Consider the following 62161-nt stretch of genomic DNA (forward strand, 5'->3'; position numbering starts at 1 on the left):
CCGTCCTCCCAGGACAAGCTACGTGAACCAGGTTCCCCGCACCAGGATCTGCCTCTCGGGTTCCACAGCTCCCAGTGCCACTGCAGTGGGGACCATCACGTGTACAGAGCAGAAAAATCCAACCCAACCACAGCAATGACTGGAAAAAATAATAAAATAGGCAGACTTCTGGCAAAATATGAAGGGGAAAAAGGCACAGACGGAGGGACATTAAGAATGGGAATTCAGGGCTGGGTGGGGCTCAGGGTGAGCACCTGCTGGCCGGTGTGAGGCCCTGGATTCCATCCTCAGCACACATCCAAATACACAAAAGATCCATTTACAACTAAGAATATTTTTTAATGGAAATTTTAAGTACAGATATAATAAGGATTTTAAATAAGTAGAATCTAGCAGTGTGATGTTAATATACCCTAAATGAAATGGACAACTATAGGAGACAGTTCTCAACAATCTTTAAAATACTATTAAAGGGGTTGGGGCTAGGGCTCAGCGGTAGAGTGCATGCTCGCCTAGCATGTGTGAGGCCCTGGGTTTGAGCCTCAGCACCACATTAAAAAAAATAAAGCTATTGTATCCAACTAAAAATTAAGTATTAAAAAATACTATTAAAGGAATTGAATTGTTAGTAATCTCTATAGCATAATCCTCAAAAGGCACCAGGCAAAGGGAAAGTTTTACAAATGATTTTGTCCATTTAGAAAAAAAGATAATCCATTTAGAAACATGGAAAATAGCCAAGAGGATAGAAAAGAAAAAAGAAAAAAAAAAAAGCTTTTTCTCCCTTTCTTATGGTCCTGGGGACTAAACTCGGGTGCTCTACTCCTGAGCTTCATCCCCAGTCCCTTTCTATATTTTGAGACCGGGTTTCACTAAATTGCTGAGGCTGGCTTTGAGCTTGGGATGCATCACTTCCGCTCTGGGTAGCTGGGACTGTGGCATGAGCCACCACCCCACTTTCTTCCTTCTCGCCTTCACTTGTCCCTGTCAGTCACACAGGAGAGCATAGTGTGTCTGACATTATACACTGGTAGAGTGTGACTTCCCCTTGTAGTTTTGCATGACGTCCTCATCCATTCTTGAAAGACAACTGGCCACCACTATTCATCAAGACTGCTCTGCCCTCTTCCAGCACCTCAGTGGACACAGCTCTCCGGCCTCTCGGTCTGAGATGGGAAGCAGGCTCAGCTGACGAGGCTTCTCCTTCTCTGTGGCTTCCTGTGTGCCATCACTCGAGGGCTCGTCTGTCCTGGGAGGGGTCTGCGCAGCTCCTCGCACAAGCCTTTTCAGCTTTCTTCAGATTGTCCTGTCCCCGTCTGTCTGCTGGGACTGCCGTGACAGCACCTGGGCTCCGCTGACGTCCTCCTCCACCCCTTCTGCTTCCCCAACTGGTGGTCCATCACTGTTCTCAAGGTTGCTGGTCACTTCTGCTGCCTGCTCAGGCGCGGCAGACACCTCCAGCACGGCTGCAGCTGTGCTCGGGGATCTGGATGGCTCCTTTTGACACTCAGCCTCTTGGCAAAGGTTCCCTTTGGCTCAGGATTTGCCTGGTGTCTTGCCATTGGGCACGCATGGCTGTCATTTGCCCAGCCTTCCTCCTGGGTTTCAGAGCAGTCCCTGTGTTTCAGCGTCATCTTGGACTGTGATGGCCTCGCCTGTGTTTGAAGCAACACCTATCTTGCTTTTCTGCCCAACAGGTTCTGCGCTGGCTTCTTGTGTTAGGACAGATACAGTGATTTCCAAATAAGGCCCAGTCTGCCCCTCCAGAACCAGAGACCATGACCCACACTGAGAGTGGTCTTCAAGGGGCTGAGCTGGGGAGGGGGCAGGAAAGGGCAAATAAAGTGTCACAAAATGCTCCTTCCATTTTAAAATCTCCTTGTCCTTAGTTCAGCCGCTGTGTGCGCTGCCCACCTCTGCTTCCTGCGCTTCCAACAAACTGGACTCTGGTTTTTAACAGGTTTCTTGGAGGGGTAGGAGATCATGTTTTACCGTTATGCTGTCACTCTATAAATGTGTTTTTGAAACTATAATTTCATCAGAAGGCAACTTATTTTGAAAATTCTTTTTAGTGGTCAATGCACCTTTATTTATTTATATGTGGTGCTGAGAATTGAACCCAGTGCCTCGCACGTGCTCCAACACTGAGCCCCAGCCCAGCCTTAAAAAAAAAAAAAAAAGGAAAAAGAAACGGTTTCATCTCTGTTGCTCAGACCTGCATTGCTCAAGGGACTCAGCAACTGGGCTCATTAATTCCGATATTGCAAAAGAAAACCATCTCCCACAGGAGGCTGAGGCCGGAAGACCACAACTTCACAACTGGCCGTCCTTGTGAAACACTGTCCCCTGCCCCACGGAAACAGGGCTAGGGATGTAGCTCAGTGGCAGAGTCTCCTGGGTACAATCCCCAGCACTGAGAAAATTAAAAGCCAAAAACGGAAAAATTGAGAAGAAACTTGTTCATCTGAATCAGACATTTCCTAAGTTTTTCACTGTACGATGAACAGGCATTTGCAGAGTACCTGCCACTAAATTAAAATGAGAAAAATAGCTGCTGTTCTTCAGAACCTGGAAAACAGTGTGGCATCCTGACTGTTCCCATAACTGGCTGTGGGGTTGGTCAGGAGTGGGCACCCTCTTCTCCACAGCAGCTCACGGCAACCCCCTGGGAATGTGCAAGGTGCCCCAGTGGATGAGCTGCGGTCGGCAGCACCCAGGAGGGCCTCAGGCAGGAGAGAGGGGTCTATGGAACTGCCTACAGCAAACTGCTGGGCAACCACCATAAGCTGGAGATAGCTGTTCAGAAGTGATGGACGGGTTGGTGGCGTGGGATGAGTGAGGGCTGAGTGAGGGCCCAGTGAGGGTGGATGGGTCCGGTCCCAGAGCCTGCGGGTGGAAGAACATCTCACTACAAGTGGCACTGTCGGGACATGCCTTCCAGACCCAACCCCAGGGGCCAAGACAGTGCCCGGCCCTCTCCAGCAATGCCCCCCCAAGAAGCAGGAGGGGAGACACGCACACAATACATGGAGCAGGATGCACCCACTCTTGGGGAACAGAAAAAGACCCGTTTAAAAATTAACCCCAGCGGGTGTGGTGGTGCACACCTATGATCCCAGCAGTGGGTGGTGAAGGGGTCAGGGGAGGGGCGGAGGCAGGAAGAGCTCCAGTTCAAGGCCAGCATTAACAATTTAGTCCCCAAATGAGCCGGGGAAGCAGCTCAGTGGATGAGTGCCCTGGGTTCCATGCCTAGCACCAGGAATGTCTGCTGGGATGCTGCAAAACAGAAAATGCAGGAGAACCAACTGCCTCGCCTGAGGGGCTGGAGAGGCTGCCACCTGCCCAGCCGGTTAGTCAGATTATCTACAAGAACAAACAGGCCCCAGACCTAGGCTGCCCTGTGCTTCCAATAGCATGCTGCACCCTATGGTCATTTTCAGAATGTCGGCCCTGCCCAGCCGGACCAAAGACCCCAGCAGCATCAGTGAGAATCAGAGCCAGCTCCTTTGAGGATCTAGATGAGGTGCACAGCCGGCACAGTGACGGAGAGGACCAAGCCAGCAGATGGATACCTCTCAGCTCCAACAGTCACCATGAAGCTCCAACCATCGTGTGTCATAAGGGGAGGAGGCAGTGCACAGCCCAGAGACAGGCCCCAGCACGGCAGCTGATCTGGGCCAGGGCAATACAACAGAGAGCAATACAGCGGAGAGCAGCAGCCTCGACAGGCGGCACCTGACAGCCACGTGCACAAAGCAGTCCACAGGCCACCTCCAGTGCCCTAGTGCACGGAGACACGAAGTCGGCCTGGCGCGAGGCCCCCAGAGACACGCAGATCCTCAGGGGTGGTGGTGACTTTCAGATACAGCATACCTGAGGCATAATGCAGGCAAGAAGACCAGCTCTGAGCACACAGCCAGCGAGAAGGCACACAGACTGGGACATAGGACATCGCTGATAACTGCAGTGTCACCTAAATTCAAAAAGACGATAACCTAAAAACCAAACCACTTGCTTCAGCAGATGAACACAGACCTAGACAGCTGGCCAAGGCCACAGGCAGCTGCGAGCAGAGACGCACAGCATCCAGCGTCACGAGGACTCAGCAAATCAAAACAGTAAGGTGACGGCTCACTTCTGCACGGCAAGACCCAGGCCACTTAGAGCAACGAAGGCTGAGTCTGTGGAGGAGAGGCACTGTCGCTGTCCCGCTGGAGCCCAGCCGTGAGCTCTTGGGAAGGCCACCCGGCCAGCCCCTTCTATGTATGCAGGCCACCCGGGGACTTATGAAGACTCACGTCCCACAGGGGAGTATCTGGAGGATGCTAGAAAGCCACGAGCTGTCAAGCTGTGAGGACAGAGGGGATTTAAAGGCACGGCACTAAGTGAAAGAAGCCAGGGTGGAAAAGCTGGGAACAGAAGGACCCCGACCTTCGGGGAAGGACAGGACCAGAGCAGCGCTGGTGGGTGGGAGAGAAGGGCATGGACAGAGTACGGAACACGGATGGCTGGAGAGATGATCCCCTGATGAAATCATGATGGTGGGTCCCTGTGTCACACATCTGGGCAGACCCACAGGACACCCAACATCCCATGTACCGTCCACTACCTGGCAAGGGAGGCCGGGTCACCCACGACATGGCAGCTGTGCACGGAGAAAGGCAGGGATGTAGGAGGTGCTGCGCCTTCCCCTCAGTTCTGCTGTGAGCCTGGGATGCTCTGAAAATCATCATTAAAATAAACGTGATGATACTCTCAAGGTGAAGAGTGGCCGGAGGGTCCTGTGGGTCCCAGACTATTCTGTACGACAGTTTGGAAGTACCCACGGCAGCAACACCAGACAGCAGGATCTCTGTGCAGTCCACGACAGCCACCCTGCCACTGGTGGCCAGCCTTCCTCCTGCTGCCTGGCTGCCTCAGCAGGCCGCAGAGCCTCGGGGCTGGCTGGCCATCTGGACCCAGGTCAGCCACTTCCTGATGGTGTTCCACACCTGGGCTAGCAGCTGATTTCCTCAAGGAAACCTCACAGCAGGAAGCCTTGGGAGCAGTGCTGCAGGCTCACCTGAGACCCTCCCTGGGGCATGTCACAGGAGCGCTGGTGGGGTGGGACGCCGGCACACCTGGCCTCACTTGCCAGCTGCCAGCCTTGAGAAGGGGCTGCTGCTTCTGAGCCCCGTGGCGTCCCATGCACAGGACAACCAGCTCACAGTGGGCATGGCAGGGGAGGCGGGAGGCCCTTCCCACAGCAGCCAGTTCTGCAAGTGACTTGCAGAGGAGAAAAGGGGGGATGCAGAGGAGCAGCATGGCGCTCCAGCAGCCTCATGGTTAAATGCCAGCTGTAGAAGGGCATCTCCCACCCATGTCTGAAGGCTGGGCAGCAGCACCCACCAAGCAGAAGCCCTGTGCGCCTGCTGGGGCACCTGCTCTTCCCAGGCCCACACAGGCGACAGCCTGGAGCCTCACCCCGAGGGCTCATCCCCCGTGACAATCTACAGTGGGGCCAAGTGTTAAAGCAGAATTTATTAAAATCCATTTACACAGTGCTTCTCTCTCTTTCTCTCTTTCACACATACACACATACAACACACACACACACACACACTCTCTCTCTCTCTCTCTCTCTCACAATCACACAGAGTACAGAGCCCTCAACATCTGGGCAACCAACTCTGTTCTGAGACTTGCATCATGAGGAAGTGGACCTTGGCCCTCCCCCATAAGACACTTTGGCCCCTCCTTCTGAAGATGGGGTGTCCACTGCACCACCTTCAAGAGCCCAGAGCCTTCGTGGAGTGCAGGGATGCAAGCACAGAACCTTTTCCAAATGTAACGCTCACGACGGCTGGAGTGCAAGAGATGCAAGGACGGGGCTCTCTCAGCGCCCGTGGGACCACGGAGAGGCCAGGGCCAGGCAGAGGCCTAGCTGCGGAGGGTGGCCAGCCGGGACTGCATGGCCTCCAGAGCCTCTTCTTCCTCTTCGTCCTCCGAGGCCGCTGTGGCTCCCTCAAGCTCAGGCTCAGGCTCAGGCAGGGCATCCGTCACTTTACTGGGTGCTTTGCCCAGGGCCCCTGAAAAAGAAGAACATGAGCAGATGAGCACTCGGGCTCAAGTACTGACCCACTCCTGGACCCACCGGATGAGGACAGATGAGTGCAGGGAACAAGTGGCACAAGGCCACACAGAACTTCATCTTGACACCAGGAACAATTTTTTTTTTTTTTCCAGACAGTGACTTGCCAAGTTGGGAAGTGTGGCCGGGAACTCCTGGGCTCAAGAGATCCTCCTGCCTCAGCCTCCTAAGTGGGTGAGGTCACAGGCATGTGCCACCAGCCCAACCCAAAGTCATGATGACTAAATGGATTCTGATCTTGAGAACCTTAGTTCAGCCAGGCATGGTGGGCTGTGCCCATAGCTCCAGTTGCAGGAGGCAGAGCCACGGACAGGCCCCGGAGCCCCGAGACCCTAATACTACTGAGTCCTCAGACAGAACCACAGACAGGCCCTGGAACCCTAGACCCTAATAGTACTGAGTGCTCAGACAGAGACACAGACAGGCCCTGGAGCCCCGAGACCCTAATACTACTGAGTGCTCAGAAAGAACCACAGACAGACCTTGGAGCCCCTAGATCCTAATACTATTGAGTCCTCAGACAGAACCACAAACAGGCCCTGGAGCCCCGAGAACCTAATACTACTGATTCTTCAGACAGAACCACAGATAGGCCCTGAAGCTCCTAGATCCTAAAATTGTAGACTTCTGAAAAAAATTTCTAAATCATCACAGGTTGTGTGTGTGTGTGTGTGTGTGTGTATATATATATATATATATATATATATATTTGGAATAAGTATTCTTTGTATCCACACTTAAATGAAGACACAGAAGCTCCAGGCAGGCCCCATGTTCTACATCTATAATTCCATCAACTCAGGAGTCTGAGGCTGGAGGATCGCAAAGGTTAAAGGCAGCCTGACCAGCTTAGCGAAAGCCTGACTGAAAAAGAACCTGGAATGTAGCTCAATGGTAGCACACCCATTGGTGCAGTCCCTAGTACCTCCAAAGAAATAAACAATAACAGAAATAAACCCCACCAGTTTTAGTAACAGTAAAACCTAAAAACCCAAAATGCACAAGTCCATACAATATCCTTAAAAAAAAAAAATCTTACGAATAAACCTAACCAAGGAGGTGAAAGTCCTCTATAATAAAAACCATGAACACTAAGAAAGAAGGCAAAGAACTTGGAAGATACGAAGACCGCCCTGTTCAATGTCAGGCAGAACCAACACTGCCCAATGGCCACACTACCCAGAGCACCACACAGATCCGAGCAGTCCCTGCCCAAACCTCAATGATGTTCTTCTCAGAATAGAAAAACAGCCCTAAAATTCATTTGGAAAAATGGAAGACAAAGAAGTGCCAAAGCAATTCTCAACCACCACCCTGATGCTGGAGCCACCATACTTGACCTCATATCACACTCCAGAGCCACAGGAACAGGTGCTGCACGGTCCTGGCACAAAACAGCCGGCAGGACCAGGGGACAGAGCAGCAGACAGACACAGTCACCCATCCTTGACGAAGCAGCCAAAAGCATATACTGGAGCAGAGACAGCCTCCTGAACAGGGACAAGTGGTTACCCACGTGTCAGGATGAGACCAGACCCTATCTCCCAACACCAACTCCTGAGGGACCAGGCACCTCAGAATCAGACCAGGAAGCTAGCGATGCCTAGGAAAAGAACACAGATCAACACTCCAGCTCATCAGCACAGGCAACACGTTTCTCAATGAGACCCCTGAAGCTCCAGAAATAATGCCACCATATCTCCAGAGGTGCCAGTCCTGGGTATTTATCCTGAAGAACCGAGGTCACCACACTGCAGTGACACTGGCAGCCCATGTTTACAGCAGCACCTTTCATAACCAGCCTCCGCCGGCATCCATCAGCAGATGAGTGTACACAGTGGAGTTTTACTTAGTCGTAAAGAAAAATGGAATTGTGTCATTTGCAAGAAATGGATAGAATTTGAGAACATTACATTAAACAAAATAAGCCAAACTCAGAAGGTGGTCCAGGGTCATACATTCTCTCACCTGTGGAAGCTGGAGAGGAAAAAGGGAAAAGGGGAAGGGGTGTCTCATGAGAATGGAGTGAGATCAGTAGAGGAAAGGGACCAGGGCAGGAGGAGGTGAGGGACAGGGCAAGTGCTAGGAAATGACATTGGCCAGACTGTACTGTCGTACTGTGTGCATGTGACAACAAATCCCATCTTTATCTACAACTATACTGCATCAATACAAACATGGAAATAAAACCTCAGAAAATCTAGAAGTAGGGGCTGGGGCTGGGGCTCAATAAGAGAGTACCTGCCTAGCATGTGTGAGGCACTGGGTTCGATTCTCAGCATCAAATAGAAATGAATAAAGGTCCATCGACAACCAAAAAATATATTGAAGAAAAAAAAAATCTCCAAGTAAAAGTAAAGTTCAAAAACTCACTAACTGGGGCTGGCTGGGATGTGGCTCAGTGGTAGAGAGCACTCATGAGGCACTGGGTTCGATTCTCAGCACCACATAAAAATAAAAGTAAAGGTTATGGTGTCCACATACAACTAAAAACCAAATATTAAAAAAAAAACCTCATTAACCATCATCACTTAGCAAATAACTACAATTTGTAATCACCCCTCTTCCAGACCTTTCCTATGTGTGTGTTTTTACATTGACCCCCACATGGACTCAATGACACAAATCTAGCGAGTGTCCTGTTCTGCCCACTCTTAGATCCCTTTCTCCCAACCACCACGAGCAAATTCACCTTCAGGGCCATCCAGAGGACAGAGCCTCATGGCCTAGCTCAGTGGAAGTCACCTCAGTGCTCAGGGCTATGTCAGAGAGTCTCACTGCACGCTTGTCATCTGGTCTAAAGATCCTGACCACACCATGGAGGCCCAAGTGGTCATCCATGCCTCTCTCCAAGTTGCCCTAACCAACTTGGCAAGACCCTGCCTCTAAATAAAAACTAAAAGGGGCTGAGGATGTGGCTCAGTGGTTGAGTGCCCCTGGGTTCAATCCCTGGTACCATTAAAAAGGAAAAGGAAGTGGAAGTCTGCACCGACTTCCTTCCGAGCAAAGGTATACAAAAGGAACCTCTCCCTCTCACCATTATGCAAGTTTTACAAATTTAAAATATTCCTCATTTTAAAAATGTGATTATATCATGTTTATTTTTTCAAGAACTCACTCAGATATTCTAAAATAAAAAACATAAAAGTAGGGGAGTCACAGCTACAGAATGAAGCCATTTGCTAACTTAGTAACAGGGAGAAGGGCCATCTGAAGAGGGCAAGGAAGGAGAATCTCAAGGTCGTACCTGCTGTGATTTCAAAGAGAATCCTGTCAATTTCCATTTCGGCTTCTTCTTCCATTTCTTCTTGGTCATCCATGCTTTCAAAAGTGTCCTCCAGCATCTCTTCTATGATCCCAGCCTGAAGAAATGGAACACGTCACTCCCTGCACTGCCACATCAGCTTCCACCATTCCCCTGATGCCACCCAGACAAAACTCCTGTCTCCCCAAGCCCAGGTCACCCTCACCAGGGCTAACACCCTGATGGTGGCCAGGGGAAACACTGGACACAGAGCTCTTCAGAAAGGCCAAGGCCCAAGGGCATGGGCCTCCACCTCAGTGCCAAGGCGGGGACCCTCTTAGTGGCCCCCTCGGAGGCCCTCGCAGCTGTCCTCCTGTAGCTTGCCTTCAGTAATGGCACTTGGGGGCAACCTGCTGGGCAGGAGAGGCAAGAGGCGCCCAGTGGCTGTAGGGGGTGGGCAGAGAAGGGGCGATGGGAGGGCTTCTGAGGAGGAGAACCTGAGGGCCCTGCAGCCTCCAGAACAGAGCTCTGTGCTCCGGGCCTTGATGCTCTGGCCATGCACCATGCAGACAGTCATACAGGGCGGCCCTGGCTCCTGGGAGCATGACTCTTGCTGACTCTGCTGACGCGATCAGATTTAAAGCAGCCCCTCTACCCTGCCTGTCTGCTCCCTGACCCCCAGAGGGACTCAATGACACAAATCTAGCAAGTGTCCTGTTCTGCCCACTCTCAGATCCCTTTCTCCCAACCACCACAAGCAAATTCACCTTCAGGGCCACCCAGAGGACAGAGCCTCATGGCCTAGCTCAGTGGAAGTCACCTTGGTGCTCAGGGCTATGTCAAAGTGTCTCACTGCACGCCTGTCATCTGGTCCAAAGATCCTGTCAGGATCCTGACCACACCATGGAGGCCCAGGTGGTCATCCACACCTCTCTCCATTCCATCAGCAGACACCCCTCGAATGCTGCCCTACGCCACCAGGCCAGGGCTGGGGACACAGAATGCAATCACACCCACTGGCCCACGGAGGCTGGTGTGTCCCTGGGGATGCATCATCACATGTGCATTTTATGAACATTTATTATCCACCATACACAAGACTTCTCCCACACTCCTCAGTATCCAGAGACAATTGTGAAAAAGGTCTCCGATTCTAAGGAAGCGTTCCTTCAGATCTCGGGGCCACCAGAGTTGAGCCACACAGGCCTGAAGCTACTCCGAGAACCACCTGGCCCCCAGCTCTAAGTGGGTGATATTTGCTAACCCGGTGCATGCCAATTTAAAGCATGCGCCCTGCTGACCGAATCCCTTCCTACAGGCTCTGCCCAAGAACTCCTCGATGCAGATCACCCTCAGCATTTTCTGTGGCTTTTTCTTCCTATCAATTTTCTTTTCTGGCCCCTCTTGCCCAGACTCCACGCCCTATGTATCTCTCAAGGCCACAGAAGCCCCTGCGAGGGAGGAGGAGGACTTTCCTGCGTGAGAACCTGTGGTGAGCTCTCCTAGCTGTCAGGATACTGGTCTGAAGTGGGAACAAGGGACCCCAGGCCACCCCAGTGACAGGTCAGTGGCGAGGTCCAACGCAGGCCCCCAGCAGCTCAGAGATTCAGTTTCTTGCTGAGGGAACAGGGGTGGCTGGCAGTGCCTCCTCATCCTGGTCCTGTCTGAAGGCCATTAATGAAGGTCCCTGCCAGGTCCAGCTCCTGAGGTGGCAGGTGTGCCTGTGCTTTCTGTTTGGTCCCCTCTCCCCTCTGCTTGGCAAATAGCCATCCACCGGCCATCCCTGTAACTAAAGCTCTGCTGGAACAGCTGTTCCTGTTGGTCTAATGCTGTCCCCAGCTGCCCCCATACTGTAGGCAGGCACATGGACACCACCTCGTCACCCTGCACTTCTCAGGACAGGCTCGGCCATCCAGGCCCCAATGACCCTACAACAGCTCGACCAGCTTCTGGACGCTGCTCTGTGTCCTGCTAAAGTTGGAGCCTGCAAACCTTCTCCTTGAACCCCAGCAGCTGCTCCCGGGCCCCCAGCTCTGGGCATGCTTCTAAGGAGCACCTGGCAACCTGACTCAGCTGCAGCTCAGGTGGCTTCAGCAGTGCCTACAGCTCTCCTCTCAAAGCTACCTGGAGAGCAGCCGCAGTCTCTCTGCTCCCACCCGTCCACCCCAGGCCCTGCCACTTGCCGAAAGGAACTCTCAAGGGGACAGTAGGGTTCAATCACCTTCATCATCTCTTTGGACAGCTCCCTCATGGTCGCCTGGATTTCTGGGATCTTCACAAGACTCTGCATGGCCTTCATGACTTCTGTGCTCTTCTGCAGGGAACCAGCCACTCGCAGGACAGCTGAGAAGGAGACACTCGTCAGGAGGGGCAAAGCCCAGTCAGGATCCTTCAATAAAACCAATGGTGGCAACAGCAGGCTGCAGACTTGCCGCTGTGCCCACAGCAGGCGTTACTGAGATGGACCCCCTCCTGTGCTACTGGGCCAGGGCTGTGTGCATCACTGAGCACCAAGGCAGTGGGCCCTCCTGGGGAGTGAGCTTTAGGGAGAGAGCCCTACCAAACACGGGGACCGTCACCATGGGGGGAACTGCTCTAAGCTGTGTAGAGGCCACAGACTACAGGGCCTCAGGTGCCCAGGCAGAGTCCATGCACCAGCCCACACAGGCAACCTCTGCCGCTGGTCCCCAGGTGCGACAAGCAGGACGAGGCACAGCAAGGGTCAGTGTGGGACTATGTGGTCTCTGATCTGAGATCACACATGTGCCATGGCCCTCTTTAGGAGAAATGGTCATAGGGGGTGACCAGGACTCACTTGACGCTGCCCCTAGCACCTGCCTTCAGGGTCCAGCGCTGCACCATGCGTGGCTGCTAGCACCTGCAGCCAGACCCCAGGGAGTGTGCCCACCCCACAGGAGACAAGCAGACAGGGAGATACCTAGCTGGGGTGCCCAGCGCCCCTTGTTCTTGCCACACTGGAGTGGGGAAGAGTCTCTAAGGTCAGCGTATTGCAGAGGGAGCGACCAGTGGCTGAGGTAAGCAAGAAATGACACACGCCATGCGGTGACACCAAAAGCCAGACATACCAAAGTGCTAAAGTCACCACAGGGCAAGAGGGGCACAGAGCAAGCATGCCCACACAGCTCTGGGCTGCCTGCCCTTTCTGGAGGAGCAAGCACCCATAGAGACTTCGGCCAGCATGGCGCTGTGTCCCCAGAGGTCCTGATCTGGAAACTGGGACTGCAGGGGGGCAAGAGGTGGGGCCCTCCAAGAGCTGGCATCTAGACACTTGGGGTCACAGGCACCGCAGGTGCGTAGCTCACCAGGGGAGCTGGTTACAAAACTAGCCTGGCCCCGGCTCCAGCCTGCTGTCTCACCACGAGATCTCCCACACCTGCCCCTGCTCCTGCCATGCCGCCTCCAGGAGGCCCTCCCCAGAAGGCCCTCCCCAGAGCCCAGAAGATGATGCCACCCCATCCTGGGCTTCCAGCCACCAGGACATGGGCTCCTTTCTCCTCTGAGCCTTTGCCTCAGGGTCGACTCTCACAACAGCAAACAGATTGAGGGCCAGGGAGCCTGGGTTAGGAGGAGTGTGAAGCTCACCCAGAATGGTCACTTCAGAGTTCACTGTGCGGGTTTTGTATGGTACTGGGGACTGAACCCGGGGGTGCTCCACCACTGAGCTACGTTCTCAGCCCTTTTACCTTCTGAGTTGCCCAGACTGACCTCAAACCAACCTGTGATCCTCCTGCTCAGCCGCCCAAGCTAAAGGCACCACACTGCCTCCAGCTCAATCGGTTTTATATTGTGAACAGGTTACACACATTTCTAATTATAAGGAGGGACAAGAAAAGGAAACAGGCCAAACAGTGGGAAAAAATAAAAAATGAACTTAGGAATAAAACATTACAAACAAAAATATAAGAATAAAAAAACTTATTATAGTCATTTATCTTGATAATCAGTCAATGTTGATTGGAAAGCAAATTTTTAAGAGGCTGAACTAAATGTGTTTTGCACCTGAAATCCAAAAGAAAGGAACTATGGTGTGAATGTATGCTCCCCAAAATTAGGGGCTAGGGGTACAGGTCAGTTGGCAGAGTGCTTGCCTCGCACACACAAGACCCTGGGTTCCATCCCCAGCGCACGCATGCACACACGCGCACACACACACAAAAACCCACAAACAAAACAAAAAATTCATGTTGCCAGTGTGACAGGAGTTAAGAGATGTGGCCTTTCTGAGGATAAGAACCTCGGGCTCCTCCCTGGTGAGTATGAATAGGGGGCCCATCTTTCCTGTCTGGGCAGGCATGGCATTCTGGACCTCCATTCTGGACCACCGAGCTGCCCGGCCTCCATCCTGTAACCCTGGCCTACAGCCCGGGAGAAACGCCCTGTTCCCTGGTAATCACGGGGCATCTGTTACAGAAGCACAAATTAAACAAGTCGGAGGGGACTGGAGTACAACGTGTTTTCTGCAAGCAAAAAGGCCAAAAACACTCAAGTGTTTTTGGGGCTGGGTGTGGCTCAGCGGTACAGCACTGGCCTAGCACTCCTGAGGTGCTGGGTTTGACCCTCAGCACCACATAAAAGTAAATAAATAGAGGTCTTGTGTCCAACCAGAACTAACAAAAATAAAAAGAACAAAAAAGGGAAAGCGACGGCTTGGCAGAGAAAAACCACTTCAAAATCAAAAGTCACCACTCCAATGGAATGAGAGTCACAGGCCATGAGCTTCAAGAAAATACTTGCAAAAGACCTACACACAGGGACTCCTGAGACTCAGCACGAGCCACAGCCTGACTGAAAGGGGCCTGGAGGGGCTGGGTGGGCTCAGGGGTCAGCCAGGAGAGCCCGCCTAGCATGTGTGAGGTAGTGGGGTCCACCTCAGCACCACATGAAGAAATAAAGATACTGTGTCCCTCTACAGCTAAAAATAAAGGGGGGAGGCGAAGACCAGTGGACCACTTCAGTAAGAAGACACGCAGAGGGCAGTGAGTGCGTGAAAGCTGATCAGCACTGTGCTCTTAAGGGGCCACCAACTCAAACCAGGACTGCCGAGAGTGTGGGCAGGGTGAGCCACTCACTGGCTAGCTCTGGCTCTGAGGAAATGCTGATGGTGATGTCCCACAGCGTCCACACTTGGGACAGCCGGCTCAGTGCAGGCGCAGGCAGGGCAGGCAAGGAGCCCTCCACACAGTCCGCTGCAGAGCTTCATGGTTCCTGCTGCTTAACATACACCTAATGCAACAAAGAAAGCAAAGGTGCCACCCACCACATTTCATGGACTGTTAGAGTCTGTAAACAAGTCAGGATGGCGCCTGGTATTTTGCCAGGGGGAGTGGTTTGTGAGGTGGCGCCAGCGAGCTATTAAGTGTGGAGATTCCTTATTGGTTGACTGCTATATCTAGTTTATGTTAATTAAGATAAGCTGTGTGGAATGTATATATACCCCTCCTGTCCTACAATAAATGGCTCCCACTCCTGCTGTATCAATGTACACAAGTTCCTCGTCACCCCCCAGCTATTTTGCCCAGCCAGCCGGGCTGCGGCAATGGACTGCAGGTACCAGCGACTCCAGAGCCGACGCAAAGCCCTCCTCGCAGGCTGCTCTTTACAGGCTGGTATTTCACGTTGGTACGTGAAATACCAGCAACGTCCCGGATGGACCACCAAGCCCTTCATGCCACAGTGGACCCCAAGCCAACAAATACGGTGGACAGCCGCCAAAACCCTGCACCCAACACTCGAGTACATACATGTACACGCTGGGATGCACGTGCCACCAGCAGTGACTGTGTGCCATTATGTTAGCAATTTGCCGGGGACACAGAATGTAATTAGTAAGTACTTGCTAAGCGAACAAATCAATCATCACTTTACAAAAAAATAATGACAGAAAGCCCTAGAAAGCACCTGTTAGACTGAAACAAGTTTCTAAAATCTTCAGAAACCAAAGAACTCAAAGTATTGTCTTATATTTAATCCAAATAGCACCAAACTGTACACTGAAAAGTGGATAAAATAGTAAATTTTATGTTAAATGTCTTTTATTGTTGTGCTAGCTTTTCCTCACTGACAAAATACTGAGAATCAACCTCAGGAAGGTTTCACATAGTCACTGGTCCTGCAGCCTTGGGCCTGTGTAGCATGGTACACAGAGGTGGGATCGCTGGGTGGAGGGCGCTTGATTCCAGCCAGCTGTGCCCGGGAGCAACAGCAACCCCAGGAGGCTGCCCACCCTAACCCTCCACCACACATAATCTGGGAGTGTCGGTCCCGGAGGTGGAGCAGGTTAGAGGCGCCAGAGATGAAGGCCGAGTGGAGGGCAGGAAGTGGCAATGCCACATACGGGCAGCAGGAGGGGTGCTGGCACTGATGGACCTGCCCTGGACGGCCTCAAGGCCAGTGCCCTGGTTATGCCACAGTGCTCTGATGTGCCACTGAGGGAACAGAACACATGTACGCATCAGAATGTCCCTTACAACTGTAGGCACTTGAGTCTATGACTTTCTCTAATTAAAAACCTTAACTGTGAAAGATCCGGAGGAAAGAGCACAAAGAACCAAAGCACAGTCAGACCCCAAGCCTGCCAGAGAACCAGTGGGCAGGGAAGGAATTGTAGAAAATAAGAACGATTATTATACTTTGTTATAGTACCAATGACTACAGATGAGAAAATGAACTTTATGGTTTCATCATCAGTAGACAAACTAATAAAGATACTCTGAAAAGAATGTGGACACCAGCCTGAAAGCCATGAGGACAGACTGCTCTGGGCGGGGGCTCACAGAAAGCACGTGGGTAGCATGCACCAGGCCCTGGGTTCCACCCTCAGCACCACATAAAAATAATAAAAATAAAAGTATTGTGTCCATCTACAATTAAAAAATATTTTTAAAAAAGCTCCCTCCCTCCTCACCCACAAGGAGGTCCTAGCAGAGGAATCTGGGAAGGCTGCTGCCAACCCCCATCCCCACCCCATCCCTCAAGAGGAACCCTCCAAAAGGACACATCTGATCTAGGAATGCAGAACTAATTAGGAGCATTCAGGGTGGCCTGAATCCTTCACAGAGACTCTTTTTAAGGACTGGAACGCAGCCATGTGTAGTGGCACAAACCTGTAATCCCAGGGACTCGGAGGCTGAGGCAGGAGGATCACAAGTTCCAGGTCAGCCTCCCAATTCAAAGTGACTCTATCTCAAAATAAAAAACAAAAAAGGGCTGAGCATGGAGCTCAGAGAGACAGGACCCCTGAGTTCAATCCCCAGGATCCAAGAAACAAGGAAGACTGCCACACCCTGCTGTGCCCCAGGACTTGAGTGGCAGCCTGTTTCCCGAGGTCTGCCAGGTAAGGCCTTGTCACAGCACTTGGCCAGGCCTGAGAGGTCACATACAGGTTCTCAGCCACAAGCGGGACTCCTCCTTGAACAATCAGCCTCTAGATAATCAACACAAACAACCAAGTAAGTTACAATTCTAAGATCCATAACTTGGATGACTTGATCATTCCAACTGGTCAACAAGTTAACAAGTGCTCTCAAGCAAAATGTTATTTGTCTTCCATTTTCTAAAATCAAAAACGATGACATAAAAACCTGATAGACACATCTATAAAAAACTCTTCTGCCTCTTCTCTTCACATCACAATATGCTTTGTGTGGTGTGTGCGTATACTGATACACACATATGAGAATGTGCTGGGGGCAAAACATGGAAAGTGACCATCAACTGCTGCTGAGAAGTAAAAGTACAGTCTTGGTATTAATGTGGAATTCTGGCAGTCCTCTGAAAACTGTTAAGCCAGGCAAGGAGAAATTGGTAAAGTAAATTACACAACTTTCTGCTACTCAGAATACTAAAAGACACGTGCTCAACAGCGGCATTTAGCAGAATAACTTGTACTGCTTCACTGAGGTCCTTCAGCGCAGCCGACTCTTCCCTCAGAATTTGGCACGTGGCAGTGAAGAGCAGGGTGACTCCTGGGTGGCGTGGGTGCCACTACCTGGACTGGTGCACAGCAGTTTTCCCACCTTTGCTTTTACACGTCAGACGCCAATGTCAATGTGGTGACAAAGGCAAAAAGTATCTCAGTTCAATCCCATGGATGGCCCTGAAGGGTCTGGGGGCTCTCAGTTGCCCAAGGATCACATGCTAGAAATCACTTGCTCCAGGTAAAACACATGCCTAGTGAGGGTGACCGTAGAGGTGGGAGCCACGATCAAGAGGTTCAAGACGGCACTCCCCTGGCAAACGCAGGGACAAGGCACAGACAAGGCTCAGTGCTGCTGCGGAGCCTACAAGCCAGCAGCACGGCTCAAGGGGGAATAAGGAATGGCAGAATTCCTTCATTAAATGACTCTGCCCCAGTGTGCTAACATGGAGGGTGTTACCAGGAAAAAAGCACCTCAGCTGAATGCTGGCGCCAGCAGATGTATTTTCCCATAAACAGGACTGAGCCCAGCACTGCCTCTGCAGCTAGAGACATGTTCCTGGGCGAGACTGACAAGGTCACTTAAGAAGTTTGTAAGAGCTAGTGAGAGGGGACGGCTGTGGGAAGCCATTCTAACATGTGATTGGGTGACTCCCGTTAAGGGCCTGAGGCGCTTTGGCTGTGTCGAAGCTTTCCCGACCCTTTCCTGATGAGAGAGCCCATCCGTGTGGGGGTGTGCCTGACCACTGACCCCGGGGACCCAATCACTGACACTGACCTTGGAGTGCAGCCCCCCCTCAACCTTCATTGGATGGAATTCTCCCCTGAATCTCTTGTTCCCCAATAAAGGGCTACTCCCAGGCGTGTTCGCTCTCTCTCTCTCCTGCCAGCCCTGAGTAATCCTCGCTGCCCTGCTGGGCGGCTAGAGGTGGAAACTAGAGAGGTGAGCCGTCTCGGACCTAGCAATATAAATAAGGTAACTGGTCTGTGTGTTTTATTTCGATCTCTTCTAACTAACTTTATGCCTAGAACCTCATTAATGAAACCACTGCGCAGGCCGCGTGGTAGAATTGGCGCCCAACGTGGGGCATTCTAGATTAGTTAGATTGAGTGGGAGCGCGCGCTATAAAGATAAGGAAAAAAATAAAGATAAAGGAAGATAAGGAATAAAAATAAAGATAAAGGAAGATAAGGAATAAAAATAAAGATAAAGGAAGAGGTGACAATTGGGTCACAAAAGTACCTGGAGATATTGAAGGAAAGAGACGTTAAATTACTTAAAATGGGAAATTCAACTTCTACGGATAAGGAAATGTATCTGACTATTTTAGACAGTATAATTAATCAGAAAGGAAAACAGCTAAAGAAAACTCAGTTATTACAATTCTTAAAGATTGTAGGTGAATATTGTCCTTGGTTTTGTGATCAAGAGTCTCCAAATTTACTTACTTGGGAGAAATTAGGAAGGAAGTTACAGAGAGTCTGTCTTTCTAATGAACTACCTGGAGGCATAGAAAATATACAGAAAACTTGGACGGCCCTAGAAGTTTGTCTTTTTGAATATATGGGCCAGAGTTCGTGGCCTCCTTTTAAAAGGCATTCAAAGAGCTGTTAAGTCTATTCAAATGGAACATCAGCCTGAGGCTAAGTTAATTCCCTTTCCCTTAAGCCGTTTAAAAACAAAGACACTAGGGGCCAAGCCAAAGGTTAGAAATGTGAACTTAAACTCTCAGCCCCATGCGGAGGATTCAGATGGCGCGGATCAGCCCGCCTTCTCGCCGCCATCAACAATACAGGGAATTCCAAGAGAGGTCGCACAGTGTGACGTCACTGGCGCTGACCAGGACAGTCCACGATTTTTACCGGGACAGAGATCGCAGACAGTTTTCTTAAGACCTTCAAAGACAGTTGAATTAGATCCTGAAACGGGGCCGGAACAAATCCCTACTGGGATTTTCGGGCCGCTTCCTGATAATACTGTAGGTTTGATTTTGGGATGTAATGAATTAAAGGGAGCCATTGAGGTAATACCTGGTGTGATAGATTCAGGATTTAAAGGACAGTTATATGTTACTGTAAAATCCAATTATGCCCTAAGGCTCACCCCAAAGGATATTTTTGCTCAATTAATATTACTGCCTTGTGTCTCAGAAAGGCACCTGCCAGTAGATTCAGTTTCTAAACCGCCGGACAAAGTATACTGGTCACAGTTAGTACGGCAAGAACGCCCTTTATTAAAACTTAAAATTAATAATAAAAATTTCCTAGGAATAATAGACACAAGGGCTAATATCTCGGTATTGTCCAGTAGGTTTTGGCCTAGGAACTGGCCTTTGCATGTAGCACCAGCTAACCTAGAGGGAATAGGACAGGTTTCACAGCCTGCTCAAAGTGCCAACTATCTCCGTTGGGAAGATTCCGATGGGAACAGTGGAGTATTTAAGCCTTATGTATTAGAATCTTTACCAGCTAACCTATGGGGAAGAGATATTTTAACCAAAATGGGATTGTTATTAGTTACTCCAAATTCTATAAGGTCAGTTGAGGAACAACTTCAGGCTGGTCATATTGAACCAACGCTTAGTCCTTGGAACATACCTATTTTTGTTATTAAGAAAAAGTCAGGAAATTGGAGATTACTACAGGATTTAAGGGTGATAAATCATGCAATTCAGCCTATGGGATCATTACAGCCAGGACTTCCCTCCCCCACAGCCATTCCTTTAGATTATAGCTTGATGGTAATAGATTTAAAAGACTGTTTTTTCTCTATAAGGTTACATCCTGAAGATTGTGAAAGATTTGCTTTCACTATCCCAGCAATTAATTTTAAGGAACCTGTTAAAAGATATTGCTGGAAGGTACTTCCTCAGGGAATGCGTAATAGTCCTACACTGTGCCAAAAATATGTTGACCAGGTGATAAATCCCATAAGAAATAGCTTTCCTGATGCATATATTATTCATTTTATGGATGATATATTATTGGCTCATGCTAATCCAGAGGTACTTTCAGAAATTTTTACTCAGAGACTTCACTTACAGCAATGGGTTTATGTATAGCTCCTCAAAAAATTCAAAAGGTATCTCCTTTTCAATATCTAGGTCAGATAATTCAAGGACGTACAGTCCGTCCTCAAAATCTTCAGATAAGAGTTAAGGAGTTAGGTACCCTTAATGATTTTCAAAAACTATTAGGAGATATTAACTGGCTAAGACCATCCTTAAAACTAACTACTTCTGAGTTAAGTCCTTTATTTCAGATATTACAAGGAAATCCTTCTCCAACCTCTCCACGTCAACTAACCTTGGAGGCTAAGACAGCCTTAAGAAAAGTTGAAATTGCAATTAAAAATGCACAGCTTACTAGAATAGATCCTAAAGAAATAATGTATTTATTAATATTTCCAACTGAGCATACCCCAACAGGAGCCATATGGCAAAGATTAGGAGTTATTGAGTGGATTTATTTATCCCACTCCCCTCAAAAAACATTAATTCCTTTTCATGATTCTATAGCTCAATTAGTAATTAAAGGTAGAACTAGGATTTTACAATTAATTGGATCTGAGCCTGATATCATAATTATTCCATTTTCTGTTCAACAGACTAATTGGCTTTTTCAAACTTCTAGCTCATGGCAGATAGCTTTTGCAGATTTTCCTGGGCAGATAGATAGCCATTATCCTCGTGATAAGATTGTACAATTTGCATCATTAACGTCACTTATCTTTCCAAAGATTGTACGAGCTTATCCAATAGAGGAAGCTTTATCGGTGTTCACGGATGCTTCCAACTCCGGTAAGGCAGGTTTCTTCAGCCGTGTTCACACAGAGGTAATACAAACTTCTTATACTTCTGCCCAAAGAGCAGAGCTTCAAGCTCTGATTTGTGCCTTAGATTACTTTTCAAATGAGCCTATTAATATCTATTCTGACAGCTTATATGCAGTCGGAGTTACCAAAAATATTGAAACCTCAGTTATTGGGTTTACTTCATCACAGGAGTTATTTGAATTATTTCATAATTTACAAAAGACAGTACTAATGCGAAAGTACCCATGTTTCATAGGACACATATGTGCCCATACTAATCTTCCTGGACCTCTAGTTTCAGGTAATGACAAAATTGAAAAGTTAGTAGCTTTTGGTCAACAGATGTCTTCGTATGACTGTGCCCTAGCTTCCCATTCCTTACATCATCAAAATGCTTCTAGCTTACGTAAAAAATTTAATATTACCAGAGAACAAGCTCGTCAGATTGTAAGCCAATGCCCTAAGTGTGTTATTCACACTCCATCTCTGCCATCAGGGGTAAATCCCCGTGGATTAAAACCAAATCAAATATGGCAAATGGATGTAACTCATATTCCTCAATTTGGTAAGCAATGTTATGTGCATGTCATAGTGGACACTTATTCTAGATTTATTTTTGCCACAGCACGTACTAAGGAAAATACTCAACATGTAATTTCTCACTGCTTAGCAGCTTTTTCCGTTTTAGGGTGTCCTATGCAGATTAAAACAGATAATGCTCCAGCTTATGTAAGCTCTTCTTTTCAACAATTTTGCCAAGAGTTTAAAATTAATCAAAAAACAGGAATTCCTTATAACCCCAAAGGTCAAGCCATTGTGGAACGAGCTCATTTATCTATTAAGCTTCAATTACAAAAATTAAAAGGGGGGAATAGGATTGTGACTCCCCAAAGTAGCCTTAATCATGCCTTGTTTGTTTTAAATTTTTTAAACTGTGACACAGAAGGTCACACTGCTGCTGAGAGGCAAATGTCTCCCTCAGTAACAGGCCCCTTAGGCAGAGTTCTGTGGAAAGATTTACAGACTGGTCAGTGGAAGGGTCCGGACCTGGTAATAATGTGGGGAAAAGGCCATGCTTGTATCTTCCCAGAAGGTGCTTTCCGTCCTATTTGGGTGCCTGAACGTGCTATCAGACATGGAGGAGATAGAACCCAGATTCAAGCGACTGAGGATCGACCCGGAGGAGCCACTACCCAGAAGGAGGAGATATCGGAAAAAGATGAAGAAAGACCAGATTGAACCAGCCGAAAAGCTGATTTCGTGGAAAGATGTGAAGAAGCTAACAACCCAGGCTTCCCAAATACTTCGATGCCTAGGAAAGAACAGGACCCCAGTCTTGATGGTAGCAACAGTAATTGCCCTACTGGGCTGTCAGGTAAAAGGGAATCAAGTAGACACTTATTGGACATATTTCCCAGATCCACCCCTGGTACACCCAGCTGTGTGGACTGGAGAATCTATTCCAGTATTTACTAATGACTCATTCATGATGGGAGGATTTACAGATACTCATATTACTCCCAATCATGTGACTAGATTTAATTATTCTGGCTACAGTGCCCAATTACCTTTGTGTTGGTCACATGATAAACATGCTGGCTGTCTGAAAGTATCATTCGAAGAAAAGACAGCGATCGATAAACTTAGACTGACAAATAATTCTATTTATGGGGACTTAAAACCTAATACTAGATCAGTAATTAAGATGGGACTTTCCCATAACAAGCCAGTCATTTCTGCAAAACCTCCACAGATACCCCACTGTCCAAATAGTTCTATAATTGAAATCGGCACCTTTCCTAAATGGATGGATTGTGTAAATACCTTTCCTGTACAACATAAGGTGTCTAAAGCTAGTGGGTATATTTTAGACTGGTCTCCAAAAATTGATAAGAGATAATTATGAAGAGATTCTGCTATGACACCTGCAGGATTTGTTAGTATATTTTGACTTATAGTGAAGGAGGTGTTCAAAGAGATATTTGGCGTTTAATTGCTGCCTCAGAGTATTTACATTTTACAGATAAACCTTTACCAAAATTTGTCGGCAAGAACTGTAAAGAGGGATCTTGCTATGGCTTAAGAGCCTGTGTCCAATCTCCTTATGTTTTAATTATTGGAAATGTAAAAGTTAAATGGATAGATGATATTTTGTTACTTGTAATAAGTACAACCTAACCAATTGTATTACTAGGTATAATAGAGGAAAAGGAGTGCTGATACTTCATCAGCCCTCTTTCGTTTTATTACCTGCTAATATTTCAGAGCCATGGTATGCTGATGCTGGTTTACAAGTCTTGCAGCAAATTCATGCCCAGCTAACAAGACCTAAACGTGCTATTGGAGTCATAATTGTTGGTGTTTTAGCATTGGTCTCTTTTATTGCCTCAACTGTCTCTGCATCTCTGACATTGTCTCAGAATATTCAGCATGCAAAATTTCTTAATAATTTAGCTCAAAATACTTCCAAGGCTCTGCGTAATCAAGTAAATATTGATGAAAGGATTGAGACTAAATTAAATGCCTTAGAGGTGACTGTTATAAACATAGGTAATGAACTTTCAGCCTTAAAATTTAAGGAAAGGCTTAAATGCCATGCTAATTATAAGTATGTATGTGTTACAGCTGCCAAGTACAATGCTTCTCTCTGGGATTGGGAGAAAGTTAAAAACCATTTATTAGGTATTTGGCAAAATAGCTTGGATATTCTGGAACTTCATCACCATATCCAAGACATTCAAAATAATAGAGCTGATTTTTCAGATCCTTCTTCTTTGACTAACCAAATATTAAAGGAGTTAAATGGATTCAACCCTGGAAATATTCTTAAACACTCCGCTTGGTACATTATTGGATTATTCTCTTTGCTGTTAATTCTCTTTTGTATTGTAACCATAGGATGGCGATTCTTCCAATCAAGAATCCAGGAACTTGAGAGAGTGAACCGCCGCCTCATTGTTAAGAAAAGAAAGGGGGAATATGTGGGAAGCCATTCTAACATGTGATTGGGTGACTCCCGTTAAGGGCCTGAGGCGCTTTGGCTGTGTTGAAGCTTTCCCGACCCTTTCCTGATGAGAGAGCCCATCCGTGTGGGGGTGTGCCTGACCACTGACCCCGGGGACCCAATCACTGACCCTGACCTTGGAGTGCAGCCCCCCCTCAACCTTCATTGGATGGAATTCTCCCCTGAATCTCTTGTTCCCCAATAAAGAGCTACTCCCAGGCATGTTCGCTCTCTCTCTCTCCTGCTAGCCCTGAGTAATCCTCGCTGCCCTCCTGGGCGGCTAGAGGTGGGAACCAGAGAGTTGAGCCATCTCGGACCTAGCAATATAAATAAGGTAACTGGTCTGTGTGTTTTATTTCGATCTCTTCTAACTAACTTTATGCCTAGAACCTCGTTAATGAAACCACTGCGCAGGCCGCGTGGTAGAGACGGCGCCTTACCGAGCTGGTTCTTCATCCCCATGAGCACAGAGTTCATGTGAGCTTTGGACGCATACAGCTTGCTCACGGCCTTCCTGGACCTGACCATCTCCTTGGCCAGGACCACACACACGTCTTTCTGGCCCTTCTTGGCAGCATCTTTCACCGATCGCTTCACTTTCTCCTCTTCTCTTTGGATATCTAAATTTAAAACATGACACCAACATGACATCAAGGGCAAATCAGACTAGTCAGCACTCAAATCTGTTTTAATTGTGATCTAAATATGTCTACCAAAAAGGAAAACATATGAAAGGATACAAATGAAGTTAAAATAATTATTATTGGAGGCATTCATTACTTGTACAAACAGCATTAATATAAAGAGTAAAAAGAAAGCATAATCCTATTATAACTGACAAAATTTCAGAACATTCAATAAATTTTTGTAGTTGTAGATGGACAGAATGCCTTTATTTATTTTTATGTGGTGCTAAGGAACACATGCTAGGGAAGCACTCTGCCACTGAGCCATAGCCCCCACCGAGGCCAGTCTAGTGTGCATAGGTGCTGTACTAGCAGCCTGAAAAACACTGCAGAGCTTGCTCCAATACAGCCGGCCCTCACAACCAGTGCTGCAGCCTCCTACAGCCGAGAGTGCTCCACAGAAACCTGCAGTACAGGGAGGCCCAGCCCTGAGGAGTGCTCACCAGCACCGACCAGGAGTGACAGGTCTGTGCTGTGTGCTGTAGGATCAGTAGGATATCTTTTAAAGCTGTTTTTGTACATAGCATTAGCACAGAAGGGCCAACTTCATATTTGGGGGAGGACTACAGAAGAATGAATAGTTAGAGGGGAGAGAGAAAAGAGAGCAGCCCCTATTCTGGGCTCTATTCAGTGAAGCTTCAGAAAGACTCTGAGGAAATGCAAGTTGTCTTGTACGCTGTTCTGGGTGGAAGGAAAGAAGGGAGGTGCGAAGGCCTACACCCCCACCTCACTCAGACCATGTCCTGCAGCCTGGGGCGAACCCCCCTTCACTCTGACTTCCTGGGATTGGTGGTCACACAGTGAAACAGGGCAACAAGCAGGAATCTTAGGGTGGAGCCCCAGCACGCTGGCCGCCACTGGGAACTGCACCTCTGCAGCCATCCGAGCTGCTCAGCTTGGCTGCAGTACTGCCAAAGCACAAGCTCCCAATGTCACTCCTCCCGAGAGTTCCGGTTTCTCCAGCACTGTCTGTGTAAACATTGTCCTTTCCCCACTAAATGGCATCAGCACTCTGTGGAAAACCTCAACTGATATCAGACTCGCGGTCTTACTTCTGGGCTCTCCACTCTATTCCATTTGTTTATTTCTGTCTTTATGGCAGTACTACAGGATTTTCTCTCTGTAGCTTTCTAATGGGTTTTGAAATCAAGAAATGATTCTTCCAATTTTATTCTTCCTGGTTTTTGGAGAGGTTTTGTTTGTTATTCGGGGTCTCTTAAGATTCCAGATGAATTTTAAGATGGATTTTTTTCTATTTCTACAAACAAAAAGCCACAGGGATTTTCACAAGGACCGCACTAACTCAGGGAGTACTGACATCTTAGCATTGTCTTCCAACACACATTTCCACTTATTTATGTGGGTACTGTCCACAAAGTTTTGTGATTTTCACTATACAAGTCTTTCACCTTCTTGGTTAAGTACTTCCTAAGTTTATTCTTTGTCTTATCACTTTAAATGGAATTTTTAAAAATCTCTTTTTCAGAATGTTCACTGTTAGCACAGAGAAAAGCAATTGTGTTGACTTTACATCCTGCTATTTTTCCATATTAGTTCTAACAGATTTCTGTGGCATCTTTAGGGTTTTACACATATATGGTCATATCATCTGCAGGACCATCTCCCTTCTTCCTTCCCAGCTAGATGCCTTTCACTGTTTCTTGCCGGGCTGCTCTGGCTAGCATCTAGTCCCCCTCAGCTGGCAAAGGCAGGCCTCCCTGAAGAGTTTCTGACTTTAGAGGAAATACTTCCAGTGCCTATGGTCTTTGCATACACGACTCCTGAAGTACACTTAGGTCATTTCTTTCTACTCCTACATTGAATGCTTTTGTCCTGCAAGACTGTTAAGATCTTGCCAAACACTTGTGCACCAACAGAGAGGGCCTGGGCCTGCCTAGGCAAGTGCTCTGCTACCTCTCCCTTTTTTCCCTCCTTGTGGCCCAGCATGCTGGTCCATGTTTGTATACTCAATCATTCTAAGATAAATCTTACTGGCCATGGTGTGTGATCCTTTTAGTAATATGTTGCTGGATTTGCTTTGCCAGTATGTTGGTGCATTTCCACATCAACGATCACAAGGGATATCCCTTGGTAGTTTTCTTGAGTGTCTTTGCCTGGCTTTGAGTCAAAACAATGCTGGAATATAGATTAAGTTCTCTGCACTTTTTTTTTGTGGGGGGAGGAGGTCGGAGTTCAAGGACTGGTATTAACTTTCTTTAAATGTTTGGTAGAATTCACCTGTGAGGCCACCAGGTCCAGGGTATGGGTTTTTTCCCAGGCAGCAGGTACCTGGGATTGGACCCAGGGGCACTTGACCACTAAGCCACATCCCCAGCCCTATACTGTATTTTACTTAGAGACAGGGTCTCACTGAGTTGCTTAGCCCCTCACTTTTCCTGAGGCTGGCTTTGAACTCACGATCCTCCTGCCTCAGCCTCCTGGGTCGCTGGGATCACAGGCATGTATCACCTCCCCGGCTTGTTTTTTTTTTTTTTTTGTAAGAGAGTTTTTGATTATTGATTCAGTCTCCTTACTAGTCACAGGTCTACAAAGATTCTTTTCTTCATATTTCCATCTTGGTGGGTTTGTTGTTTCTAGGAATTTGTCCATTTTATCTAGGATGCCCAATTTGTTGATGTACAATTGCACAAAATACTCTCCTAAAATTTTTAATTTCTACAGAATTACTGGTAGTGTCTCCATCTTTATTTGACTATTTTGTAATGTGAATCTTCTCTCTCCTCTGAATCAAGCTAAAGGTTTGTCAAATTTTGTTGATCTCTGCCAAGAATAACTTTTGGTTTGATTTCCTACATGGCTTTGTTTATCTCTACTCTTGTATTTACCATTGTCTTTATTCTGCTAGACTTGGGATGAGTTTGTTCTTCTAGTTCCTTAAGATGTGAAGTTAGTTGAAGATTTGTGACCTTTCTTCATTTTAATGTGAGCATATACAACTATAAGTCCTCTTCTGATCTTGGTTTGTGTTGCATACCCTACGTTTTCTTATGTTGTACTTTGATTTTTACTCTTTTTTAAGTATCTTCTGGCTTCCAAAGTGAAGAGTTCTTTCACAAGTTGAGAAGAAGTGTGTTGTTTCATTTCCATTTGTGAATTTTCCAGTGTCCCTTTAGTTATGGATTTTTAACTTCATTTGGTTATAAGACTTGATTTTGTGGCATAACACATGGTCCATCATGGAGACTTCTCGCATGTGCTTGATAATCATTGCCTATTCTGCTCTTGCACATGTGTCTACTAGACCCAGCTGGTTTCTCTCCTTGTTTAACCACTTTAGAGAATGGAGTATTGAAGTCTTGAGCTATTACTATAGAATTATTTCTCCTTTTGATTCTATTTTTGCTTTATATATTTTAACAGCCTGTTATTCGGTGGATAAAAATATATAAATGTTATATATTTTCCTTTACAGAATGAATGCACCTCACATGACTCCATAGCTATACAATTAAGAAATACATTACTTTGTCTAATGTTCTACACAGTTGTCATTCAACTGAAGGTTGAGCATAAATTAAGTCTGGTGGAGGCTGAGTGAAATGACCACTGTAATAACGTTACTGATTTCACAAAATAACTCATCTGGCTGAGTTACACGGCAGAACTAAACACCCTTAGGCCTATCACAACTGTGTGGCCCCAGTAGGAGCCCCCGACCTACAGTCCCTTTCCTGAAACTGCACCAGGTTCTGAGTGGCACCCACACTGTGACCTCAGGAAGGAGGCTGGGTTCACCGTGGGGAGTCTTTTCAGAGACTAGATAAGAACTGGGCGAGAGTACGGCTTGCGCCCCAGGCCGGGAGCAGGGCTGGCACACAGGCTGGCAAGTGAGGCAGCACCAGCCCCTCTCAGGGCATAGTCTCCTGAGGTGCCCCTTACAGCAGATGTCTGCCCTGCCCACAGGGCGCATAAGGCAGATCTAAGTCAGGCCCAAAACTACTTGGGCTTTCTGCAGTTTTAGGACTGGTTTTCCTCCTCCTGACTTCACAGAGTCTCCAGGAGACTCCAACTTCTTGACGTCTGTTGTAACTAAGTCCCTTCACCAGCAGCCTGTGGCCTGGGATGTTTTTTGGACAGACAGCATAAGGAGCACCTGGCTCTGCAAAGAAACGTCAACCTTCTTGACCCCAATCAAACACAATGATGGCCAATCCAGTGCATTCGGAAACACGGTTCTGTTGTCTTTAGAGGTGGGATTTGTTAATCCCTTTTGCCCTCCTCTGTCTGTTTTGGCTTGGATGTGAGGTCTCTCCCGAAAGCTCACATGGGAGACAACGTGAGCAGGTCTGGAGGAGAAATGATGGGGTTAAAGCCTTAGCCTCACCAGTGAGCTGATCCTGATGGGACTAACTGAAGTGGGGGTGTGGCTGGAGGTGGGAACTGGGGCGTGGCTTTGGATACATTGAATCTGGTGAGTGGAGTCCATTTCCTGATCACCATCACATGAGCTGCTTTCCTCCGTTGCCATCTCTGGTCATGATTTTCTGCCTCACCTCGAGCTCTGAGGAATCCTTCAGTCACAGCAGCAGAAAGCTGCCTCAACAGTCTCGAGTGATCTTTTCTGACAGGAAGCCTGCGTTGTCTAGTATCCCTCCCCGCAGTCTGTGTCTCTGGCTCTGAAGGGAGTGAGTCTCTTGTAGGCAGCGTGTAGTTAGACCATGAAGACTGAAGAGTTTGACTCATTTAAAGTAACTACTGGGGCTGGAAGTGTGGCTCAGCAGTGCAGCGCTTCCAGCTGTGTATGAGGCCATGGGTTCAATCCTCAGCAAGACGGAAAAAAAACAGTAACTACAAAAAAGGGAGTTTTTCCTGCATTTTACCACTTGTTTTCTGTATGCATTATAGCTTTTTTGTCCCTCATATCTGATTTCTTTTAACTGTTTTTTTGTTGTTGTTGTAGATAGACACCATACCTTTATTTTATTTGTTAATGTAATGCCAGGATCTAACCCAGGGCCTCACATGTGCATGGCAAGTGCCCTGCCAGTAAGCCACACCCCAGCCCTGACACTATCTTCTGTGTGCTCACTGGATTTTTTGGTAGTAAAACATCTTGATTCCTCTCTCATCTCCTTCATGCATACACTGCAGTTACTTTCCTAATCCAATCACCTCCTCCAACTTACAAGCTGGCTGGTTAATAAACTGCTATTGATGACAAGTAACTAGAGATGGCGGGTTCTCCTGCCACGGAGGTGAGGAGCACCAGGCCAAGCTGCGGAAGAGGCACGAGCAGGCTGGAGACACCGAGGACTCACAGGTCTCCAGAGGTGACACAGACACCTGTTTGTCAGATATTTCTGCATGTGCTTAAACAGGCCATTTTTTATTTTATTACTTAGAATTTATTTATATTTATTTACATATTTTTGCCATTTCCAGAATGCCCCATTCCTTATATAAAAGTTTGTATTTGGTGCGATTTTCTGTCAACCTTTAACATTTCTTATACTGACAACAAATTCAGCTTTTGCTTGAAAATATAACTTCATCTTTTGAATACCCTTTCCATGGAAGTCTAGGATAATTTTTCTCCCCACCATGTTGTGACTTACAATGCTGCCGAAAGGACTTTCAGTTCCTGTCTCCTAGACTGACTTATTTTGGGGTGCTGGGCTGGACCCAAGGGCCTCTCACGCTCCAGGCCAGCGTCGCCCACCGAGCACACCCAGGCGGCTTCCTGCATTCTCTGCCTCCTGTTTGGTGATTCAATCCCGTTACACCTGGTGCGGCCTTCTCCACAGACACAGGCTACGGAAGAGTTTCTTGGCTTGATGGCGGGCAGTCTCCACTGGAGAGCTTTGTCCACCACTTCATCGGACTCCTCCACGACTCTTCTCCCAAGACTCAGATCATGCACATGGAGCCCTGGTGTCCTCCCGGTGGGCGTAGCACTTCTGGTGGGTTTGCTGCTTGTGCTCTCTGTACTGGATTTGGAGAGAGCCTGTGTTCTGTCTTCAGTCTCACCGACAGTCTCTCTTCTCCTTCTCTACTATTGTGAAGCCCATTCGGTGAAGGTCTCACATTTTCCAAGTATTCCAGTTATCTCACTACATTCATATTTTCCTTCAGTTCCTCACCACACTGGTTGCTGATTCACCCACTCATTTTTCCCTGATTTTATCTCTCTGGCCTAACTTTCCTGCTGATTCTGGGTCACTCTTCCTCACAGTGTCTGGCATTGGCTGCTGTGAACAGTTCACTGCTGGCCTCTGATCCTGAAAATCTCCCTCTGAAGAGCACCAGGGTTTGGCTGGCAGCTACATCACTTGCAGATCAGCTTCAAGACCTGTTTTTACACTTTTTTCTTGAAGATGAACCCCTCTGGGGTCTCCACTAGTGTGCCAGATGTAAACACAGTCTCTCCACCGTCTCAGAATGCACCCCTTTGTTAACTGGCCACGCACGGTCCAACCTACACTGCCCAGCCTGCTCTCCTGTCACTGAGCTCTTGGCCAGCCTGCTGGGTCTCACTCAAGTGAGCACAGAGTAATGTGCAGCAAAGAGGCTGACAGCGGGGTTCCTCCTGCTCTGGGCCCTGCCCTCCTCTGACCCTCCGCACCACAATCCCCGGCCTCCCTGTGTGCTGAGGCCCCATCTCTTCTCAGAACTCTCCCTGCATGCTACAACCCAGAAGGCTGGACCCTATCAGAGCCTCCTCTCTTTCCCCGGGCCCTTGATCACAATGCAGCTGTTCCATAAGTTTTGTCCAGTTTTTCCTGGCTTGCTCTTATCTAAGAGAGGAACACAAGTCCAAGTTCAAAACTGTATCACATCCAGGAAAAGTCTGTCTCCATTTTTTTTTTTTTAATTTTAAATAGTGATACCAGGGTACCTCTGGGGAATTAATTCTCCCATTCTAATAGTGTAAAAATTGTAAGCATGAATCATCCCTTTGCATATCACCTTAATTTCAATTGTACTCAAAAAAAGTTAAAATTGTAATGTCCTCAATTTAAAGTCATGCTAACGTATACAGAGCAGCAATAACAGAATTGCATTCCTTACTTATGCACAATGTATTCAATTTGAACTCTATAAAACACATCAAGGTTTCTTTTATAGTTTTTTTAAAAAGCTTTATTGGTCAATTATAATTAAAGGTAACAGTGGGATTCACTAAAGCGGTAGCGCGCTCGCCTCGCACGCGTGCGGCCCAGGTTCGATCCTCAGCACCACATACCAACAAAGATGTTGTGTTCACCGAGAACTAAAAATAAATATTAAAAATTCTCTCTCTCGCTCTCTCTCCTCTCTCACTCTCTCTTTAAAAAAAAAAAACATACACATGATAACATCATCATCTAGTCAGTTTTACTCCTGTATCCCCCTTCTTCCCCTCCCTCTCCCGGTCTCCTTCCTCTATTCTACTGCTCTCCTCTGTATTTTCTGGAGACACCACCCCCTCTTCTCAAGCTTTTCTTCTCTTTTCCCTCTCCAGCTTCCCCATGAAAACCCCCAGCATTTGACTTCCTGAGCACGGTTTATTAGGTTTCCCTGGTGTACACGTGTCCGTTTCTTGGAGTCCTCTGCTGCTGACCACCTCGGCTGGTTCTGTAGTTCACCGACTATGCCCTGTGCTGCTATAAACATGGGCATGCCTGTGTCACTCTAGTATGAGGGCTTACTTAATTCTTTAGGATAAATAACGAGGAGGGACACAGCTAGATCATATGCCTAGTCTTTTGAGGACCCTCCATACTGGTTTTTCAGAGTGGTGCACTAATCCACAGTCCCACCAGTGGTATGAAAGGGTTCACTTCCCCACACCTTTCCAACATTTATTATTGTCTGTATTCTTGATGGCTGCTAATTAGATTTTTTATACTGACCACAAAATTAACAAAATAATCTGGATATCTGTACTTAATTAGTATGGAAATAAACTGTATTACACACATGTAGTTTATTTTTATGAGCTGAAGCAAAACTATGCAGAGAGGGTATAAACAGAAAATATAAAAAGAATTTACCTCTTATTTGCCTGTCAACAACTCTCATTTCCTTTCTTATCTTCAATGACCACTCATTAACCTGGAAGAAATTTTAGATAAGGAACTGTTAAGAAAGTCAACACTCAGTGCAACTTACTTTAAAGTATGTTGTATTAATTTCACTTATTCCAGCCACAAAAATAAAGTCATTTTCCAAAAAAAAAAAAAGAAAAAGAAAGAAAGAAAAACCTTGAGGGCCAAATCCCCACGCCTCACTTTTTATCCACAGTGCACAGAAGTTCCAAGCTGCCAAAGGTTCTGAGCTGAAGGCAAAGTACTTTATATCAACCTCAGAGGGGTACGGTACCCTGCAGGCACATCAGGCGGTCAAGAGGGGAACAGCAAAGACAGTTTTAGAGGCTTAAGACTTGTCATCTTTTACCTGTTAACTGTTTCAAAAACTACTCAGCCTGTGTCATGAGAATTCGGCCTGGCCTGACCCTTCTCCTCTTTAACAATGCCTTCCTGCTTTACAAAGGACACTCCCATAACTCACCCTATTACCCCGGAACACTTCCTTGTCAGGAAAAAACCTGGGACACACTTAACACAGGGTCCACCGGAATTAATGGATGGAAAAAGTTTTGAGAAAGTAGAAAATAACTAATGATTTCCGAATTCTTATGCAAGTGAACTGTTTTCCAGTTCTCCACTTTTTAAAAACATTAAAGGAAAACCTAAGTTGTCAGCTGATTAACTGTTGAAAGTTAAGTTTTATATCATCACAGGGTGCTTTCTGATACCTGACTCAGAAGAAGCAAAGAACTGAGTGACAATACAGTAACAAAACTCCCACCTTACGTTAAAGAGGCTTCTAAACACTTAGCCTAAAAAAAACAAAAACAAGCTGGGGGTGGCAGAGAACACCTGTAATCCCCTCCACTCAGGAGTTCTGAAGTGGGAGGATCCTGAGTTCAAAGCCAGCCCTGTAACAGGGCTGTTGTTTTTGTGTGTGTGTGTGTGGGGGCAAATCGATGGAAGGGGGAAAAGTGATTAAACTCAGAGGCACTTGACCACTGAACCATATCCCCAGCCCTATTTTGTATTTTACTTAGACACAGGGTCTCACTGAGTTGCTAAGCACCTCACCATTGCTGAGGCTGGCTTTGAACTCATGATCCTCTAGCCTTAGCCTCCTGGGTTGCTGGGATTACAGGCAAGCACCATTGTCCCCGGCTGTAACAAGCATCCATGGAGTCATGAACTAAAGGGCATTAAAAAAATCCTATCCCTGGAAGGTGTATTTCCAGTAGATGTTTATCTCTATTTACTCATTCATTCATTCACTCATACTGGGGACAGAACCAGGGTGCTTAAGCACTGAGCCACATCCCTAGCCCTTTTTATTTTTCGAGACAGGGTCTCACCAAGTTGCCAAGGCTGGCCTTAGACTTGGAATCTTCCTGCCTCAGCTTGAGTTGCTGTAATTACAAGCATGTGACATAATGCTCATTTTACTTTTAATGTTTAATTATTTATTTAACAAATTGTGTAAAATATTTATTACATAACAATGACTGCACTCAAAGGAATATTTAAGCACTTAAAACTGTATTATGGTCCTACAATTTTTTTAATATGTATTGTTTTAGTTGTAGGTGGACACAATACCTTTATTTTATCTTTATGTGGTGCTGATGATTGAACCCAGCCAGTGCCTCACACATGCCAGGTGAGCACTCTACCACTCAGCCCCAGCCCTTGTTTATTTATTTATTTATTTATTTATGTGTGTGTGTGTGTGTGTTGTGTGTGTGTGTTGGGGATCAAACCCAGGGCCTTGTACATGCAAGGCAAGCACTCTACCAACTGAGATGTATCCCCAGCCTGCTCTACAATTTTTAAAAATGTTAACAGGGTTAGGTTTATGTACTTTTAAAGTAAAACCCATTACATAATTGACGACTTGAAAGCGTACAATTCAGTGGCATTCAGTGCGTTTATAAGGATACACAACCACCAACTGTCTCTAGGCAGATCCGTTGTGATACCTCAGAAGAACTCACTATACCTTGATCTACTCCTCTGCCCGCTCCCCAATTCCCTGGCAACCACTAATTTGCTGTCTGCAGAATGTTTCATACAAAAGAACTTGTACAGGGCTTGACTTCTGGCTTCTGGCTTCTCCACTTAGCATGTCCCACGGTCTGTCCCTGGTGCAGCATGCATGAGTACTCCTGTCCTTGTTATGGCTCAATGTTCTTCCGTTATGTGTATTATTCATCCACTCATCTACTGTTTCCACTTTTTGGCTACTGTGATTAGTGCCACTATGAATATTTATGTTCCACTATTTGCCTGAGAACCTGTTTCAATTCTTTCATGTATACACCTAGCAGCTCAATTGCTGGGTCAGATGATAATTCTATATTTATATAGATAATGCTGTATATCTGAGGATGTGTCAAACTTTTTCCCAATGGCTTCACCATTTTACACGTTCATCACCAATGTGCCATGTGTATCTCCACACCTCACCTCTATTCTCTGCTTCCCAGATCTGTTTACTACAGGTAATCTGCTGGGCGTGTGGTAGCTGGATTGTCTTTTTGTTATCAAGTCATATGAGTTCTTTATGTATTGACAGTACATCCTTATCAGACACGTGATGATGCAAATATCTTCATTCTATAGGCTCTTTTCATTGATAATGTCCTTTCATGTATAAAAGCTTTTAATTTTGATAAAGTCCAATTTATTTAAAGAACACATTTTCTGAACTTATTCTTCTTTTGTTTGTTTTTGCTACTGAAGATTAAACCCAAGGGCAGTTAATCACTGGGCCACATCCTCAGTCCTTTTGTTTGTTATTGTGAGACCAGGTCTCCTTAAGTTGCTTAGGGTCTTCTAAGTTGCTGAGAGTACAGGCATGTGCCACACACTCAGCCGATGATTATTATTTTTTTTAAATATAGCTCCTAGAGTTCTGGTCAACTGGAAGGCCTAGAGTGGGGATATTTCAATAGCAAGAAACATTATGAGTACCCCAATTCTGGTTTCTAAATAGCATTGCCACTAATTAAGAGACCCATGCTCCTCGGAGAAGTGGCCAATTGTTGGCTTCCAACACTGAAATAACTCTACTGACCAAATTTACCAATATTTCAGCCTCAAACAGAATGGTCAGAAATGACTGTGACTAAATATATAAAAATCCATGAGTCAAAATGGTGCTTTCAAGGAAGGGTGGGCAGAGAAGTATCTGACATCACTGTAGGTTGATGATTAAAGAAAAAGCAACTAAGCACTCATCCTGCCTTTCCATAGAAACTCCATGTCTGATCACCAAACAGCTCTAGCCAATGAGGAACAGATATTTACAGGACACTGATGTCAACAAATGAGGAAAAAACAGAAAAACTGCCATTCAGAAAACCTTAAACAAGTAGATTCAAGAAAGGGACACCAACAGATGCTCAAGTGTTGAAGAGGAAGGTTAACAAGGAATGGCACATTCATATTACGCCAAACTATGGCTCTCAGATTATATTTTCTAGCTGTGTTAAAAGGCAAATTACTTAGATGAATTAAAATTTAGTTGCATTTATTGGAGCAAAGCAAAACAGACCCCAGTGTGACTCGGGCAGCTTCCAGAACCAGAGCAAGTTCTGAGAACTCTGACCAGCAGGTGATCATATGACACTTATCGGGAAATGGAGGAGTCACAAAACACTCCAAGGAGCCACCGGGTAGCTGACCATTCAGCTGTTCACAGTTTACACAGTTGGTTGGCTCCAGGCCTCCTGCAACCAACCAACACTCAGTTCCTATGATTAAACCACACAGGTATGGGCTGTGGTCCAGGGCAGGTGCTCGACCCAAAACTGAGCTCCCTGGCTCCTCCACTACTTTCACCCCCCACCCCCCGGTCAGATCTGCTCTCTGAATGCTCCATCTGTTGCACCTCAGGCACTGCTTTTCAGTTAAACAGAAACCTAAAAGTCATCTCAGCTCACATGCAGGAGATCAGCAAACTGAGTAGCTGAAATGTTTCTAAAACTCACCCTCTGCATTCCCAATCTTAGTTAAGACCCATACCATCTCTTACCTGGGCCCCTACCTGGCCTCTCTACCTGTTCCTCTTCCCTCAGATACACACTCCCAGTCACTGCTCTGGAAGCTCCCCTCCTCAGCAGGCAGGGCACACGGGCACTGGTTCAGCTGCCCTCTACCTACCTCTAATCTTACATCCAACCACTACCACAACCCCTCATGCACCACTCAGACAGCACTTCATCACCCACCCTTCAGAATGTTCTCCTGGCTCCTCTAATTTATGTTCCATGCTAACACCTTGTACCTAAAGTTCACTCCCATTGGAACGCCTCCTCTAGCCTAACGCATACCCCAGCTGGCTAATACCTCTCATGACAAGACTTGGTGGCTTCCTTCTAAACTTTTGCAGATAATCACACCCTCCACTGTGATGTCTCAGACCTTGTACACATATATACTGCTGCTCTTACCTACTCCAGTATTTGCTCAAGGTCAGTTCCCCCCAGTAATTTTGTACTCGTTGAGATCAGCATCTAATGTCTTAGTTTTATAAACCTAGTTCCAACCCAACATACCCTTATACCTCAATACAAATATGTAATACATTATACCTCAAGTATGTGTTGTATGCACTAAGTGAAGTTTGAGCTTTTCTTCATCTCCTCACCGTGTTTCCATTTCCTGAGAGTATCCCAGGACCACAGTCATGACTCAGTCTATGGAAATCAGTCAGCTGGAATTTGAAAAGCTGAACCCTCCTATCCAAAGGCCGGATGAGTGAAGTCATCAAGACCTGGGGAAGGCATACCATAAATTCATGCCAATTCAAGAGTGTCCAGCTGAGATTAGAACATGTACTCAATTTTGTCTCTTTCTAACCCCTCTTCCCTCTGTGAGAATATTCTTATTTTTCTTTTTTCTTGGTGGGGGAGGGGGATAATTGGGGGTTGAACCCAGGGGCATTTCACCAGTGAGCTACATCTCCAGCCCTTTTTATATTTATTATTTTGAAACAGTCACACTAAAATGCTGAGGCTGGCCTTGAACTTGCAATCCTCCTGCCTCAGCCTCCCAAGTCACTGGGATAACAGGCGTGTGTTACCAGGCCCAGCTATATTATTTTTGAAATGTCCCTTATTTAGCATCTTTTATGAAGTAAAACATTCTCTCCCTCCCTCTTAGCCAAACAAGCATTACTTGTCTTCTAATTCACATATGGCTCCGATACTTTGTAAGCCAGTAGGTCTACAGAGACCATCCCATCTCTGTCCTACTGGCACTTTCTTGAATTACAAATTCAATGATAAATAACTATGGCAGGGGACAAAGCACTCTCTGGTCACAAGTCAGATAGTATGAAAGCCTACTGCTCGCTAGCAGCTGACTCTAAAGCTAGGAAACTTTCAACAAACCCCAGATTTAATTACAACTGAAAGGAAACCTTGGAGTAAAAGGAGGAACCTGAAGAAAATCTTGGATAACAACAGTACTGAGTCAGATCCTTTCTGATCACCCCAACCTAGATGTGACCACTCTAACCTCTGAACTCCTTCCTATAACCGTATGTGTGGTATCCACTCCAGAATTATTGTTTTTTTTTTTTTTTTTAGGTACCAGAATTGAACCCAATGGTACTTAACCACTGAGCCACATCTCCAGTGCCTTTTATCTTTAATTCTGAGTCAGGGTCTTGCTAACTTGCTGAGGCTAACTTTGAACTCACTATCCTCCTGCTTCAGCCTCCGGAGTCATGGGGATTACAGGCGTGCACTACCACATCCGGCTCAAACTTGTTCTTTTTTTTTAAAATATTTATTTATTTATTTTTAGTTGTAGTTGGACACAATTTGTTTTTATGTGGTGCTGAGGATCAAACCCAGGGCCACTGAGCCACAATGCCAGCCCTCAAACTTGTTCTTGAAGGGACTATTACTGGCCAGATATTAGTGTCTCCGGCTTATTTCATCTTCACAACTCTCCTTTGGGAAGCAGCATGGACAGCATGACAGATAAACTTACTAGAAGATGCCTGGTGCAGTGCTTTGAGCTGGTAGTGCAGATTCTTCATCTGTGCTACAGCCCTGCTACTCAAAACAGCCTTGAGGTCAGCATCACCTGGACGCTGGTTAGACCTGCTGAGTCAACCGTGAACTCTGATCTCTACTGACGAGCATCCATGCCAGTGTTTGAGAAGCACCATCTACAACACCCAGACTTGTCCATGATGCAAAGGCCCTGAAATTCATATTGTCTTTGAGACAGGATCCTCACTATGTTGCCCAGGCTGGCCTCCAACTTACCAGCTGGAGCGAACCCTTCGGCATCAGCTTCCTGAGTAGCTGGGACTCCTGGCTGCCATCACCACACCGAGCTTCAAATTCTTTATTTTATAAATGATCTTACCTAGTCAATTTTGCTCCCTGGTCAAATAAAATCAGAGGAACATAAATGAAACCAAAGTGGAGCTGGGGTTGTGGCTCAGTGGGAGAGCGCTTGCCTAGCGTATGTGAGGCACTGGGTTTGACTCTCAGCACCACATACAAACAAAATAAAAAGTTTCATCAACTAATAAAATATTTAAAGAAATAAAATAAATGAAACCAAAGTGTGTAAAACCACTTCACAAACTGGAAGACACAGTGCAGACACACGCTTTGTGCTGCGCTCATACTGGGATCTCGCTGCAGCGGTGTGTTTCCGACGGCAGGGAGGGACCATCACCTGCAGAGTGTGGCCTCAGCTCGGCCATTCACGAACGAAGGTGCGAGCTGGGGAAACGGTCGCCCCGCTGCACGGACAACTCGTCCGACCCCGGCTGTCACATGGCAGTTCTCGAGGCTGGGACCCCGTGCTCGCGGCCTCCCAACGGGGAAGCTGAGCCACCCGGAACGGCAGGCCGGGACGCGAAGTCGCCGCACCTGCCGGGGCTGCGCAGGTGACACCACCTTCTCCAGGGCTGGGGTCTCCTCGTCACCGGGAAGGCTGGCGTCGTGCGGCGGTGCCTCGCAAACGGCGGCGCGGACACCGAGCAGCGGGGCCGCTGGCGGAGGGCGCCGCGGGATGGCTGCGGAGGGCAGCGCGACGCGTCGGGCGGCCCCGAGGGGCGGGCGGCTCCAAGCCCGCGTCCTCCGACCTCGCACCGCGGCGCAGGGCCGCCCGGCGGGCCCTCCGCGGGCCCCGCCGCCGCCGCCCGACGCTCCGGGCAGGCCGGGGGACGTCGACCCCCAGCCCGGCGGATGCTGACCCTCAGCCCCGCGGCGAGCAATGCCCGCGGGGTTTCCGACCCCCACGCCCACGCGCGCACGCCCACTCGCCGGTCGCCGCCGCAGCGCTCACCAGCTCTTTGGGCGGCTTCTCCTGGGTTTTTCCAAACAGCCCCATGGCGAACTGAACTCGTCTTGCCCCTTCCGGCTTTCCGTTCCCTGCGCCCAGGCAGGTCCCGGCAGCCGCCTGGGCGGGGCCGTCGAGAGGACAGGAATCCCGACGCCGGGGGAGGGCGCGACGGCGGTGGGGTGCGCACGCGCAGCACGCCCAAAGGAGGGGCGCGATGGTGCGAGTGGTGCGCACGCGTCGTACGCATAGAGGAGCTCTTGGCTGCGGCGGCGACAGCTGCGCACGCCCGGAGGAGGGCGGGGCGGGGCCGTCTAGAGAGAGCAAGACTGACATCACTGCGCGCGTGCACGGGAGATTGTGAAGTGTGGAGTGACCCTTGATGACGCCAACCTGCGTGTGCGCCGGAAGTCCGCTTCCCCTCCCAGATGAGGGTATTTACGACCGCTTCCCGGGGCCGGTGGCTTCCGGGGCAAGCGGGACCCCTTGTTTGGTGGGCCCCGCTCTCCCGCGCGGTAGCTAGCGCCAGGCACCCCAAGGGGACCGCTCGGCCCCCGTGGGCGCGCTCGGGGGGCGGGGCGGACCAGCGCGGTGCCGCTGCTGTCGCCGCCTCCTAGCGGTGGAGGGGCCGCACCCGCCTCGCCTCTGTTCGGACCCGCGGAGTGGGAGGAGGACTGCCTGAGGGCTAGGGCCAAGGCCCCGCCGGCCAGCCACCCCCCTGTCACCCTGCAGGCCACGGAAGGACGCGGCTCACGGACGCCCCAGGAGGAGAGGCGAAGGCTGGGACCTCGTCGGCAGCGCGGGTCGTCCCGGCAGCCACCGTCAGTGCGGTTGCCCCAGGACTGGCTCTGCGGAGGTCAGCAGTACTCGAGGGGCAGTTTTTCCTTGGTGAGATGATGCTCCTTCCTAGGGAAGCCCTCTTTTCCCCCAGGAGGCGACTGCCGACACTTAAGAGGGCATCCGTCCTCTTAAGCATGCTGTCGCTTGGGGTGGTTTCAGTCCCTTGTCAAAGATGCTGACCAACCAGGTCAGTAGTTCCTGGAGTCCACGGTAACTGAAGAAGAAGGTGGCTCAGAAGAGAGAGAAAAGGCAAATGGAGTTGGTTAGGTCAGTAACTGGACCCTCTACACTCTGGAGAGATTTGAGCAGTTTGTTAAAGTGCTGAACATAGACCTCTCCTGTAACATAGCCATTCCACACCTGCTCTTTGCCCAACAGGAAAGAGTATGTGCCCTTAAAAAGAGATGTGCTAATGGCCCAAACTGGAAATGATCCACATGTCCCTCAATAGGTCAGTCAGTAAACCAATCGTGATAGATCCATGGAATGAAATATCTCTCAGGGATAAAAAAGCGCAAATTTGATATATCCAACAGCATGTATAATCCCATGAACATGCTAAGTGGAAGGTATCAGTATAGAAAATACAAACGATATGACAGAAAGTATATGACCAGTGGTTGCTGGGGAATGGATGGGTCTGGGAGGGAAGGAAGGGTTACAAAGAGACACAGGAAATTTTGCAGGGGTTTGGATATTATCTTGATTGAGGTGATGATTTCACTTGTATCTACATTGTCAAGTTTGTCAAATTAGATGAACTTGTAATTACTCTTATGTCAATCATATGTCAATGTAAAGTTCTTTAAAACTTCCATTCTTACTTCCTTAGGGGAAAGGTCTCAAGACAATTCTAAGCTCAAATCCTTCAAAACTTTCCCTAGAGAATGTATATCTGTATGTAATAGGAATTACATGATACATGTTGTTAAATACATATACATATTGTTCTGCATCTCCTTTAAAATTCTTTTATGTAAATTTTCATCAGTGTCAATATTTACAGGTATAGGATTCTATAGAAAGAATGTACCATAATTTAATCATTTCTCTGCTTCACAACATTTAAGTTGAATGCTGCACATTCACATTTGGAATTTTTAAACATAATACCAATATACTCCATGCAGGTTGTACTATTTTAATTTCTCTGAGCATCTTTTAATATTTTTTTAATTTTTTAGTTGTAGATGGACACAATACCTTTTTATTTATTTTTAATGTGGTACTGAGTATTGAACCCAGAACCTCACACATGCTAGGCGAGTGCTGTACCACTGAGCCACAACCCCAGCCCTCTGAGTATCTTTTTATTTATTAGCCACTTGGATTTCTGTAAATTGCCTCTTAATATCATTTGCCCATTTCCTTCCCTTCTTATTTCTCATATAAGAAGGTCTTCAAAATATGAGATATCTAGGTCTGAGGACATTTTTGTCCTTTTGAGAATAAACTACAATTTTTCAAGTAGAAGGATACTGGTCTGCCAATAAGTGAACAATACTTGATCAAATGCCTCCTGTGTGCCAGGCTTTGGGAAGATGACAGTGGACAGAAAAGAACCTCATATAATCTGGTGAGGACAGTCATTAAACAACGGTGATGAATAGAATTGAATGAATTAATCTTGTGATAATCAGCTTTCTATTACTGGGTCAAAATACCTGAGAAAAACAAGGATTTACTTTGGCTCATGGTTTCATAGGTTTTGGTTCATGATCACTCCATCCATTGTTTCTGGGCCTGTGTTGAGACAGAACATCATGTAGGGAAGGCATGCCAACCTCATGGTAGCCAGAATCAGAGCGTAAGGGGCAAGATATACCCTGTTTCCTCCACGAGGCCCAACCTCCTGAAGTCTCCACTGCTTCCCCAATAGCACCTCTGTCCAAGCCTCTAAAAGGTGAGTCTTGGGGATGTTCCAGATCCAAACTGCAGCGACCAAGAAGGTGCAGAGTTCTGAGTCCCCCCGCAACCTTCTGACTAGAGACCTGGTGATGAGTGGCCTTCCTGTGAGCAGATGGTGTGTCTGCTGAGTGAGAACTGGTAGAGAGATGAAGACTATCTGTAGCAAGGAATCAACACACGCCAAAAAGCCTACCCAGCATCATATCCTAAAGCTGTGCTTGTTCAAATGCTGGTCATCAAGGCAGGAGTGTAAATGAAAAAATGTTGGATTTGGCACTGGCCCCCTCAGTGGGCTGCCGAGCCACAAATGCTGAGAGCAAGGAAGGAGACTGCGTCTTTCTCCTTCACATTTTTCAGGTCACCCTCAGCATCACATGCTCCACTTGTGTCCTGAGGTTGCCTTGGCACTGGACAAGGCACTGTCTCCCTTGCTGTGCCTGCAGTTTGTCTTTCCTAGGTGCCCCAGGGAGTGGGTGGATCCTCCCACCTGCTGAGACTCACATCTGAGGGGTGGGAAGAGCTAAGTGAGCATTGCCACTCTGCGCCTGCCAAAGTCGGCATGCATTTAGCAGGATCACACTCCCTGCCATATGTTCATGCACACTGGTAAAGGTTTTATGTGCATTCTCTTCGTGATCCTTGAAACACATTAAATAGAAACATCCTTGACTTTAAATCCTCTCAGTTTGGAATGAAAATAGAAGTGAGAATGAGAACTGGTCTTCCTCACCTCCCAGTTCGACCTTGCTCACTTACCTAGGATGTCCAGTCCAGGGAAGCTTCCCAGCTCAGCTGTTCCCATGGGCCAGAATGTCAAAAGAAAAGCTTTGGGCAAGAAAGCCACAGCCCAATTCTGGCAGGAATTTTGGCTAATAAAACCAAGATACATCCTATTGTGTAAACTGGTGAGTGCTGTAGAAAATGTCAGCTGTACACCAGCCTTTGAAAATGGAATTCATCTAGGTGACAATAACTTTGACCTTCCAGTTCAAGGAGCTTCCGACCCACAGCTCATGACTTGAAACCTTGAGTCATCTCTTGCCTGTTTCCAGCCTTCCTTTACCACCCTTCCAATGAGCCTTGGCTGTGGGTGGAATGTGGATTGTTCCCCTCAACCTCATGCTGGAGGTTAGTGCTATTGTGAACTATTTAGAGATGATTAGTGGTAGCACCTTGGGGGAAAGAGTAGGATCCCACAGAGTCATTAGGGTGGAGAACCAGTGGCTGAATGCTGGTGACCCTAAGAAGGAGACCTGAGAGAGACCAAGATGCATGCACTACTTGTCTCCCAACTCGTGGTGCCCTGTGCCCCTCAGGACCCACCAGGAGACTATCACAGATGTAGCCCCTTCACCCTTGACCAGAACTGTGAGCCAAAGCAAACCTCGTTTCTTTAAAACTCACCCAGTCTGTGGCATTAATAGCAAAAAAAAAAAAAAAAAAAAAAAGGACTAACACATCCGTGTATTAGACCCTTAGGATTGCTGTAACAAAGTACCAGAACTGGGTGGCTTGGAACTTATTAAAATGTCGGCAGGACACACACTCCCTTTGAGACTCTGAATAGTCTCTTTCTATTCCTGCTCCTGGCTTCTGGCGACAGCTGCCATCATCAGCATTGCTCAGCTCACAGCTGTGTCACTGCAGTCTTCCTCTTTCTCCCTTACATGAGGTGGATTAAGAGCCCCTTCTAAATCCTGGATGACATCTTAGCTATTTACATACGCAATGACTCCACTTCCAAATAAAGTCACATACTGAGGTGTACTGGATGTTAGGATAGCAACTTTTTTTTTTTAATTTCTAAGCATTTGTATGAGTACATAATCTATAGAATAATGAGTTTCATTGTGACAAATTCATGCATAAAATATACTCTAACCAAAGTATGGTCAAAGTAGTATCTTTTTAATTTTTTTAAATTTATTCTAATTTGTTCTATATGACTGCAGAATGTATTTCAATTCATAGTACACATAGAGCACAATTTTTCATGTCTCTGGTTGTACCCAAAGTAGAGTCACACCATTTGAGCCTTCATACATGTACCTAGGGTAATGATGTCCATCTCATTCCACCATCTTTCCTACCCTCATGCCCCTTCCCTTCTCTTCCTTCCCCTTTGCCCTACCTAAAGTTCCTCCATTCCTCCTATGCTCCCGCCCCCATCCCCATTATGAATCAGCATCCTCATAACAGAGAAAACATTTGGCATTTGGTTTTGGGGGATTGGCTTACTTAGCATTATATTCTACAACTCCATCCATTTCTCTGCAAATGCCATGATTTCATTCTTTTAATGCTGAATAATATTCCACTGTGTATAATATATACCACATTTTTTTAATCCATTCATCTACTGAAGGGCATCTAGATTGGTTCCACAGTTTAGCTATTGTGAACTGTGCTGCTGCGTCCCTATAATATGTTGTTTTAAAATCCTTTGGGTATAAACCACGAAGTGAGATAGCTGGGTCACATGCTGGTTTTATATCCAGTTTTCAAAGGACTTTCCATACTTCTTTCCAGATTGGTTGCACCAATTTGTAGTCCCACCAGCAAGGTATGAGTGTGCCTTTTTCCCCACAACCTCATGAACATTTGTTTGTATTCTTAATAGCTGCCCTTCTGATGAGGTGAGATGAAATCTTAGAGTAGTTTTGATTTGAATTTCTCTAATTGCTCGAGATGTTGAGCTTTTTTAATATTTATTGATCAATTGTATATCCTCTTCTGAGAAGTGTCTGTTCAGCTCCTTGGCCCATTTATTAATTGGGTTATTGTTTTTTAGTGTTAAGATTTTTGAATTCTTTATATCCTAAAGATGAGTGCTCTATCTGATATGCGTGTGGTAAAAATTTGTTCCCATTCTATAGACTCACTCTTTACCTCACTATTTCTTTTGCTGAGAAACAGCTTTTTAAATTGTTGTTAATATTTATTTTTTAGTTGTAGTTGGACAAAATACCTTTATTTATTTTTATGTGGTGTTGAGGATTGAACCCAGGGCCTCACATGTGCTAGGCAAGCACTTTACCACAGAGCCACAACCCCAGCCCCTGAGAAGAAGCTTTTTAGTTTGAATCCATCCTATTTATTGATTCTTGATTTTAATTCTTGTGCTTTAGGAGTCTTATTAAGGAAGTTGGGGCCTAATCTGACATGATGGAGGTTGGGGCTAATTTCTCTTCTATTAGGTGCAGGGTCACTGGTTTAATTCCTAGGTCCTTAGAGTTTAGTTTTGTGCATGGTGAGAGATGGGGGTTTAATTTCTTTTTTTTTTTTTTGCTTATGGATTTCCACTTTTCCCAGCACCATTTGTTGAGGGAGGCTATCTTTCCTCCAATGTATGTTTTTAGCAGCTTTGTCTGATATAAGATTGTGGGGAGCTGCTCTGAATGACCATGCCTTCCAGTCCTGAAGCATGAAGCTCTGACCAATCACTACAATTTGTGGTGACTTGGGTGTTGTCCCAGCTGGAATAGCACGGCATGGCTCCAAGGGTAGGTGTCACCCGCAGGTTTCTCTGTAATCCTACCCCTTGCCTCATTTGAATGGCTTCCTCCCAATAAAAGGGTACAGCACGTGCTCTTGTCTCTCTTTCCACAGACCCTTGAGGTCAGAGGAGCCGTCAAAGGACTCAAAAAAAAAAAAAAAAAAAAAGGTATTTCTCTGTCTCTGTGTGATTATTTCGTGCCAGCCCAGTTCACCAGGAATGACCTTAAGTGTTTAGTCATGGAACACAACATAAGATAACTGTAATTTTGTGGGTTAGTGTCAGTGTCCTCTATTCTGTACTATCGTTGTATGTGTGTATTTTGGTGGCAATACCATGCTATTCTTGTTACTATTGCTCTGTAGTATAGTTTAAGGTCTGGTTTGGTGATGCTTCCTGCTTCACTCTTCTTGCTAAAGATTGCTTTGGCTATTCTGGGTCTCATATTTTTCCAGATTAATTTCATGACTTCTTTTTATATTTCTATGAGGAATGTCACTGGAATTTTGATTGGGATTGCATTAAATCTGTATAGTACTTTTGCTAGTATGGTCATTTTGACAATATTAATTCTGTCTATCCAAGAGCAAGAGAGATCTTTACATCTTCTAAGGTCTTCTTTTAATTTCTTTCTTTAGTGTTCTATGATTTTTATTGTATAGGTCTTTCACCTCTTTCGTTGAGTCCCAAGTATTTTATTATTTTTGAGGCTATTGTACTGGGGTATTTTTTCTCATTTCTCTTTTAGAGAATTTGTTACTGATGTACAGAAATGTTTTTGATTTATGGCATTGATTTTATATTCTGTTACTTTGATGAATTCATTTACTCTAGAAGTTTTCTGGTGGAATTTTTTGGGTCTTGTAGGTATAGAATTGTATCTTTGGCAAATAGTGATAATTTGAGTTCTTCCTTTCCTATCTGCATCCCTTTAATTTCTTTTATTTGGCTAGAGTTTCAAGAACTTATTCAATAGAAGTGTTGAAAGAGGGCATCGCTGTCTTGTTCCAGTTTTTAGAGGGAATACTTTCAATTTTTCTCCATTTAGAATGATGCTGGCCTGGGGCTTAGCATAGATAGCTTTTACAACGTTGAGATATGTTCCTGCTATCCTAGTTTTTCTAGTGTTTTGAACATGAAGGGGTGCTAAATTTTGTCAAATGCTTTTTCTGCATCTATCAAGATGATCATATGGCTCTTATCTTTAAGTCTGTTGATGTGATGAATTACATTTATTGATTTCCCTATGTTGAACCAGTCTTGCATCCTGGGATCTTTTGAGGGCAAAAATTTAACCTAGAATAGCCCTCATATATACCCAAGTGCCTCTCTTTAAAGAAGGAAGGTTAGGGACTGGTGGGGCATACCTGTAATCCCAGGTACTTGGGAGACTGAGGCAGGAGGATTGCAAATTCACCGTCATCCTGGGCAGCTTAGTGAGACTTTGGAAGGAGAAGAAGGAAGTAAAGAATAAGGAGAAGAAAAGGACAGATGGTGGGGGGGAGAATGGTTAAAAATCCAGCAGGAATATTTCAACAAGTCTACTAAAGTGCTGAGGGCCATTGCCAAGTAGGAATGAATGGGCTTGCCTTTGGACCCAGGTCATTTGCAGTGACATTGCATGTATGCTTGAGTAAGGTGACCTTGCTCAAGGACCAGGGCGGATCCAAGTTTAGGGTGGATCAGGTTTTAGGGAGTATCCCGCTCCTTGGGTTTAGGGCGGTTCCAGGTTTAAGGTGTACCCTGCTGGAATAGGGCATATCCTGCTGATTAGAGCCTGGTGGAGTATGTGGATTTTTCCCAGAACGTGAATTTCCCCAGAATGTGTGTACAGTGCCGGTGTGAGTTCGGGAATAAAGAATTGCTGTTTGAATCTACAAGGCTGTGAGTGGCTCATGATTTTGTGCCCAGCCAGACTGCGGCATTTGGTGGTCCATATGCGGAACGTCTGAAACTTGGAGGTAAGTGAAATTACTCGCCCCTGAAGGAGAGCAAAAGAATGGGTGACCATTTCAAAAAACAATGTGTTCTTGTTTTGATTTATTTTGTTTTTATTTCAAGTTGCCTGTTCTTAGAACTTTCTCAGGCAAACTGGGGAAAATGGTTGACTCAAGGTTTGAAGTTGTTTGCCACCGAGGAAGAGAAATTGTTAGAGGAAGGAGGCACTCCAGTAAGACCAAGAACAATTAGGGTATATGTTGATACAATACAAAAATGTAGCCCATGGCTTTTTAAAGACGAGTTATTAAGTATATCAATGGGACCATCATGGTATCCTGTAGAAGGATTTTTCTTCAACAAGAAAGAGATGGCTAGTTCTGTTTACTATACTTGTCTTGTAAGGGACCGGCGAAGCATCGGAGGAAGAGACCACCAAGAGACCACTCATGCAATTAGCAGAAGGGGATTTATTGATCCAGCATGCTGGGGCTCTGTGCCCACTCAAGAAGGGAGAGCAGCCCAGAGCCCAGAGCAGGGGTTGAACAATGCTTAAGTACACTTTTTGGGGAGGGTGGGGGCTTTGCATACATCACAGTCTCCTTTAACAAATCACCTTACACCACGGGAAAATCAAACAATAATTCTTAGACTTGATTAGTACATTCATTGGCGGGAACAGGGCGGGCTGGAGTGATAGGTCATTCCTAAGGAGGGGGTTACATTTAAACTGATTGGTTCGGGCCCTGTATGCCTACGTGACAAGCTAAGGGTCCTAGGCTATAAATCAACTAAATGGCCAGTAGCGCATTGTCTTAACTGCCTCAGGAATTTAACCCAGGCTTTGCAGTTTAGAAGCAGCTTAGAAACTTTACAATGCCCGGTATTTTACACTTTAACTTCAATTTCTTTTACTCTTACAGTCTAAGATCTTGGTTTTTACAGACATCTGATTAATTTACAAAGCTAAAGTGTTAAAATATCAACCACTAAATATAAAATCAAGTACTCTTAACTTATTAAGTTCCATAAGGTAATATATTTAAACATTATGTGTGTTTTCATAAATTGGTAAATAGAAAAAAGTTTAATATTGCTTTGGTCTGTGTCTTTGCTGAAACAAGGTTACTAAGAGTTAAGATTCTATCATGTGTAATTTATATACAAAGAGTATAAGAAGTTTCAGTTGGGTTTCAATTACAGTGTTATAGTACCAAAAAAAACCATGAAAGTATTTCATCTTATTAAAGTGGAGTAATTTGTCTAAATTCAAAAATTTTATAAGAGTTGTTTCAGAATGTGAATTTATAAAAAGGGTTAATGGTTAAAAAAGAGATATAAAAAGATTCAAGATGTGGAAATATATTTTAATATAAAAGGTTAAAGGAAAAAGAAATGTTTCTAGATGAGTTAATCTCTGTGTGGTAAAGTAAAAAGTTGTAAAATGCCATTTAAAAAGATTTTGAGGAAACTAGACTTACTTTAAAAGCTTGAGAAAGGAAGAAAGAAGAAAAAGGTATTTGTACATGGCAGATTGAGACAAAGCTTCTTATTGGAGTTAAAAAAAAAAAGCCTTTGGTTGAAGGGCAGCCATGTAAACTAACATTAAAGCGATTTAAACAGAATCTAAGCCTCATTTAAAAGAGTGAATCTGTAGGTGGTGAAAAAGTACATTTAAAAGTACAGTATAGATGATAATTGAAGGGCTTTAAAAGGTTAAATTGAAGGTGGTTAATATGCCTTCATGACGGAGGAAAGATTGCGTCATTCAAAGCCTAGTTAATCTTAAAAGCATTACTTAAAAAAAAAAAAAACATGAAAGTGGGAAGATAATAAGATAAAAGATATTTAGATAAAGAAGATTAAAAATTTGAAGTGAAAAACCTTAAAGACAGAAGTATAGAAAGTTAAAAAGAAAAAAAAGATAAAGAAGATGTAGAAAGATAAAAAAGATGTAGGAAGACAAGAATTTTAAACCCAAAAAATAGGAAACAAAAGAAAACTAGGAGGAAAAAAAGCAACTAAGGGTGAATGTACAAACCTTAGAAGAAAACTAGAAGATAGAAACAAGATAAAAATGGTTAAAAATGTCAAATAAAGGTATTTCAGATAGAAAATGCAAAAGGCTAAGACAACTATTGGAGTCAGACATTCAAGATAGAAATAGGTAGAAGAGAAAAGTTTAAAGTCAAATATTGGATAAAATAGAAGAACAAGGAGATTATTAGTAATTTTTTCAAAAAGCCCATCAATTTTAATTTTTGGTGGTGCAGAAATTACAAGTCTCAGATGAGGGTGTTAAAATTTATAGACAAGAGCCAATTTAGAAAACATTAAACTAGAAGGAAATTGGTTTAAAACCACATCAAAAAAATTAAAAGGACTAAAGTAATTCTAAAAACTAAGGCAGAATGCTTTTGAAAGACTTAAATTTAAAAGGATCTTTAAGGGGTATATATCCCCCAAAGATAAACTTAAAATAACCCTTTTTACTCTAAACTTTTTAAATTTGGATTCATCAGGACTTAGTGCTGCGGAAAGACATATGTATCCAAAAAATGTACATAAGCCTAAGGTACTTTGGAAAGATATTCTAACAGGACAATGGAAAGGTCCTGACCCAGTGATTGTCTGGAGTTGGGGTTCTGTTTGTGTTTTTCCACAGGGAGAACAGCAACCGATTTGGATTCCAGAGAGATTAACTAAAGCAATTTCTACAGACCAAAAAGAAGATGATTTGACTCAAATCCATAACAGCTGATATCCAGGGCTCCAGCTTGGCTATTCTTACATCTGCGACAGTGATTAACCAGGATGCTTTTTTCAATATCTATTTTATTATTGCATTTTCCCACATCATAAAGTTCTATTTTATTTTTTGAGCTCATACAAACCTAGGTTAATGTTTTTCTGATCAGTTTTATTTTTTGACTGTGGAGTTTTTAAACATTGCAATGGAGATTTCACCTAGGTAAAGCTACAAGGCCTTTACTAATAATTCTGTTCAGGATAATGACTCTTTAGCATCATTGCCAGAATTCCCATCTCCATCCCAGTGCCGGTGAAGACTAAGATAAAACCAAACTACAGCTTCTATGATAGCTATCACAGTAAACTGTATAAACTGATGCATCAATGAATATAACTCAACAATAATGCTCAGTTAAGGACTCGATTTACTTTGGGAGGATATGGACATATTGATAGACTCCTCCACTTTGAACTGCTTACAGAACTTGCCTAGACTATATCACTTGTATGCATTGTGAACTATCGTTTGGTGCAGCGAATTGTGGTAGTGCTGGCATCTTTGCTGATGGTGTCACCAGTGATGCAATTTTTCCAAAGGAGCCATCAATTGGCTTGGTGTCATGGCATTTCTGTATCCTCCTCCCTTCTGCCAGTGATGGTCTAAAATTTGGGGGCCAACAGAGGTGAGGCAAAGAACCTCACCCCCCCACTGGCACCAAGGCCAAATTTGGGGGCCAACAGAAGTGAGGCAAGAACCTCACCCCCCCACTCGTGCATAGGCCTATCCACAAGTATGGCTGTATGCTGGACCGGTAGTCAGTGACGGGTATGATCCAATTGCAGTGGTATCAACTTAAGACAGGAGGCTTATGCCTAGAGGTCAGTTTTTCCCAAGACGGGTAAGAACCATATGTTGAATTGGACAACCTACCAGGCACGGTCCTTAAGCCACATTGCTTGTTGTTTAATTAATCAGAAGGGGGGAGATGCTGAGGGCCATTGCCAAGTAGGAATGAACGGGCTTGCCTTTGGACCCAGGTCATTTGCAGTGACATTGCATGTATGGTGACCTTGCTCAAGGACCAGGGCGGATCCCGGTTTAGGGTGGATCAGGTTTTAGGGAGTATCCCACTCCTGGGGTTTAGGGCGGTTCCAGGTTTAAGGTGTACCCTGCTGGGAATAGGGCATATCCTGCTGATTAGAGCCTGGTAGAGTACGTGGATTTTGCCCAGAACGTGAATTTCCCCAGAACGTGTGTACAGTGCCGGTGTGAGTTCGGGAATAAAGAATTGCTGTTTGAATCTACGTGGCTGTGAGTGGCTCGTGATTTTGTGCCCAGCCAGACTGTGGCACTAAAGTTTCCAAAAGCAGTATTTGAATTAGAAGAGGAGCATGCAGCTTACATATTCAACAGTATGATAGTCTGAATATCCTGGAAAAGCCACTGTAAACACAGAATCATGATTAAAATACAACCAGAACTATTGTATTTCAAAATAAATTAATTTTTATCTCAAAAAAATCAGGAATACCTGCTAATAAACTGGAACCTAGAACCTTGTTTGTGTACTTTTAAAAAATTGATAGTCTGGGCTGGGGTTGTGGCTTAGCAGTAGAGCGCTCGTTTCACAGGTGCAAAGCCCTGGGTTTGATCCTCAGCACTACATAAAAATAAATAAAAATTTGATAGTCTATAAACAATAAAGTATACCAATCTTAAGTGAACAGCATGATGAATTTTACCTATATACTTGTCTGTAAAATGCTATGTAGATCAATATTTAAAACACACTCAAAATCTCAAAAGGCTGTCTTGTGCCTGTTCTCAGTTGAATCTCTCAAAAGGTAGACATTTCTCTAACTCCTACTTCCACAGGTTAGTTCTGCCTGTTTGTGAATTTTACGAAAGTGGAATAAAGTAGTGTGTTAGTTGTCTTTCCACCACTGTGACGAAATAACTGAGGTAATCAACTTAGGAGGAGGAAAGGCTTATCAGGCTCATGGTTTCAGAGGTCCAGTGCATGATTGGATGGCTGTGCTATATTGGGCCTGTGGCAAGGCAGAGTATCATGGTAGAGAACATGTGGTATGTCAACCTGCTCACCTCTGGCAGCTGGGAAGTGAGAGGTAGGAAGGGGTCAGGGTCCCAATGCAGCCTTCAAGGGCACATACCCTCCCTCCCAGTGATCTAATATCTCAGCCCCTAAGCCCCACCTCCTCAAGGCTCCACCACCTGAGGCCGAGATCAGAACTTCCAAAAAAGAGCCTTGGGAAACATTCAGGATCCAAACCATGACAAATGGTGTGTTTGGTTTCAATGGTGGGATGGTGGACAGGAGGCAGATGATGTGGCTGGGCAGAGGGATGAGACACACCCCCTGCAAGCGATGGCTAAGAGTAAATTCCTGGAGCATCATGGGGCAGGGGCTGTAGCTTAGTAGCAGAGGGCCCTCACATGTCCAAGCCTCAGCACCACAAAAATAAAATAAAGGCAACATATATACTTCAGAGCACTTCAGATATTAAAATTTTCAAATACAGAGTGTAAAATGTTATTCTTAAAATTTTCACAGAGGGTTTCAAGATGGCCAAATAGAGAAGGTTGCTTTCCTAGCTGCTCTGTGGCGTGAAATCTCCAAAACAGATAGGCAGCTTCTCAGCAAAGGGGCTGAACAAAGAAAAGGTGAACATTCAAGTACTGGACATTCAAAGCAGATTGGGGACCCACGAGGTTGGATATAATAACATAAGGACGAAGTCCCCAGTGACGAGAGGCAGCAACCAGAGTGGTCTCTCCAGGAGCCAAATGCAGGGGCAAGGGGATTCAAGGGACCTGCATTTTAGGAGGCGGAGGTATGTCTGGGTATAGAGTTCAGAGATCCAAGAACTGCCCCACTATCCAAAAGGGCTGCACAATATCCTTGTACAGGAAAGAAGCCCCATTGAGCCATTCATTAAAAGGAGTCACCAAATAAATAACCTAACCTCAACTCTTAAAGCCCTAGAAAAAGAACAAATCCAGGGCTGGGGATGTGGCTCAAGTGGTAGCGCGCTCGCCTGGCATGCGTGCGGCCCGGGTTCGATCCTCAGCACCACATACCAACAAAGATGTTGTGTCCGCCGAGAACTAAAAAATAAATATTAAAAATTCTCTCTCTCTCTCTCTCTCTCTCTCTCTCTCTCTCTCTCCCCCCCCCCCCGCCCCCTCACTCTTCTCTCTCTCTCTCTCTCTCTCTCTCTCTCTCTCTCTCTCTCTCTCCGCCCCCTCACTCTCTCTCTTAAAAAAAAAAAAAAGAACAAATCCATACTAAAAGAGTAGAAGACAGGAAATAATTAAAATCAGAGCTGAAATCAATGAAATTAAAACAAAAATATTTGACAAAACAAAAAGTTTGTTCTTTGAATAAATAAATAAAATTGATAACCCTTAGCCAAGCTAATAGAGAGAATACTCAAATTATTAAAATTTGTGTTGAAAAAGGAAATATCATGAGAGACATGAAATACAGACAATAATTAGAAAGTTTGAAAATTTATACTCTAATAAAATAGAAAACCTTGAAGACATCAACAAATTTCTAGAGACATATGACCTACCCAAATTGAATCAGGAGGACATAGAAAATTTAAACAGATCAATTTCAAGCAATGAAATTGAAGACACCATCAAAAGCCTACCAAAAAATAAAAGCCCAAGTCAGACAGATTCTCAGCCAAGTTCTACCAGACCTTCAAACAAGAACTAACACAAATCCTCCTCAAATTATGCCATGAAATAGAAAAGCAGGTAACCCTTCCAAACTCATTCTATAAAGCTATTATCACCCTGTTATCAAAACTAAACAAAGACACATCGAGGAAAGAAAACTTCAGACCAATATCCTTGGTGAACATAGATGCAAAAATTCTTAATAAAATATTGGGCAAATCACATACAAATATATTAAAAAGATAGGGCACCATGATCGAGTGGTCAATAAATGCAGTTTCTCACATCAGTAGGTTTAAAGCCAAGAATCACAGGATTATCTCAATAGAAACAGAAGAGGCATTTGACAAAATACAGTATCCATTTATGTTTAAAACACTAGAAAAACTAGGAATAGTAGGAATACACCTCAACACTGTAAAAACTATATATGTTAAACCCAAGGCCAACATCATTCTAAATGGAGAAAAATTGAAAGGATTCCCTCTAAAAGCTGGAACAAGACAGGGATGCCCTCTTTCACCACTTCTGTTCAACATAATCCTGAAAACTCTAGCCAGAGAAATTAGAAGAAAGAAACTAAAGGGATACAAATAGGAAAAGAAGAGCTCAAACTAGGGCTAGGGATGTGGCTCAAGTGGTAACGTGCTCGCCTGGCATGCGCGGGGCACTGGGTTCAATCCTCAGCACCACATAAAAATAAAGATGTTGTGTCCACCGAAAACTGAAAAATATTTTTAAAAATTCTCTCTTAAAAAAAAAAAAAAGAGCTGAAACTATCCCTATTGGCCAATGACATGATTCTATTTAGAAGACCCCCAATATCCAAGAAACTTCTAAAACTCATAAATTAATTCAGCAAAGTAGCAGGACCTAAAATTAACACCCATAAATCAATTGTCCTCCTATATATCAATGATTAAACAACTGAAAGAGAAATTAGGAAAACTATCCCATTCACAATTACCTCAAATTTTTTGGTAATCAATTTAACAAAAGAGGGGAAAGACCTCTACAATGAAAACTACAGAACACTAAAGAAAGAAAATAAAGAAGACCTTAGAAGATGGAAAGATCTCCCTTGTTGTTGAATAGGCATAATTAATATTGTCAAAGTGGCCGTACTACCAAAAAGTGCTATTCAGATTTAATGCAATTCCAATTAAAATTCCAATGATGTTCTTCACAGAAATAGAAAAAGCAGTTGTGAAATTCATTTGGAAAAATAAGAGGCCCAGAATAGCTAAAGTAATTATTAGTGAGAAAAGTGAAGCAAGAGGCCTCACTATACCCACCTAAATTATACTACAGAGCTACAGTAACAAAAACAGCATGGACATGAAGACCAACGGAACAGAATAGAGGACACAGAGACAAACCCACATAAATACAGTTATCTCATAATAGACAAAGATGCCAGAAACATACACTGGAGAGAGAGAGAGCCTCTTCCACAAATGGTGCTGGAAAATGGAAATCCATATGTAGCAAAATGAAATTAAACCCCTATCTCTCACCATGCACAAAACTCAAAGTGGATCAAGGACCTAGGCATCAGACCAGAGAAGGAAGAGTAGGCTCAAATCTCCATCATGTCAGCTTAGAAACTGACTTCCTCAACACGATTTATAAAGCACAAGAAGTAAAATCAAGAATCAGTAAATGGGATGGAATAAAACTAAAAAGCTTCTTCACAGTAAAGGAAACAAGCATGAATGTGAAGAGAGCCTACAGAATTGGAGGAAGTCTTTGCCACCTGCGCCTCAGATGGAACATTAATCTCCAGAATACATAAAGAACTCAAAAAACTTAACACCAAAAAAACCAATAACCCAATCAATAAATGGGCAAAGGAACTGAACAGACACTATACAGAAGAAGAAATACAATCAATCAAAAAATATACAAAAAAACTGTTCAACATCTCTAGCAATTAGAGAAATGCAAATTAAAGCTACACTGAGATTTCATCTCCAGTCAGAATGGCAATTATCAAGAATATAAGTAACAATAAATAGTGGTGAGGATATGGGGAAAGGGTCACTCATACATTGCTGGTGAGACTGCAAATTGGTGCAACCACTGTGGAAAGTAGTAAGCGTATTCTCGGAAAACCTAGCATGAAATTACCATTGACCCAGTTATCCCACTCCTCAGCACATACCCAAAAGACTTAAAATCAGCATACTATGATGATGTGAACACAACAATGTTTATAGCAGCTCAGTTCACAGTCTAAGCTATGGAACCAAGCTAGGTGCCCTTCAATAGATGTATAGATAAAGAAAATGTACACATACACCATGGAATATTACTCAGCCATAAAGAAGAATGAGATTATGGCATTTGCTGGAACTGAAGACTATGATGCTAAGTGGAATAAGCCAATCCCCAAAATCCAAAGGCCAAATGTTCTCTCTGATATGTGGATGCTAACACACAATAAGGGGGGGGAGGGGAAAACAGAAGTTCATTGGCTCAGACAAAGGGGAATAAAGGGAAGGGAGTGAGGATGGGAATGGGAAAGACTGGAATGAACCGGACAAGGTTTTCCTATGTTCACAAATGAATACAAGACCAGTGAAACTCCACATCGTGGACCACTACAGAAGGGGAAGTTACACTCCATGTATGTATAATATGTCAGAATATATTCTATTGTCATGTGTAACTAAAAAGTACAAAAAAGATTTTTTTAAAAAGAGATAATAGACCATAGTCACATGAGCAATACATTCAATTAATGAATAAATAATTTAAAACTCTCCAAAAAGAAATCTCCAGACCTACCTTATGGTCATCTGTAATACAGAGAATTCTACCTGATGTTTAAAGAAAAATTATTATCAACCATACAAAAATCTCTTCCAGAAAATAAAAGAGAATTAAATACTTTCCAATTCATTTTATGAATTTATTATTACCCTGATACCAAAACAGATGAAAATAGTGTAAAATATGAAAACTGTGGACTAAGAAAGATCTCTATGAATATACACATAAAATTCTTTTAACAAAATATAGCAAATTATATAATTTAGCAATATAGAGAATTATACCCCCAGGAATGCAAAACAGCTCAAAATAATTTTTTTGGACTAGAGATTGAACCCAGGGCACTTTGCTCTTAAGCTACATCTGTAGCCCTCTTTACTTCTTAATTTTTTCTGTTTTGTTTTTGGTTTTTTGAGATAGGGACTTACTCAGTTGGTTAGGCCTCACTAAATTGCTGAGGCTGGCCTTGAACTTGCAATCCTCCTGCCTCAGACTCCTAAACTGCTGGGATTACAGGCATGTGGCACCATGTCCACCTACAGTTCAGTAGTTTTTTAAAAATTAGTGTAGGGCTGGGATGTGGCTCAAGCGGTAGCGCGCTTGCCTGGCATGCGTGCGGCCCGGGTTCGATCCTCAGCACCACATACCAACAAAGATGTTGTGTCCGCAGAGAACTAAAAAATATTAAAATTCTCTCTCTCTCTCTTTCTCTTTCTCTCTCTCTCTCTCTCTCTCTCTAACAATCAGTGGAATCTGGATATTTGCAGGATAAAGGAGAAAAATTACATGGCCATATTAATCAGTACAGAAAAAGCATTTGGCAAAACTAAATGCCCCTTCATAATTAAAACAAAGCAAATTAAAGAAACCTCTCAGAAAAACAAAAACAGGAACTTCCTTAGTAAAGCTCATCTTTGATAAAACCTGCAGCTAACATCAGACTTGGTGGTGGAAGCCTGGACATTCCCCATGAGCCTGGGTGCCTACGCCCCATGCAGCATGATGCCTGAGGTACAGGGCTCTGTGGCAGGTCAGCAAGGAAGAAATCAAACTTGCTACTTAAAGGTGGCAGGACCTCTATGCCGAAATCCTGAGAAATCTTGTCAAAAACTCCCAGAGCGAAAAGCTAGTTCACTAAATAAAGATAAATTTGCAAAATTATTTTATGTATGTATATTTTCCATATAAAGCACATGGACACCAAAATTAAACATATGATACTATTGATATCACTCAAGAGTGAAATACTCAGGCATAAATTTAAAATAAAGCTTATAGGGTTTGCATGCTGGAGATGACCCTGCACTGACAAAAGAAATTAAAGATCTTTAATTATAGTCACAGATTTGAGAACACAACACAGTAAAGATGTCAGGGCCCCCAAATTGATGAACAGATGTAGCACAGTCCCTATCACCAAAGGCCAGTGAGTAAAAACACTGTTTTCCTGTGTGTAAGCAGCAACTAGAAAACAATTCTCAAAGTTTTAGAAGTCCAATTCAACATTTTTTTCTTATAGCTAATTAAAATTTGATTAACTTTTTGTTAACTTATGTTTTGTTTCAGTCTTCAGTCCATCTTGGGTTAACTTTTGTGTGTGGTATTGGGTAGAGATTATAAAATCATATTTTTTCTTATGGACATAAAAATTGACCTGGCTAAATTTAAAGGGAAGGACATAATTTCCCCCACTGAATCACAGTGCATTTAAGTGAGGTGACAGTGTTTGTGTGTGTTTCTGCTACTGGGTTCTGTGCTCTGTTTCTTTGGTCCCTCCAAGAACACAACACCAATACCACAATATTTTCGTTATTAGAATTTTATAATATAGTTGATATCAGGTAACCTAAATCCACCACTGTCATGTAAATACTTCAAACAAAAATTGCAAATTAGTTTATCAAAATCTACCACCAAAAATCCTCTGGAGGTTGGGTGTATTTTTTTTTGTTGTTGTTGTTTTTTGGTTTTGGTACTAGGGATTGAACTCGGCCACTGAGTGACATCCCAGCCCTATTTTGTATTTTATTTAGAGACAGGGTCTCACTGAGTTTCTCAGTGCCTCGCTTTTGCTGAGGCTGACTTTGAACTCATGATCCTCCTGCCTCAGCCTCCTCAGCTACTGGGATTACAGGCGTGTGCCACTGCGCCTGGCCCTTCTGGAGTTTTAATTGGGATCATAGTAAGTCTACAGATCACTTTTGGGGAGAATTGATATATTTATAATATTGAGTCTTCCAGTCCATGAATATGGTGTCTCTCTTTCCCCCACCTCCTTCCCCCTTCTTCTTTCCCCTTCAGATCTTCAGATCTTATCACCTGTGCTTTGTGGTCGCCTGTAAAAGGGTCTTGTACCTCTTTCTTTCAGATTATTCTTGGGTGTTGCTTTTCTCATGCTATTGTAATGATAGTGTTTTACAAATTTCATTTTCTAGTTGCTGTTTACACACAGGAATACAGTGTTTTTACTCACTGGCCTTTGGTGATAGGGGCTGTGCTACATCTATTCATCAATTTGGGGTCCTGACATCTTTACTGTGTTGAGTTCTCAAATCTGTGACTATAATGTGTCTCTGTCATATTTAGATCTTTAATTTCTTTTGTCAGTGCAGGGTCATCTCCAGCATGCAAACCCTATAAGCTTTGTATTCATCAAAAGCTTGTATTCATCAAAAGATGCCATTAAGAAAGTAAAAATCACAGACTCTTACATGTTTCTAACAAACCACTCATATCCAGCATATATAAAGGACACTTATAAGTTCATGGCATTTTTGGATTGAGTAAAAAGTTTGGATAGGCACTTCACAAAAGAGGGCATTCAATGCTAATGAGGGTATGAGAGGAAGGGGACCTGAGCTTCATGGGGATGAATCTGGAAGCTCAGGGAAACACTCCGCATTCCTGCAGAAGGGCCCGCAGGGGGAAGGGCCAGTAGCACCATGCAGTACAGCACGGCCTGCAGCACCCAGGACAGGGATGACCCGGAGCCAGGGACATGTGCTACCCTTCACAGCCCCGCCAGTGAGGAAGGGCCCTGAGCAGCAGCTGCTAGAGCTGCTCATGTCCGTTACACACTTATCATCCCAGTTACACACCTTCCATCCCCGCTACACTTACCATCCCTGTTACACACTTTCCATCCCCGCTACACACTTTCCATCCCATTACACACTTACCCTCAGTGAGTCCTTATGGTGCTGCGGACGGACCCAGGCACAGCCAGGCGCACCCTCCACTGGCCGCATTCCCTGCCCTCAGATGCTCCCATTTCCGGCATGTTGAAAACAGGTGTGGACACAGGACATAGGACACCCAAGTGAACACAGAGCGCCCAAATGAGCTGTGATCTGGCTTCCCGTCTAGAGGACAGGAGCTACACACAAGCTGTGGAGTGGGGAAGGGGCTGGCCAGAGCCAAAGCCGGCCAATAATCCTAAGAAAGAAAGGGAGCCGGAGAACCAGACCTGGCACCTCGCCCTCATGCCACGCAGGTGTCTCGTGACAGCACCAGCCCTGATGGAGGGTCAGAGGGCGAGACTCAGACCCAGACTAGCCTGACAGTGAGATTAATTACTAACCTTGAGAGGGGAGTCACTAATCTTGACTAAGGGGAAATTTCCTATTTTCTGGAAAACTCATTTTGGGAGTTGAGAAGCACAGACATCCTTCCTTGACTTCCTTAATTTTTTCCTCCAGTACTGGGGATTGAACACAGGGGCCATTTATCATAAGCTGCACCCTAGCACTTTGTCTTTTGAGAGCGGGCCTTGCTACTTATCCAGCTAGCCTTGAACCTGTGCTCCTCCTGCCTCAGCCTCCTGAGTCACTAGGGTTACAGTGCACTACCAGGCCCAGCTCCCTGACTCCCTGTAGAAGTTAATGCCCAATGCACCTCACCAGCTTTGTGGTCAGTTGGTGCATTGGGCATTAACTTCTACAGGGAGAAGTTATTTTATTTTTGTACAATATAAAAGCGACCTTTGTGTGGGCACGTTTAGTCAGTGTCACTGCTGGTACACATTCCATGAGCTCTTCAGTTGGGGATGTATTGTGAGCATGTGTTTGCTGGAAAGCAGGTTCTGGTAACATATTTCTGGGGTAACTTATTTGGAGTTTTGTGAAGTCCTTTCACAAAGACAAAGTCGTACAGTTCAGACAGCAAAAGGGAAGTTAGAACTGATTCCCAGGGAGGCTTTTGTTTTCAAACAGTTTAGAGACTGTCAACCTTCAGTTCCCTGAAGGTTGAGAAAAATCTGACAAAAGCTCCCACGCTTTGTATCCATTTCATAACCGACTCCATGGCAACCAGCACACAGGATACCTGATGTGTCCCTTCAGTCTGAAGCTGGCTTTCCCTTGCACTCTCCTGGCCCAGCCCTGAACCAGCCCCTCCTGATCTCTGATGTTCACATGCATGTGTGAAGGTGCACACAGAAGGACCAGGCGTGGCAAGAGTGGAAAGCTGTAGTACCAACAGGCATCTGGAGGGAGCTGTCCAGCAGAGGGGTGAATACAAAACTGGACGCTGGGAGGGCCTCTGCTGGCCACTGGGGAGCCGTCTGCTGTGGCTCAAGGCAGCACCCTGGG

The 62161-nt window shown here is 45.1% G+C and overlaps 1 protein-coding gene across 1 annotated transcript; it reads right to left on the reverse strand.

Moving 5' to 3' along the window:
• Positions 1–5500: 5500 nt before the first annotated feature.
• Positions 5501–40312, reverse strand: CHMP3 (charged multivesicular body protein 3). The gene is made up of 6 exons (XM_081265046.1): positions 40162–40312; positions 32809–32869; positions 24569–24748; positions 11596–11717; positions 9378–9492; positions 5501–6068 (listed from the first exon to the last, which is right to left on the reverse strand). The coding sequence occupies exons 1-6, from the start codon at positions 40204–40206 to the stop codon at positions 5920–5922; spliced, it is 672 nt and encodes a 223-aa protein (XP_081121172.1). The 5' UTR covers positions 40207–40312; the 3' UTR covers positions 5501–5919.
• Positions 40313–62161: the final 21849 nt, after the last annotated feature.

The sequence above is a fragment of the Spermophilus citellus genome (genome assembly GCF_964194105.1).
Source record: "Spermophilus citellus genome assembly, chromosome: 13".
NCBI lineage: Eukaryota > Metazoa > Chordata > Mammalia > Rodentia > Sciuridae > Spermophilus > Spermophilus citellus.

Bases quoted from the DNA above. Each gene is read 5' to 3' on its own strand.
- CHMP3 (XM_081265046.1), bottom strand. From the start codon at position 40,206: ATGGGGCTGTTTGGAAAAACCCAGGAGAAGCCGCCCAAAGAGCTG. The intron at 11,718-24,568 runs GTAAGGCGCCGT...TCTCCTTCTCAG, and splicing joins GGGGATGAAGAACCAGCTCG to CTGTCCTGCGAGTGGCTGGT. The intron at 9,493-11,595 runs GTGATTGAACCC...CCATTTCTTCAG, and splicing joins TGTCCAAAGAGATGATGAAG to GCTGGGATCATAGAAGAGAT.